Source organism: Scleropages formosus, chromosome 24, assembly GCF_900964775.1.
Source record: "Scleropages formosus chromosome 24, fSclFor1.1, whole genome shotgun sequence".
NCBI classification, from domain to species: Eukaryota; Metazoa; Chordata; class Actinopteri; order Osteoglossiformes; family Osteoglossidae; genus Scleropages; species Scleropages formosus.
The window spans coordinates 8,965,492-9,036,420 of record NC_041829.1 but is presented as its reverse complement, the minus strand read 5'-3'; the positions used below and the strand labels follow the sequence as shown (position 1 = coordinate 9,036,420).

At 45.5% G+C, this 70,929-nt stretch overlaps 3 protein-coding genes across 4 annotated transcripts; 2 read left to right on the top strand and 1 right to left on the bottom strand.

Moving 5' to 3' along the window:
• Positions 1-16,408: 16,408 nt before the first annotated feature.
• rtf2 (replication termination factor 2) lies at positions 16,409-46,237 on the top strand. The gene is made up of 9 exons (XM_018756118.1): positions 16,409-16,601; positions 18,455-18,549; positions 18,641-18,734; positions 21,047-21,186; positions 21,603-21,681; positions 44,836-44,952; positions 45,104-45,158; positions 45,629-45,706; positions 45,962-46,237. The coding sequence occupies exons 1-9, from the start codon at positions 16,533-16,535 to the stop codon at positions 46,132-46,134; spliced, it is 900 nt and encodes a 299-aa protein (XP_018611634.1). The 5' UTR covers positions 16,409-16,532; the 3' UTR covers positions 46,135-46,237.
• Positions 27,281-35,922, bottom strand: gcnt7 (glucosaminyl (N-acetyl) transferase family member 7). Its single transcript, XM_018756117.2, has 4 exons — positions 35,803-35,922; positions 29,357-30,349; positions 28,659-28,754; positions 27,281-27,948 (listed from the first exon to the last, which is right to left on the bottom strand). Exons 2-4 carry the CDS (start codon positions 30,318-30,320, stop codon positions 27,725-27,727), a joined length of 1,284 nt encoding a protein of 427 aa, XP_018611633.1. The 5' UTR covers positions 30,321-30,349; positions 35,803-35,922; the 3' UTR covers positions 27,281-27,724.
• A 1,467-nt stretch (positions 46,238-47,704) lies between the features above and the next one.
• Positions 47,705-63,399, top strand: tfap2c (transcription factor AP-2 gamma (activating enhancer binding protein 2 gamma)). 2 transcript variants are annotated; one of them, XM_018755768.2, is made up of 7 exons: positions 47,705-47,799; positions 54,822-55,283; positions 55,601-55,652; positions 59,499-59,721; positions 60,656-60,774; positions 61,850-61,991; positions 62,752-63,399. In XM_018755768.2, exons 1-7 carry the CDS (start codon positions 47,770-47,772, stop codon positions 63,050-63,052), a joined length of 1,329 nt encoding a protein of 442 aa, XP_018611284.2. In that variant the 5' UTR covers positions 47,705-47,769; the 3' UTR covers positions 63,053-63,399. The 2 variants fall into 2 exon arrangements, with proteins under 2 accessions (XP_018611284.2, XP_018611283.2); XM_018755767.2 differs by lacking the exon at positions 47,705-47,799 and adding an exon at positions 51,732-52,105.
• Positions 63,400-70,929: the final 7,530 nt, after the last annotated feature.

Sequence of the window (70,929 nt, the reverse complement as noted above, 5' to 3'; positions counted from 1 at the left end):
CCTCATTTAGATTTTTGCCCTCGCTTCTCCAAAAATCTCAGAATTTTGCTGAATTAAATTGAAAAATTTATTTTGCAGCTTTCGTGTAACATTTTTATTAACCATATCTCTTTAGATAACATTTCTTGTTGCATTTACATTAAAATTAAATTAAAATGACTGAAAACATGCTGTCTCCTGAAACTCCTATCCAGATCTGTTCACTGACTGGTTCATGTACTAATCATGTCCAATGCCACTACAAGCGGACAACTCAAATCACTGCGCCACCTGCTGCCTCTTACCAGTAGTCGTTTAATAATTTCCCCGCTGTATGAATGGGCAAATAATTATAAGTAGCTTAATATTCAAACCTGACATTGTTCATCAGTTTGGATAAAAATGTCAGCTGAAAGGAAGCGAGATGACCAAAGGTGTGAAACGTGGGCTCGTATCGCCAGCCCGGCTCCACCTGCCTGTGTTTTGGCGGAAGCCGTTTGCTGTTAGTCAGACAAAAGACCAGGAAGCACAAACAAGGACAGCCCTGGATTTACCATGATCCCGTCTCCAGGCTACCCGCCTGTTTGGGGCATATAAACCCCAAAAAACACAATCTGTTTACCCACCCAAACCGCCGGTCCCATAGGACACTCCCCTGTTCAACATGGGTCGGATGAGAACATGATATCATTCGCTGTGCTTCTTTTGTTCGCCAGCCCTCACCGAGCACTCGGGAACCCACATCGAGATGTTTCCAGTCCGGCGTCAAACTCTGGAGCGATTTGATAAACAGAGTCGGCCACGGCCAACCTTTTGGATCCATCAACTCCCCTGGATGTAAGAACCGCGGCCCAGGGCAGCAGCCACGATCATCGACGATTCAGTTTTTTCCAGAGGGTTCTGCGTTCATCATCAAGATTTTAACAATAGCGCTGTGACCCCGCTGTTGTACTCTAGAGTGGCTCCGTTAGAGCTGCTCGAGTGGAAAGATCCAGCTGTTTCCGTGCAAAACGTCACCGTGATTTTTTTAAATCAAGTACCATTTACCTCCATAACCTTTGGTTTGTACAATAAAATACCATGATTTACCCATTCAGGCAGTTGGTTAATTTTTACTTTTATCAGTTTCGGGTAAGGACCTTGATCAAGGGCACTACAGCAGGAGCTGGACTGGAATGCAAGTTTTTCAACTGGAAGGTGGCAGCTGTAGCCCCTACGCCACCTGCGGAGCCCCCTGGGTTCTACTTGGTGTAGCCGTTGTAACTCTCCTTCACTTAGTTTACGTCGATTTACTTACTGACACCTGTCTCCAAAGTGACTTACACTGATTTACTACTCATTCATACAGCTGGGTAATTTTTACTGCATCCATTCAGGGCAAGTATTTTGAGCTGTGGTGTTACAGGCACCAGGATTGGAATCTGTGTCCACCGAATGCAAGGCTCTAACTACTGCGCCACCTGCTGCCCCGGTTAAACACCTGACACCTGAACCTTTGTGTGAAATTTGCTCTGTTGGCTCCACGCGTATGTTCGCCCACGTCAGTATTCGTGTCCAGTGCTTTGACTCAAAGTCCATCTCTCTGACCACGTGGTCACTGCTGGCCTTGAGCGTCTTAAGAACCTGACTTCCCCTCCTCTCTCTGAGCACGCCGGGGCATGAATCCTCCAGAACCGGTGCCCCCCACCCCCTCCTCGGACCCCACCTGCCCCCGCCCGCCCCCACATGTCTCTGGGGCAGCCTGATTGACAGGCCCTGGTTCTCCAGGGGGATTAGGGTGGACGAGGGGGGGATTAGGCAGACTCGCCGTCATTAACCTGAATGTTTACACAAGCTGATCCTGCGCAATGAGTCCTTTTCCTTCCCACAAGTGTCCCCTTCACACCCCCCGAAACACACACACACATACACGCACACAGAGCCCTTGCTCTTCACTGCTGCTGCTACACAGAGGAACATGAAGGACAGTGACAGTGAGAAAGTCAGACAGTCCATCCATCCATCCATCCATCCATCCATCCATCCATCCATCAATTACATTTCACTTAAAATCGTGCATCTTTATGAGGAAATCGTTATTACACCTGCACTGATTCCTCTTACTATTCACTCGCTTGCTGTCCGTAACAGCTTATGGTGGTCGACAGTCTACCCCAGAAACATAGGTTGCTAAGTATACCCCCGAGGGAAATGCCAGTCCATCACAGGGCAATCACACACGCACGCATACACGCATGCACACGCACTCATTCATGGGTACCTCAGTTCATCATCGTAATCGACTTCAGTCCAAGACGCGAAGCACGGTTTCTCAGCGTTTCACCACGTTAGACTGTCTCTAATGTGTGTCGATCTGCTCCAGCTCCCCTGCTCCAACTCTCCCGCAACAGCGACAGCTGCGAAAACTTCAAATGCGCCACCGCAAAAAGACACGCCGTAATTTATTATGGGTCAAGGGGGCCAGACGTGGGACTCCCACAACTGTGCTTTGGGGTCCTCTCCGCTCCTTATTTCTCCAGGAGCTGCATAACGACCCCGAGATTGAGAAAACAACGCCGGGGGCCGTTTGCGCTCGCATTAGAAAGTCCCTGGAAAGAGGAAAAAAACGCACAGTTTGTTTGAAGGCCGAGAATTTCCCCAGCGGACGGTTACCGTGCCGTGATTGCGCACTTTGTTTGGTTACTCTAGCAGGGATGTTTATGCTGCGGCCGAGTGGAAAGGTAAATGGAGGAGTCCCTGGTGTTTCCTCCTCCTTGGACTCTTTGAGCACAGCTTCCTCGTAGTGCACATAGTCCACTAATTACCTGCCGAGGTGGCGCACGAATAGGGAAACTGGCGAATGAAACGTAGCAGCTGGTGAAGAAACGACTTACAACTGGCTGTGAAAGATAGGTCTGAGAGTCTTACTGAATGCATTTGGGGATTCAGCAGTTCTGAGGGCTGCAGGGAGCTCATTCCACCGCATCAGAGGCAAAAACGAGAATCGAGTTAGAACGTCTTGCTCTATTCTATGCTCATGTTTACATTTGCATTTCCTCTCATTTCACTACACACAGGTGCACAGAAGAAACAAAATATTTTTTGCGACGGGCCACACCGCTCGGCACATGTAATTCACATATAACGTGATTGTTCAAAAACACACACACACACACACACACACATTTTCAGAACCGCTTGTCCCATACGGGGTCACGGGGAACCGGAGCCTACCCGGGAACACAGGGGCGTAAGGCCAGAGGAGGAGGGAACACACCCAGGACGGGACGCCAGTCCGTCGCAAGGCACCCCAAGCGGGACTTGAACCCCAGACCCACCGGACAGCAGGACTGTGGTCCAACCCACTGCGCCACCGCACCCCCCTGTTCAAAAACACACTCATGGTAATACGAGGCTAAGTGTAAAAGTATCCACAGTAATGCTGTTTCTCCCCTTTTTTTATAAACTGTGAGCACTTTCTAACTTACCCTAGTAAATAGAAGTAAGAGAAAACAACACCGGCTCGTAACGGCAATTAAACACAGTTGGTCACAATACAGTGGGTGATATGTAAAGTGCTGGTTTATAGACATGTAATATAAGTACAAATGTAATATGATTTGAGTAGAAGTATGAAATGTCAAATGCGAGCAAATAGCCCTGTTTATGAGCAGTGCTGGGGAGGGGGGGGGGGTCATTGAGTGGTCAATATTGTCACCGAGGAAAGAAACCGTTTCTGTGCCTCGTGGTGTTGGACTGTGTGCTGCAGTCCCTTCTGTTGGGTGGTAGAGGAGCAAACGGTCCAAGGCAGGGGTGCGAGTGATCCTTTGTGATGCTCCAAGTCCTTCTTGCCCACCACAGGGGGGGGTCTTGCTGAGAAGTTCTCAGGAAAGCTGAAGGCATCTTTATTATGCGGCTCCAGGGATGGTCAGATATGCAAATGTTTGACATTAAGGAGATTCCTTTGAAGGAACCGGATACTCGGAGAAGTCCCGGAGAGGGAGAGGACGGGGCGGCAGGCGGCTCCCCGAGCGCCGACGGCCTGTGGAATTTCAGACGGCAGAGGAAGGCGAGGCGAGCGAGGGCCGCGGAGAGAACATCTGGAGCCGATTTGCGGGGTGCTGCGGACGCCCGGGGGCCTCGCGCTTGTTTTGACTGGGATTCCTGGAGATGTTGCCGCTGTTTGTTTCTTGCGAGCAAACGGGCCGTTAGCTGCCGAACGGGGTGGCGGGGGCGGGGGCCGACGCGCTGGGGGGGCCCGCCCCCGACCCTGCCGCCCACCTCCGAAACCCGTCCGCTTTGAAGCGCGGCCGTGCCCCGGCGGTCCCGGCGCTGATTTAGTGGCTGCGACTGGAAAGGTCTGCGGCGGCGCGGCTTGTTCCATTGTACGTTTCTTCTGCGCATGTGGTCCAGGGCTTGCCGATGGGAAGGCCCAGGTGGCTCCTTCGGTCGGGTTCGACTTTTACAAAGTGAGTGCCGGAGGGCCCTGGGGCGAGGCTGGATTGACTCGCTGTGCGCTGGATGGATTGGCTCCCCCGATGACACGGTGAGGGTCCGCGAACATAACAGCACAGAATGGAGGAACATCCACAGGAAAACAAGGGATAGCGTGTTTCCGTAAGCGAGCGTATGCGTGTGTGTTTGAGCGTGTGTACTGTCAAGAGCCCTCCTGAGGCCTGATATGGGGCCCCAATTCCCATGTGGCCCCTGATCATCTACCCCGAAAGACGGGTTTGGGAGCAGGAGAGACCCAGTCAGCCCAGTTCCTGTGTCTGTCTCAGGAATGGATAGAGTGCGAGCAAAGCGACGGGTTCGAGAAGACCTCCGTTGGATACTTGCCGGCTGTAAACGGCGGAGGCGGCCAAGCGGAACGAAGCGCAGAACTCGTGAGGAAAGCAGTGAACCTGTGACTAACATTTATTCTTTCACTTGACACTTACAGTAACTTACAGTGATTTACCATTTTTGCTGTATCGATTCAGGGTAATTACCTCGATCAAGGCTACTGCGGTAAGATGCTCGATTCGAACCTGCACCCCTTGAGTCGAAAGGCAGCAGCTCCAGTGACTTTGCTACCTGCTGCCCCAATGTTAATAACTGAATCTGAATAATGGTCTGTGATTATGAAACCCATGAAGGATGGCCCTCGCAGCACTCCGTGGAAGCTGGCGGAATGCCGCGGTGAAACCTAAAGCGCAGGGTGGGGGCTTTCCCTCGAGGGGATCCACTGGTGCCTCTGATGGTGATTGGGAGCAATGCCCCTAACCCTAACCCCCCCACCCCAGGGGCCCCTGGTACAGAACACTGCAACCCACAGGAGCCCCTGGCGAGGAAAGCCGCTGCAGCTCACGGATGAAACACACACAGTACCACACACACCCCACAACACCATTTTAAAAATTATTCTTATTTGTTTATCTAGCATTCTAAAACTTTTCTCCAAGATTAGATTTGTATGTTAAGCTATTTACAGTGATTTACCCATCTATACTATATCTGGGTAATTTTCGCTGTGTCAGATCAGGGTAAATACCTTGGTCCATGGTACTACAGGAGGGGGTGGGACTTGAGACGAAAACCTTCAGATTAGAAAACTGTGTCCGTAAGCCTTTCAACTGAAACTTCTGCCTGCATCTTTTCTTTTCCCTTTTTTCATCATTTTTCCCACTTTTTCCACCTGTGTTTTAATTTCTTTGTATTAGTTTCATTTTGCTGATGTTTCACCTAGTTTTAACATTGTCTCTTGTAAATTTGTTCTCGTTCTTTTATCACTGCGCCCTATTTATCTCTCTTCTCAGCGTTTTGAGAAGCCGCTTTTGAATTCATTGTAGAAAATAAAGTTTATTATTTATTATTGCCAACTACAGCCAGAACAAGGACAATCACTACCGTTTCCCTAAAGAAATTCTATTGCTATTCTAAACAGGTAGGAGTTGTGAGTTGAGAGTAACGTTTGTGTCAATGATGATTTATGGACCGGAACACCTCATTTGTCTAGATAAAGTCGAGAGCAGCTTAGCAAAAGTTAACACAGGGGTATGTTGCACAAAAAAGTTTGCAGGCCACACGTATGGCTAGAGAGAAATTAATTACATCTTTCATAAGTCGGTTTTTCATTGTTTTCAGGGTGTTACACTCACATTCTGTATATTGAATGCATTTTCTATTTATTTTCAATTCACATACACACACACACACACACATTGGCTGAGGCTGCTTGTCCCGAATGAGGTCACAGCAAGCCGGAGCCTAACCCGGCAACACGGGGCGCAAGGCCGGAGGGGGAGGGGACACACCCAAGACGGGACGCCAGTCCGCCGCAAGGCACCCCAAACGGGACTCGAACCCCAGACCCGCCAGAGAGCAGGACCTGCCCAAGCCGGCTACGCCAACCGCACCCCCCTGTTTTCAATTCCTTTGGGAAATTTTCTATCAAGTGTTCAGTGAACAATTTCTGATGTAAAACATTTAATTGATTGATTGATTGACTGATTGAGTGGCCAAATTGCAATTAGGCAAAGGCCACCAGGCGATCCTTGTGGATGGATACTAGGACTCTGTGACCCCTGGGAACTGGGATCCTCTCACTGGTCATCCAAAGCTCCTCAAACAAAGGAAGGTGTTCATTGTGTCTCCTCTTCATTGGCCAAGAAATTATTAACCCCAAGAGTTAATCTGAGGAAGCCACAGCAGTTCTGATCCCCTGGCAGTGTGTTTGTGTTTGCGCCTGTGTGAAGAAGTGTGTGTGACTTCGCTGTGATGGAGTGACGCTCCTCCTGGGGTGCACCCTGCTTTCCGTGCATCAAGTATTACTATTAGTGCTTTGGACAAAGGCATCAAAAACACTAGTGAATAGTGTGTGTGAGTGAGACAGAGAGAGTGCGTTCCACTGATTTATGGATGAGTGACCCAGTGTAAGTAGTGTATCTAGCAGTGTAAGTCACCTTGGTGAATAAGGTGTGTGGGCTCATAACACTACATGGAGTTCATTGGAAATCGCCTTGGAGAAAAGCGTCTGCTAAATAAATAAATGTAAATGTAAATTTAAATAACACTAAATTAATTCACACGAATGAATCATTTGTGGTTTTTCAGGTATGAAAAAATGAATTGATATATTCAACTCTCCTGTTTCAGGTGGCAATAAAGTTTCCTAAATGAAATTTTAATGTTCTCACACTTTGGGTATTAATCTTTTTTCCAGTAGAGAGGAATGGGCTTCGCTGAGAGGCGTGCAGTTGCTCAGCCCTTCCTCACGACTCAAGAGCTGATGGAACCAGAAACCTCAAAGTCTTGGTGGGTGACTTTGCAAACTGATTGCTGCTCACAGAGTCCCTGGTTTTAGTTCCGTTTGCCAATGAGGATGAGGGCAAGACGTGGCGAAACGGGCAAAGAGCCACCGTTCGAAGCCCTCCGGTCCAATCCTCCGAAAAGTTAAGCAGATACAGTCGTTTCCTTGAGAGGCGTGAACAAAACAGCTTAGAGTTAAGTAAAGAGTTTCTTTTTCCTTTTTGTCTTCGTCTCGAGTGAAGAGGCCCTTTTCTCCACTGTTTGAACTCCACCGAGGCAGTGGGTCGCGATGGTCGGCCGTCCACCTCCCGACGAGCTGCCTCTTCCCCCCCCGGCATTCTTGTCCTGCTGAGCAAAAGCCCAGCGCTTCACTGCGGCAAACTTCACAGCTTCAGAGTGTCCAGTTATTACCTTTGGCAGCTTCCACTACTCTGAGATCCCTTTTCCTTAGAACTTCTAGAAACGTCTTGTTTCTTTTCCATTCTGTCCCATTGGGCTGAGGACTTTTAAGCGAAAGATTGGTGTGGGAGGGTTTTTAAATTAGACTTCCACCTTTTTTTCTTGGCCTTGCTTTAAAAATGATTTTTTGTTCCTTTTATAGCCTCCATCTGTACTCCGAAAACCTGAGCCTGAGAGTACGAAAATAATAATTAGAAGTTCCAATTGCCAGGAGAATATCTACAATTACATTTTAAAGTTTTTTTTTTAAAAGACAAGATTTTCCATAAAAAAAAAGAGTTCCAAACTTAAGACAGCTGACATGACTTCTATAGTTTTGAGATGAATTTGATAAGTTTGACAGTTGTTTATTTGGTTTTACTGGAGATGAGAGTTGTTTTATTGACTTTATTCTACTTGTAACACAATATATGTCAATATTACATTTATATTTTTATACAGCATAGTTTGCAGGTAAAATACCTAAGAGGCAAAGTGGACCACATGCCTTGTCATGAAAAAAGGATCAGTTAGGAGAGCAAACACTAGCACTGTTTACCATGTTTCACCACTTGCATTGTCTCCTGTGCCATTGTCCAGCTTCACAGAGACCCCCTTAGTGCTTTGCCTCCTAATTCTTTAAGCTCACCTGAGCTTTCGGCTGAATTCTGGACATGGGGGTTCAACGAATATTGATGACTTTGCCAAAGATAAGAGAACTTCAGAAGAATTTTACTCATCTTTTATTATTGCTCCATTAATCCTTAAATTGCATACGGTATCAACTCACAGCAAATGGAAAAAAAATTGCGATTGCACACGAATGCTTACCGAATGTAAGCAGTAAATACATACTGCTGCTTTTCTGAGCCCCAGAGTGGACAGCAATACATTTTTTCTAGTGCATAACCAGGTTACAGCACTAACACAGTTGATTCTGATAGAACTGAAAGCTGATGCAGAGTCCTGGATTCTGTTAGTGAACATAACTCTCTTGAAAAGCTTTTTTCAGCTTGAGATATATTTGACTCGTCTTTAAGAAGTTCCCGTTCGTTACCGTCACTGCTCATAACCTGATTTCAGGAGCAGTGACAAACTATATTCCAAGAAAAGTGTATATTTACTGTATGTAAGTATAAAGAAATTACCTACACTGTTAACTACTTGCTCATTAATGCAGCTGTGTCATTTTCAGTGGAGCTATTCAGAATAAGTACCATCTTGAAAATCATCGACGTTACTACGGCAGGACTGGAGATTTGAACCCGTATCCTTTGATAGTGAGACAATGGCGTTTACCACAATACTACTTGCTGTCCCCCAGAAACAGCTGCAAAATGCATAAAAAACAATTCTTTCTATAAAAAAAGTTTTTTTCATAAATATGGTAAAACACCGAAACGTTGATAATGAAGTTAACTTTAGTTTCGTAGAAAATAAAAAAATGAAACCTGTGTTTCCATAAACACATTTAGAAAATAAAGACAAACATAATTATGATTACAACAACGAACAGCAGCCAGTACTGATATCAAAAGTTGATCTTGCTTACGGCAGTGGAACAAGTAAATACAGGTACTGTATGAGCTATTACTGTCCACAATAACATGCCTATTAAAGCTGTCAATGTCAGACACCTGGAGAAAATCTGACTTCAGTAATTGGGCCTCTAAATCAGCCTGGCGACTGACAGGCACAGGTGAGCGTGTGTACCAGGTAGGACCCCAGGTAAATTGAATCCCCTTACCGTGTTGCTGTGAACCTGGAATGCACCCTGAGATCTGGGCATGGAGATTAGTGATACTCTACACCTGAGGTTTTTAAATCATAATGGGTCTTCACCTCCATGGATGACAGAGACACATAATAATGAAGTGAATCACTGTTCTTTGGGCTCTCGTGCTTATTCCTGAGAATTTGATCCAAACTCCTGTTCACCTGGATGGACGAAATACATTCCTGTGCTGGATGCGTTGCGGTAACGCTTCCATTCGGGTCACATCGTGCACCGCTTGTCCAAGCTGCTCCCATCCACTTTCGCTCCTTCGTACACAAACACGAGGCTGAATTATTTTCACTTTGGGAAATGAACAGTTTGATCAAGTCCTTAAGTGCTCGGCTGCAACCAAAACCCATGATACGACCCCCCTCTCCAGGATCAGGCTTCAGACCCCCCGGAGTGAGAGTGCGATCCGGCCCACTGGCTAGCAGCACGCCTCGGTCTGAATGCTTTAACAACTCACCGCCGCAGCCTTTCCTACATTCCAGAGGTCACAGCAAAGTGCATTTCCTCCCTGGCTTGGTTAGTCAAATCTCAGCCAGTTCCGGTCGAGGCCTCCTGGCTGTACCGAGGGCCAGGCGGACCTCCCAGGGACCTGCTGATGGAGCACACCTTCACCTGAGTTCCTCTCTCTCAAACCTACGCTGCAAATTTATTGACAGTCTTGAAAAATATTTACTGCTTCGCTTCCTCTCCCAACGGGCACACCGTCTGTAATCTCCTTCCCTGTTTATTAGATCATTTGTCAAACCCAAGAGCTTTCCTTCTCTCTTTTGGGTTCACCCCCCCTCCCATCTCCCTGCTGGCTGCTTTAGGGAGACTTATTGTGCAACAGGCCTGGAGATTAACTCCTTCCACCCTTCAACTTTCCATTTAAAACCGAATTTACAGCTGATCAGTCTCTATTGTAAAGACAGCGTCTCCCTGCAGGATCGCTCCTGCGTGTCTGCGGGGCCTGCGGGACGCAAGGCGCCCTTATGAGAAACACATGGTCCCCGAAGAAACCGCGGGACGAAAAGCAGCAGTTCGTTTAAAAAGAAGAAGAAGAAGAAAAAAATGCCGTGGAAACAGCACGAAAATCAGAAAATGGTTTCCTTTGGCGCAGGCACTGAAAAAATAAACAGAATTGGATGCTATGCTGGAGGTAGGCGCGTGATTGCAAAGCTACCAGACGTAGCTTCCAAAGACCGCACTGATTTTTTCCTTTTTTTCCCCCCTTGCTTAAAAATCCAATCTAATTTTAAATTCCACTGCAGAGAGGTACTTAGGGGGCCAGACGGGTATCCCTGTGGAGTCTCGTGGGTGCACACATCTCTAACAGAGCCAAATTCAGGGTGAAACAGCTCATTAATATTCGCCGGCATGCGGCAGGAACGGGGAGGCTGTTTTCACTGCGGAGCCGGTCGATGTTGCACTCCGCTGAGCCCCTGGATTGCATCGAGGCGGAGCGCTCGGCCCCGCTTCGTGCCACGCGACCGCCGGGCAGGCGGGCCGGCCGCAGGTATGTCCCTGTCTCGGTGGGCAATCCCCCGACCCTGCCAGTGAGCTGTCAGGAGCAGTCCTCTTCGCCTCAGCCATGATGGGACCCGAGCGGCACGGGGTGGCCAGCAACCTGGGGAATTGTTCCACTCAGGCTCCTTGAAAAATGTATTTTTCCTAACCTCAGCTGACTGGTTAGCTTGCTATGCAAACCCCAATGTTTTCTCCCTCAATGGGAGCTTTCTTGGCAGACTGTCCAGTGAGGGAAAGATTAATAGTGACTTTGGGTTACCTGTTAATGATGTCATGGTTGCCTTCAATTTAATTCAGTCGCAAATCTAACGACTATGCCACCTGCTGCACTGAAATTAGAAGTAAGCAAAGGACCCCCATAAAAGAGAAGTGTAGGACAAGAAGGACAGGAAAAAAACTTCTAAGACAAGCTGCTTCTGTCAAATGCTGTTGAGTTAATGTCAGTTCTACTTGACCACATATATAGACTTCCTACAGAAAGTTCTGTCCTCCACTGGTGTCCTTATGTTGAAAGGAATGTGTCCACTGTCAGTATGACTGAGTCCATCCAAGAGGTTGCGGGTCGTCCGCTTCTTTTTTCTCCAGCTTTTCCAGTCATCATCAAATCTGAACTTCTGCTGTTGTACCAGAAGTACCATCACTACAAAGAGTATGATGACCTAAGCCTGGTAAAGAGATTAAACACCCCTGTATACATCCCTCATGGTACAGTCAAATTTTAATACACGGAGCAGAGATGTAACATTTCCACCTTTTTTTCCTGTGAGTCCTAATTGGTGAACCTAGATGGCAATGCCTTCTTCAAATAGAAAAAACAAAATATAACTCAGAATGTATATTTTCCAAGGCCTAATTGGAACAGATATAGACTACATTTCCCATGATGCCTCTGAGTTTCAAAGGCCAAAAGAAGAAGCAGCAGGGGATTTATAGAGCAGTCTGATGGAAACAAAATGAAGGACAGATTTCAGATGAGTTCCTCATCCAGAGCACACAGGGCTGGCTGTGGATTCTCCTTTCCATTCGCGGAATTTCCAACAGAGCAAAGCAAAGAAAACACCCAGCACTCTGGCTGAAAGCTGAGAGCCCTGTGTGGTCATGTGACGGCGTTTTTCTTATTAGACGCAAAGCACGGTGGCCTCACATCTAATGTATTCAGAATCACATAGCTAATTTTCTTCGTCTCTGGGGTTTATTTCCTTTGGAAGGTACAACTGGATCCACATCTTTTGACAGCACCAATACTATATTTGAGGTGCATTTTAAAACAGAAAAAGCACTTTCTGATTTTGATGAAAAATCCTGAGTGCTGAATGTCTTAAAGCATTTACAACAAGGGTTTATTCTGCACAGACAAATGCTAGAATTGGCCAACATTTTCTGGCTGGCTTTGTTGACACTTCTCACTGGTGTGTTTTTTAGAAAAATGGGTGCAAATACAGATATCAATTGAAAATTCAGCTATGTTTGTCAACATTTTTTTTTTCAGTAGACCAAGATACTCACATCTGGCTCAGGCTGTGTGGAGTGTGCATGTTTTCCCCATGTTCCCGAGGGTATTCTTCATGTGCTCTTGTTTCCTCCCGCAGTTACACCCTAGACTTTTGGGATAGACTGTGAATCAGCACAAACTTTACTCTGGACATGCAAATATTGACAATCAATTGATGAACATTCTTCTTACCATGTCAAAAAATTAACTTCTCAAGAAAATTGTAAGGTTTATAACTTTGTAGAGCTGCTGGCATGCTGTACTTGCATGTACCGTCACACAAGAAGCGCTGTTCCTAGGGTCTGAACCATGTAGCTCTTTATACCGGCGCTGATACAGACCGTATTGCATTACACTGAAAGTGAATGTACCAAAATCACTCTGGAAAGGCATGGATGTAGTTCACAGGAGTTACACTGGGGAGTATAATGCTCAAGAAAGGGTGAAAATAAAAGGTTTCAGCATACTGAAATGATCAATTATAGTGAAATAGCCAGTCCTCCTCCTCCTCTGGCATTCTCACGTGAAAGAGCGGTGAGCCTGTAGAGCAGGACACACATAACTGGACGCAGAAGCTGTGAAAAATCGCAGGCTTATGACACCTCGTAATTTTTCACAATTTACCGCGGACCGCGTGGGCGATTCCTGTTAAAAGGAGGGCGGGTGGATACACAACGTTTAATATATTAATGAAATGTTTGATTTATAAGAATACCCGCTTAGAAGCGTCTGTTTTTTCCTGCCGGCTTGTATTATGATAACCCTGTCCACGTTAGCCGTTTGTCTGCCTTAATTTGGGCAGACAGTTCCCCGCTCCGACTTCCAGAATTTGGAAGGCACGTCGAGGGGGGGTGGGGAGACCTCAAGTTTTCTGCAGCTGGTTGCCAGGGTTGACCGGGGCCCCCGCGTGGTGCTGACAGATGCTGCCAACACAAACACAGCCATCCCTCCCCAATTAGAAATGGTAAAAGGCATCTGACTCGAACGACGATGTCTGCAATTAGAGGCCCCCCGTCTGCGTGTGCCGCTCGGCCTGATTGCGTTCGGCCAACAGCTTGATTGCATCGGTCGGGTCCTCAATAAACAGCGGACGGTGAGCCGCTAGCTTAGCTAACGAAGGGCAACGGCAAAGGGAGGGCCGCAAAATCGAGGCAGATCGAGGCAAGAAGCATGACCGAGCCGCTGCGGATTTTCATCTCAGAGATGTGATCCGAACGTTTAGCAACATTCGGCTGCTGAGGATCTACAACATCAGCTCTTTGTATTTGGAAGCTCAGCTTTATAGCCCCCTACTGTGGACTGACCTCCCTGCAAGGGTATAGCCTTTGTAGCCTCGTCACCTGGGGTTCCCAGATAGGGCCCGGACCGCCGCAACCCGCTGGACGTATGGTTAGTGATAGAAAGCGAGTTTTATGGCCTGAGGAGGGATCCGCACACGGTGAACCCAAACGGCTGTTCTACCTTACACCTCAGCAGCCTGTTAGTAATTTGGAGGTACGGTAGGTTCAGTTATTGTTTATGCGCGCTCTCAGTGTCTGGTTCATTGTTACACCAAAACACTTGTTTTTTCTGTTTCTCATTAAAAATTTCGTTGAAGCAGCTGACTTTTTCCACACGCGGCCCGACGACGGGGAATACAGCATGTTATTAGTAATTATATCACTATGTTATTAGTAATTCATCTAGCTGAGCCCTTGTTCCAAAACAGCTTACAAAGTTAGACTTGTACCCCCAACTATAGTACTTTTGCAAATGCCTGGACTTCGGGTGACCAGAAATTTGAAGATTGACCAGACAGTCGGGTACATTGCCGCTGCCCACATGGCATCGTGATCGTTGATAATTTTTCTCTCGAGCTATTGGGTAATTGGCAACATAATTCCCAGATCATTAAAACATCACTTAATTGGAATGTTTAAGCTGATTTCCAAGCCTACAACTCTGAATGCAACAAAATAACTTTTGGGAATGCAGAAATTACAGGAACTGACACATTCTTTGCACCAACCTCTTGCTTCTAAACCTCCTCCTCCCCATCCTCCCCATGGACCGTACTTACAATGGTTTACCCATTTGTAGAGCAGGGTAATTTTTAGTGAATCAATTCAGGCTAAGTAACTCGATCAAGCGCACTGCGGCAGGACCAGGAGCTCAAACCCGGGCCCTTCGATGAGTACACCACCTGCTGCCCCCGTATATCGAGGCTGCCTAGGTAGGGTTAAGAGTTGCAGGAGGAGTTTGCTAACAGACAGCACTCTGCCGCCTAATGAGAATCCAAATAGCCAAACATTTAGCAGCGAGACAGAGATAATCTAATCAGATCCATAATAGAATTCCCGAATTACTGGTAGGACAAATCGAACAAGCGGAGGTAATGGAAGGAAGGAGGAGTTGTTTGATAAAGCCAAATGAAATGTCGCGTGCACATATTTTCTGTTTGAACTATTTCAAGAAAAGATGAGCATCAGCAAAAGACGAGTTTCCTTGGAAACGGCTGTTTTTATTTTCCCGCCCACTTTGCTTAATAAATTGAGAAATATTTTTTTTCTGTTTTGCTCGGGTTTCAAGAGACGAATCAATCAGGCGACCGCAGAGGCCTGCGCCGGGCTGCCACTGCGCAAACTAATGGCTTTCTTTGACACGGATGTCAATGCTAAAGCAATCTGGACAATGGAAGGCACAGGAAGCGGATCGCGTTACCCCCTCGATGAATGGCCATCCACAAGCCGCTCTCATAAGGAAAAGAAAAACAAATTAACTGTCTGTTAGTGTTTCTACAGCTATCGATATCGAAGAGAGAGTGGGAAGGCCTCTGCCGCTGTGTCCAGTAAGGATGCGCTCTCCGAAGTGTTCAAAGAAAGGGTTGCGTCGTGAAAAAAGTACAAGCAGCCTTCGTAGATTTGCTTTAAAAAAAAAACTGAGCACATTTTTAGAACATATTTTACACATTTGAACATGTGATGTTAAGGAATGATGGAAGTTTGTGAGAATGACTTTTTATTCCCTATAAATAGGCTGATTTTCTTGCATAACAAGCGAGGCAGCTTCACGTCATCATATCATCACCTTCTTTGCACCAACCTCTACTTTATGGACTCTTCTTGGAATGATATACCCATGATGGAAGTTTGCCTTTTCTACGTTTATTCATTTAACTGATTTGGGTTGATAGGTCCCTTTTTTTTCCAAAGCAACTTACAGTGTTAAGGTACTCATAATTATTTGTCCATTTATACAACTGGGTAACTTTAACAGAGCAATATAGAGTAAGTACCTTGCCCAAAGGCCCTACAGTGAGAGGTGGAAGTCAAACCTTTAAATCCAAAGGCAGTGACTCTTACTGCTCTGCTACCAGCTTTCTTTCATTCTTTATGAATACAATGACTTTTTTGCATTGATAAATACAACAAAAATAATCTTTAAGTGGTATATTTTTTCATCTTAAAGTAAAATGATTCAGGTCATTAGCTGAGAAATATGGTGGCACAGAGGGTTTGGCCAGGGCCTGCTCTTTGGTGGGTCTAGGGTTCGAGCCCCGCTTGGGGTGCCTTGCAATGGACTGGTGTCCCGTCCTGGGTATGTCCCCTTTCCTTCCAGCCTTGTGCCCTGTGTTGCTGGATTAGGCTCTGGCTCACGGTGAACCCTGCCTGGGAGAGGTGGTTTCAGACAATTGTGTGTGTGTGTGTGTGTGGTTGAGAAACAGGTGCCCTGGGACTTCAGTTGACTGAAACCCGGGTTTTGACCCCATGTACAGTACCGCAGGACAGATTAACGCTGCCCTCTAGTGGTGGACGTTGACTTTAAACTGGGATTCAATCGGTGCGGTCCTCCCGACAATAGGGGGCGATCGCGGTTCCTCCCACGGTACCAGGATGACCTCTCTCTCGCCACACTAAACACGGTCCTCCGGCCGCCAGGTGGCGCCAGATTAACGAGCGACAGCGCTACGTCCTGCCCTGCGGTTTGTATACAAATGCAGAGGGGATATTAGTGTCTGAAGCCTTCTTTCGCACCAGTGTTGCCACCGCTTTTCTGTTCTTATTTTTAATTTAAAGCCGAACGATGGGATGTGACGGGGGCACCATTCCTAAAAGACACGAGCTGGTGAAAGGCCCCAAGAAGGTGGAAAAGGTGCGTGGACCCCAGAGCCGTGTGTGTAGCGTTAGCAACAGCTAGCTAGCTTTAGCGCTTCAGGGTGTGAAGCATGTTGTTGTTGTGCAAAGGCCGTCTAACGCTGCGTGTTACTGAGGAGAACCGTCGTCTCTTCTGTTTACATTCGGCTCTGCTGCATTTAAAAAGCAGCAAAAAAATGTTTTGGGGCGAACAGGAACAGGCCCCGGGGCGCATAGCGGCGGCGATCTACTTACTTGTTGTTAAATGATTCCTACGCTGTTCTTACGCCTTGTTTTGTTCATCAGGGCCTTTAGTTAGTGGATTTAAATAACTATTTTATTTAAAATATCTACTTATTTTACTCACTGCAGTAAGGACCTGTACAAGCTTGGGAAGGGGTTGAACCCACAACCTTAGGTTACATCCCCTGACTGAGTATTCACTGCCTTTCCTCATTATTCAATTCAATTTATTTTTATAGACTCTAGCGCTTAACACAGGCATAAGGCAAGAAAAAGATACAAACAAAGAAGACAGTTGACTAATGGCTACCATAAAGTACTTCTATGCCTACTGACCACCGGGAAAGGAACAAAAACTCCCAGCTGAAAGTTGAGGGAGAAAAAAACCTCTAGGGGTCCACGGGCCAGTGGTTGCCCACCCCTCCTGGGCATTCTAGAAAGTAACATTATTGTCACTGTTGCATTTCTACAAACATCAGAAGTTCTTTAAGGTAGATCGTAGTGTTTGGGGTTGCAGAAGTGGACCGCATTGTCCGATTTGTTGTTATTGCTGCTGTTACATGACCCCTACCTACCGCCACTTCTGATCACCTGTAGCAGCTTCGCTGTTACTCATCTCATCTTCTGTCCCGCTTGTCCTGAAAGGGTCACGGTGGCAGCGGGGAGAGCATGAGGCCCAGCCACCCCTGTCCCCCGCAACTTCCTCCAGCTCAGCCTGGGGGATCCCCAGCCGTTCCCAGGCCAACTGTGAGATATAATCCCTCCAGCGGGTCCTGGGTCGACCTCGGGGCCTCGTCCCAGTCGGCCGTGCCTGGTATACCTCCAAAGGGAGGCGCCCAGGGGGCATCCTTATCAGATGCCTGAACCACCTCAGCTGGCTCCTCTCAATCCTCTCCTCCTTCACTGTTACAACAGGGTAATTTACTGTTGCAGGATGAATTCCTTGCTCAGGGGTGCAACCGCAGAAACTGGGAGTGGGGCTTGAACCATCAACCTTCATGTTACTACAGATTGGCCTTGGCTTCTCCTTGGCCTCTGTTGTCACTTTTTCTTATTGCTAATAGTTTTATTATTTTAATTATAGTTTAACTTTTTGCTGTGACAGTAAATATGTGCTGTCAAAGCTGAAGCTGGGTTTGAGAACTTAGAACCATTTGGTAATAAGACATGTCTACACCATCTGCTGCCATAGCTGTGTATTTTAATTTGCCAAAGGCCATTATTTTTGTTACTACTTTTGCACTTATGTTGACATTTGTTCGTTTATCAGATACTTTTCTGTAAAATGACATCCAACCCAGGGTAAGCAGAAGTGCATCAACAACAGATGAAGAACTTTACACAGAGACAAACTGTGTAAATATTGATGCTCAGATGCTGTTGTACTCATTTGTGGAGCTGTCTGGAGATTAGGAGACAAGTGGCTCTCAAAGAGATGGTTTGAAACCCTTGAATGCTGGGAGAGATTCAGCAGCTCTGAGGGATAGAGATAGTGCAATCACATTAACTTGCTACTAATGGAGTAGCACAATAACACAACTTATTTGTTCTTTGAAATACACTGTTTTAAGTAGTGTTAGATACCATGCTTTACTTTGTTTTCCTCATTTCTTTCTTTTCTTGCTTCAGGTTGATAAAAATGCCGAGCTCCTCGCACGCTGGAAATACTGCGCGCTCAGTCAGGAAAAGCTCCGGCGTCCTATTGTAGCTTGTGACCTGGGAAGGTAAACAACATCCTTTTAAAAAAAAAGTGAAGAATAAACTTGATAATCAGTCTGTTAAATTTTAAATGTCCTTTTGTCTGTCTGCCTCTAGACTCTACAATAAAGATGCAGTGATTGAATACTTGTTGGACAAGTCTGCAGAGAGACCCAACTCCGAAGTCGTGGCCCATATTCGTGGGATTAAGGTTGGTTGGATAATTTTGTAAGAAATGTTTTATTTTTAACATCATGTTTGGGTGAACTGTGTCTGTCAAGGAAACGGTTAGTAAATTAATTTAGTTGACAGCAATTTCCATTCAAAGCTATTTAAGTTTAGTCAGTTTATATAGATATTTCCAATATATATTACTTTCAGTATGTATCGTTGACCACTATACTGAAGTTTTTATCGCTGCGCCGCTTGCTGCCCATATCAGTGGCCTGACAAAGTAGGAGCAGCAGTCCAAAATGTTCTGAAGCACCTTTTTTTCATAGTCTCGCATTCTAAAGTCCCGTATTCATGGTATGTTTCGACTTTTCTGCTGATATTTTATTTCAGTTGTGCACTTCTTAATTTCAAGAACTGTTTCTTCACTTCCTACTACCGATTCCAATCAGAACGTTAAGAAGCTAAACCTGATGCCACATTTGTGTACTCTCTGAACAAGTTGTGGTCTCGACGTAGGAGTTTCAGACATGCCATGCAAATCTTGTTCTCAAGTGCTATAACTCTACATTTTCCAGTTGTTCAAATTTGTTTTAAATTAAAAAAAATTAATTATGCCTGAAACTAGAACTGATATTGAACATTTGTTGTTCTCATAAGTCATACTTTGAGGTGACAGTAGTCTTTATATTGTGCTTTTGTGCAAGGTGTCTTACAGTGTTGGGGGAAACATGGAAGGCTCCGGATAGATTAAAACTCATAATATCCTCTCGGGGGGTGGGGGACACCACGACTGTATGATGTTTATACAGATTATGTATTAAGAAGTATAATCTGTTTATATACACTGCCTGGCCAAAAAAAAAAGTCACACACACTAATATTTTGCTGGACCGCCTTCTGCTTTGATTACGGCACCCATTCACCGTGGCATCGTTTTGATACACTTGTGCAATGTCACAACATTTATTTCCGTCCAGAGTCGCATTAATTTCTCGCCAAGATCTTGTATTGATGATGGGAGAGTCGGACCGCTGCGGAAAGTCTTTTCCAGCACATCCCAAATGCTCAATGGGGTTAAGGTCTGGACTCTGTGGTGGCCAATCCATGTGTGAAAATGATGTCTCATGCTCCCTGAACCACTCTTTCACAATTTGAACCCGATGAATCCTGGTATTGTCATCTTGGAATATGTCCGTGCCATCAGGGAAGGAAAAAATCCATTAATGGAAAAACCTGGTCATTCTATATTCAGGTAGTCAACTGACCTCAATTTTTTGGGCACATGACGTTGCTGAACCTAGACCTAACCAACTGAAGCAACCCCAGATCATAACACTGCCCCCACAGGCTTGTATGGTAGGCTCTAAGCATGATGGGTGCATCACTTCCTCTGCCTCTCTTCTTACCCTGATGTGCGCATCACTCTGGAACAGGGTAAATCTGGACTCATCAGACCACATGACCTTTTTCCATTGCTCCAGAGCCCAATCTTTATGCTCCCTAGCAAGTTGAAGCCTTTTTTTCCCCGATTAGCCTCACTGATAAGTGGTTTTCTTAAGGCTACACAGCTGTTTAGTCCCAGTCCCTTGAGTTCTCTTCGCATTGTGCGTGTGGAAATGCTCTTACTTTCACTATTAAACATAGCCATGATTTCTACTGTTTTTTTTTTTTTTTGTACGATTTTATTTCACCAAATGTTTGTGATCTCCGATCATGATCATTCAAGATTTTTTTTTCCGACCACATTTCTTCCTCGAAGATGATGGTTCACCACTATCCTTCCAGGTTTTAATAATGCGTTGGACAGTTCTTAACTCAATTTTAGTAGTTTCAGCAATCTCCTTAGTTGTTTTCTTTGCTTGATGCAGGCCAATAATTTGACCCTTTTGAAACAGAGTAACATCTTTGCCAAGACCACAAGATATGTCTTCCAACATGGTTGTTTAAGAAGGTCTACGCACTGCATCAGTTAGGGTTAAATAACTTGTTGCCATCTGAAACATATTAATCACTGCATTAATTATCCAATGGAAGGCACTTACTTATTTGCTTAGTTAAATCCAGGTGGTGACTTTTTTTTGGCCAGGCAGTGTATTACATTGTCATTTTTCTTTGGTCAAAATATGAGAATAAGGATGACATACAGTTAATGTTCTACATAAAGACAATGGTGTTTAACTGCACCGTGAAACATGGGTTCATGTTTATTACATTTATTCACACCAAGTGCATGAGTGTTTGCAGACATTGGGTTTAAATATGTTAAAAATTACTCTCTCCATGTTTGGTCTTTAAACTGATTGTTTGCGTCGACTGTGTGTGTGTCCGTGTGCGTTTGCCTCCAATCAGGATGTGAAGGAGCTCAACCTCACGGACAATCCTGCCTGGGAGGGGGAGAGGTCCACCTCCAAGGGTGACCGCTATGAAGACCTTCACTGCGCACAGTTCATCTGCCCCGTCGTCGGTCTGGAGATGAACGGCAAACATAAGTGAGTTTTATTCTCCGCCGGCATCATCTAACGGATCCCAGTGTTTGAGTGACTGTAGAGGTTGACTGGTAGTCCATTCATAACCCTTTTTTTTCTTCTACATTTGTACATTCAAAGTCACCTCTATCACTGCCACTGTCAGTAAAGGCTTATTCCCAGGTTAGATTCTTTTTGGGGGGAGGAGTGCACACACACACACACATTTTCAGAACAGCTTGTCCCATACGGGGTCGCGGGGAACCGGAGCCTACCCGGCAACGCAGGGCGTAAGCAGGGGAGTTTTTTTTTTTTTAATTTACAAAAGCAGTAAAATTTGTAATTTAAAAGTCTGAGTTTAAAATTGATTTTTGCAAAGCTGCTGTTTTCTTGTGGTTTGCAACATTGCCCTGGTGTGTCTGTTTGCATTTGTGATTCAGATTCTGCTTCCTGCGAACCTGCGGCTGTGTGTTCTCTGAACGTGCCCTCCGGGAGGTCAAGACTGAGATCTGCCACAAGGTAGGGCTGAAGGCTATTTCTCTCTCCTTTTATTTGAGACACTTTGCTGTTTCTTACAAAACCCCAGGGTACCCCTTGACATCTCTCTCTCTGCATTTTGTCCGTTAACATCAAACATGATACCAGTGAAAGGTTTGAGTAAACTGGTGAACTAGTTTTGTTCACAAGTCGTTCGGTTGACGAGTTTGATCAGGGAATACGCCGACATGTTTTTTCAGCTCTTTTGCAGCAATTCTCAGAGATATGGGACACAAGTAGGTTTAAAGTCTTTGTCTTACTTGTCCCATAGAGATATTGCCCAGCTTGTCTGTGTGTGCTTCATATGCTGATATTTTTTCTAGTTTTCTAGTTAGTTTTATAAATAATTACAACACAAGGCTCCAGACAAAAAAAAAAAATCAATTAAGAAGCCATTGGCTCCTATGAGGGGGAAAAAAAACAGGCGCCAAATTATTTTCTTAAGTGCCACATAAGAATGAACTGGTAAATGTGAGGCAACCAGCGCTGGGTCTTCACTGCAGAAGGTGTTCGTGTGGCACAACCTAACTCCATACCGATGGCTTTCAGCTCACACTTGCTTTTGGGGCTAAAATGATATGTAGACTTTTTCAATCATTGGAAGAGACTTCTGAGCACCCAACATAGCTAATTCCAGTCTGTGTGGCATACAGTGAAAGGAAAGAATGTGCTCTTCTATTTCTTCTCTTAGTAGTGCACCTACTCCACCTGAGGCACCCATGTTAACACTGGCCCCAACTGCTCCAAAGGCTGTAATTTTTTGCCTGCCACCAGTCATGATCAGTTAGTTTAGCATCACCAAACAAGCATTTTATTTCATCTAATACTCCATGTGCATGGCAGTGTTCAAGCTCAGCTAAACCAATAAACTGGTTCACTGCTACACCTGCAGAAATGTGCCTGCAGTATGCAATAACATTGTCTTTCCCAGAAACGTCTGTGCCACAGTCAGTGATAATGGAGATGTAATTAGCTGTCTGAGTGTCTGTCAGTGCTTATTCTTTAATATCATCTGCAAAGCATCCTATAAACTCAGAACATGCGTCATTGTCCTACATCTCGCATGCATCAGGCCTGTTTTAAGTTCATAAGTAATACGTGAGAGGTAAATTTAGCGAAAGGCAGCTCTTCACATGCGATCATCTAGCTGTGCTGAATTTTATTTTTAGCTCCTTCCATTCTTTTTTGTCATGCAGTTCGCGCACATGAGATGCTGCACGTGCTAACACTGCACAAAAAATGTTGTGCTTTTGACTGTCGCCATGTTTTCTTACAGTCGTCTTTGAAAATGGTTTTCCCCGCTATTTCTCTGCCCGCTAGAACAAAAGTCACAAAACGTTTTCTGTGTCTCATGAACATACCTCAGCCATGAGAACTCTTGAATCCAAGAAGTTTTGAAATGTCTTTTGGCACTTTTACTTAGGTGTTTATTGACTGACACGGAATGATCATCCTCTGTGTCTCTGTCGTTCTCTTTCTCTCGTGTGCCGACACAGCGAGAGCCTACTTTTTTATTAGCAGGTGTGTCATCAGTGTTGGTGCTTGACAGAGATGAGGATTGTTTGAAAAAGTCTGATATTTTTCGTTTTGACATGGTTTTTCTGATGCGGAAAGGTGATTCTCGCTTTACCCGTCCGTATTTTGGAGCTCTAACTCTGAAACTTTCACACGCAAATTTTGCAGTCATAACGTGTAAGTGTATATTGTCGCCAGTGGCGATCTCAGCAAAAATATCACTCGCAAATTAATATGTTTTTTTTAGGCGCACTCTGGAGCCCTACAACATACACCATCCTCTCATCTTAAAAACACAACTGGGACCAGAAGCCCGTTTGTAACTTCGGTTAGACAAATGCCGCAATACTGCGATCCTGTGCTTTGGTCGGCTGTTACACACTAGGACACAGGCCTGTGTGCCAGCTTCACAGAGCCCAGAGTTGTGTGAGTGTTGTGGTGTGAACAGGGCGACCCACAGTCTGCTATTAGTTTATGGAAGCAGGCTCTTTATCTGCCTTACTGTGAATTTATGTCTATAAATATACACAGAGCTGACAGTCTCCCCCTGGCCAATCTCAGCAGAGCCTTTGAACACCGAGTCCTGCTTTCGCATGTAGCTCCTCTGACCCTCATTCCTTCGCCGGGTGCTTTTAACTCTCTGTGTGCTTTTTCTTTAAATTTAATTTATTTGTACGTTCTGTTTTCATACAGCAGAACAGAACTGGGCTATAACAAGACAGACAGCGCCAGTAAACTGAGAAAATGCACATATATAGAGGTAAAAGTAAATGAAACGAAAGGTAAACATTTCCAAAATTCATAAAAATGTACGTTTTAATTAGTGCAATTTATTTAAATGTTCGTAATGTATATCGAAATTAGTTTGAGTGGGTTTGTAGCTGGATCCTGCCACACGGGGGAATGTTGTGGAAGTGCTGGTTTTAAACAGCAAAGTAGAGGTTGAGCCATTTTCACAGCGCACATGTCTCATGAGTTGGCAGGAGAGGAGTTCCTCTCACGCTTGGTGCTCCTCTGGCACTCCAGGTGTCAGGAAAGCGGAACTTTGTGGTTTGTAGTGTATCGCGCATCCCACAACTGCAGCTCTTCAACTGTCGGAAGCTCCTTCTGGTTCTCAGCCCTTAGGCAGCAGCTTTCTGCATGTTTGAAGGAGTGGCAAATGACCGCATGCTGTGGAAATTCACCTCATCTTTTCATCATACTCCAAACTGAATGAGCTCCATCTTCTCGTAGTGTTTTTTTTCTAATGGAGATAAGGCTCCCAGCTTCCGCTAGGTTTCATCAGTTAATCAGTGTTTGTCTTCTCTGCTCTAGTACATATATTTGCATTATTTAATGAGTTTAATTCCTTGTTTTATTGTTCTTCATATTATTTAGTACAAGAGCAGCAAATATTATAAGTTCAAATTCTGCCCGAAGAGAGTGTTTTAGACCATGCATTGTTTTTGTTGCATAGCTGATGTACTGAACCTTGTTTTCAGGTGACTTGGACCCTCCCCACCCGAGTTAGCGGTTAAGTTGAACATTTGCTCTGTCTTGTGCCTGTAGGACCTTTTGTTAGATTTACTCGGTTACAAAAAGAACACACGCGCTGGACGTTGCTGCGTCCCTGTGTGGGACGACACTCAGTGACACTCTCAAAGCACCTGGTGTCCTCAAGGAACATTGAAGACAGAATGGCAGGGAATCTTGTACTTAAAAAAAGAAAAGTTCACACCAACACATTCATCTTATTGTGTGTTCCTTCTAGAGACGTTCTTTGGTGGCATGGCAACAGGGTACAAATTGCCTGTGTGTTTCGAGTGTCTCCGTGTCGTCCCTCCCAGGTTCACCCCTCTTGTCTGCAGGAGCTGCAAAGTGAGGCAAAGCAGACATCCCAGCTGCATCTGCCAGTTCCAAAGTCCTGTGGCACCAGTTACATCAGGGCAAGAATTTACCCCCTGCTGGTGCCCAGAATTTGGCCACAACACAGATGCAGCTCTCACAGCCCGTGTGGCTATGACAACACTGCTCTTATGTCGGCGGCATGGACTGTGAACATGGTTTCGAATCCAACTTGGTGTGTGTGGATTTTGCCTCTTCTCCACGTGTTCCTGTGGGCTTCCTTCAGGTGCTTTGGTTTCCTCCCACAGTCCGACAAAGCTGTTTTCCATGTGAATTGGTACCTCTAAATTGCATCTACTGTGTATGAGTGAGTGAATGCTTTGTGTAATTGCCTTGTGATGGAGCGCCACAATGGAATGCAGACCTTTTGCTGTTTGATGCCACAGTTTAGGTAATCATTTTGCCTGTGTGCATAACTTTTGTACACTGATTTACCCATTATCTCGGTTACAAGGTAACCATTCTAACTACTACGCCCCCTGTTGCCCCAGAGTCCTGGAAGGATGTGACAGATGATTATGTTGCTAGTTTTTCGTCATATCGGCATATCATATCGGTTTATGGACCTCGCAGTCGTAAGAGTCTGCTTTCGCCTGCTGTGCCCCCAACCCGTACCCCCCTTTTCCTTTTGCCTTCCATGCCAGTATTATCTTACCCTGAGTGTTCATTCCAGAAGCTCCTGTCAGATGTGGTTGAAGGGGGCTGAAATTTTGTCTTCAAATTGCGGTAAGCAATAAAGTAACCAAGTGGTGTGACCAGCAATTTTACCACCGAGCTCTCACACCACAGGTTAACACCTTTGTTATTTCTAGGATCATGTCTGCGCAGTATTTATTTGTAGTATAGTAGGCTTTTAATTACATTGGCAATTAAACCTTTAAGCTTTTTTAACCTTTGTTGGCATTTTTTAAACAAAACTTAGTCTCATAAGGAAGTTGGATTTTTTTGCTTTTTTTTATTGATGGCAGCCAGAAAGTGGACGCTTGCATTGCTTTTGTGACAAAAAAAATAGAGATGCACATGCATCCTGCTGTAGTTTACATTTGTGCTGTATTTAATGCTTGAGTCAATTCCTCAAGCAAAAAGTTACTTCCCCTCATTTCAGCCATATAAAATTACTTAAGCATATAAAATAGACATTTTAAATGAACTAAAATCCACCCTCATAAATTGAATCTCAGAATAAATCAGCCTTTTATTATACGATACCATACACAAATATTTTTATTGACACTGCTACAAAATGCATCTCAAGAGTTCATATAGATCTTATTAAAATAAATGTCAAGACAAGCAATACAAAACTGCAGTGCAATACAGTGAGTGCATTTTTTAGTGTAAGTTTCTGCAAAAATGGTAATTGTCCTTCAGTTTAAATACAAAAAACAGTTGTTTCACAAACCTTACATTCAGTATAAAAACATAGTAAAGGATTGCAGCATTTAGAGATCTGTAAAGTGAGATGAGGAATTCAGAAGTATAAGTAACTTTCACAATAGCGTCAGGTAAATCAGATAAAAATCTTTGTCTTTCTGAAATTTCACTGAGCCGCATGTTTCTTATCGTCAGCCTAGAGATCTACCTGGGCAAACTGGCAGTCAGCTACTCAAGGGCATCTGCCCTTTGGACTGGTTTAGCAGTCCAGCCAGCCGGCTGCAGTCGGAGCCCATGCTCCAGGTGCATTTGTATAACTCTGGATAACGGCCCTTTCATCTGGCAGCGGTTAATTTCAGCCAGTAGTGGTTCAACAGGTGACTTTTTGATGACCTAGGAAACCTGAGAGGTAGAGTGGAGCGTTTTAGGAGCACACTGCTCTTTGACTGTTGCCAGGGCACCCCAGTCTGCTCATTGGGAGCGGAAAGTGCTGCATGATATGTATGCAGCTCAGAAACCACATCCTGTAGAGGGATAAAAACACTCCAAAAAAAAAACCTTAGAGCTTTTCTGAGCATGCTGGAATAAACTTTATTTTAAATGTGCCTAAAATGGGTTAATTTCTAACTTATTTTGTCTGTTAATGAAACTAACTGGAAATAACTAGGACTAGGAGAATGAGGGGTGGAAAGGGTTATTTATGTTGGTTTAGCTTGGGTGGTATTTGGATGCACTTCTGCTTGTTGAAGATTGGCAACTGTTGAATTGTTCTTCTGAAACCTGTTGCCTGTTTTCATGTGTGATTTTTTTTTTTTTTTTTTTTTTTTCCCCTACTGTCATGACACTTATCAAATGAAAAAAGATTGATTGAGTGACTCTCTTAAGGCTAGCCACCCCCAGCCCTATAATTCAATACTGGCTTTATCCGCCCATGGTACTACAATCATAATTTTCCTCTAAGCATTCTCTTTCTTTCATTCGCTGTTCTTTCTCTACCTATATTTTCTGTGCAAAACAGTCAGTGTGTATGTCTTTTTTATTGAATGTTTAACCAAGATAGGCATGTTTGTTTAGGAAAATTACAGAAGTATAAAGCTAGTACTCTGTTAATGGAGTTATATATTTTTTCCAACTGATGCAGTGTTCCGTGCGATTTCAATAGGTCAGTCATTTTGCTGCATTGCACATACTGCCCCAAAACACCTCCTCTCCCTGAGGCACCCAGATGAAGCTCAGCAACGTGAGGTCCTGCTCACCGTCTGGCACTGATGGTGTGTTTTTCCGTGGCGATGCGCCATTCGGGCCGCACAGGAACCTGAGCCTGCTGCAGAACCTTGTGCCGGTGCCACAGCTCCATGCAGTTGATAGCCTCCGGGAAGAGATGGCTGTCAAACTTATTGGCAAACATGTGGTTCCTATCAATGATCCACTGGAGGTCGCCCAGGCCGTAGACACAGATGCCCCTGATGTACTGCCCTGAGTGTGTGTGTGAGAGCAGCAAACACAGACATAGATTCATGTGAAGTGTCAGTAAAGGTCTCTACAGCTGAACAGAGAAAGGTGGTGCTCTTACACTGGCAGAGGTGGCACATACAGTTTTATGTTTTAACACTGTAGTACTATGTAGTAGTACTAATAATAATAATTAGTTTATATTGTGTTTCTTGAAAGCAGCTTCTCAAAGTGCTTTACAATAACAAATTGGATTTATGGTGCAATAATAAAATAGAAAGCAGTTTAGAGTGGAAATCAGAATAAGAACGTTAAAATGTTAAGAAATGAGCAGTATGAATTTCTCACACCCCACACATCCTTTGTGTGTTTTGTTCCAGTGGTTTTTGTGTCATTCCCTCACTCAACCCATTACAGGGGATTTTTGTCACATTGTGTTGTGTGACCCATTCTGTATTTTGTTAAACCCAAGTTTAAGGGGATTTCTGAGCCAAGTAGGGTGTAAAAACATTGACGCTCCTGACTAGCCGACCTACTTTTTTTTTTTTTTTAAAATCTTGAGTCAGAAGAGGTACGTCTTCCTTCCAAATAATTTTCCATTTTGTTTGGTTTGTTTCACAATTTAAGATGACTGAAATGATGAATCTTTGACACCTTTGTCCAAGGGGATAAAGGGAGATGTATGCAGGGACTACATGTCCCCCCCCCCCCCACCTTTTTGAGGGGTACAGTACCTTTACATCCATCGTGCACCGAGCCTTGTTGGTCAATCCATTTTATAGCACGAATCTCGCCTTCCCATTTCCCCTGTAGGTTACTTCCTGGTACACCTAAAAAATATTGAGAACAGTTAAACAAACCACATTTTAATGCTGGTGCCAAGGTGTTCTATTTGCACAAAACCCGTTCCATGGTTTAAACAAAATTATTGGTGGAAAAGGGTCATTAGTAATTTTCGCAGCCTCGGAACTTTGACCGCCTCTTCTAGCATAAAGCTGTTTTACCCTACACAAAAATGCTAAGCTTTGAAATGTTTTTTGAATTAGTCTTTTTTTGGTTTTGTCAGAAACTACTAAAATGAGTATATTTCCACTTTCTGTTTTTTTACTTTTGAATTAGGACCCATATTCCTTGATTGAGGGGGGGGCATGGTGGCACAGCAGGTTTGGTCGGGTCCTACTTTCTGGCAGGTCAGGGGTTTAAGTCCTGCTTGGGGTGCCTTGTGACAGACTGGCATTCCGTCCTGGTTGTGTCCCCTCCCCCTTCAGCCCTGCACCATGTATTGCCGAGTTAGGCTCCAGCTCGCCGTGACCCCGCTCAGGACAAATGATTGTAGACATTCCTTGGTTGCTAATAAATTTGACTGGAACTGTATGCGTAACCGTTCTGAAAGGTAACGGGATTGAGGCATCGCAATCAATTGTTGACGTACCTACGAGATGGTTGAGAGTCACCCAGTAGTGCTCATCTGGGCTGTAGGTGTCCCTAGACCATTCCAGCAGGTCCTTGGCCACAGAATTCTCCAGAACAAAGCGGACAAAGGCCGGCGTGAGGGCGTAGTAAGCCGTGCCAAAATAGATATTGAGGTCATGTGGGGGAGGTGCCTTGATGAAGCCCTCGCCCTTGGGTACCGTATGCCCGCCCATGACCTCCTGGTATTGCTTCTCCGTCCGGTAGCGCATATAGTTGGGTTGACGAACGCCGGGTGTCATGTTGGTGGCCCTCCACGCCTTACTCCGCAGTTGCCGCACCAGCTCCAGGTTACTCTTGACGGGGAAGTCCTGACCGCACAGATTGATGACTCTCCTCCAAGGCACCCGCAATGAGACCAGGTCCTTCATGCAGTTAATGTCTGCCTTGAGTCGCGAGAAGCCCCCGTAGGTCACAACCTCGCTGACACTGGACAGGAACACATTGGGGAAGCAGCTCACCAGGTGGCGGACAGAAGCTTTGTAAGACTCCTGGGACTTGGCATCCACATGGATGCAGTAGATGTTCTGGGGGGCGTAGATTGCTCTGAGGAGGCGCATGAACGTCTCCAACTCTTTGTGGATGGTCATGATGAAGGCCAGGGGGAACTCTCTCTCTTCCTGACTCAGGGGCTCGGTGATGAAGTGGAAATCCTTGGTGATGAGAGAGCAATTGAGCACCCCTTCAGCGATGTAGTCCTCAGATAGGCAGTCTCTCTGATGCCATTGCTTGCCTTCGGTGGCTGGGGGTAGGAACGGGGTGCAGTAGTCGGGGAAAGCCCTGCATTTGGTCGTGTTCTGCATGGTGGCCATTGTGACTGGGGCCTCTGAAGTGCTGGACTTCAGATAAATGGTGGACATTGTCACGCAGATCACCACACTCATTCCCAGGATGAAGAAACAGACCTTAGTGCTGAGGTTGCTCATAATATTCCTGCAGCTTCAACAGATGGTGCCTAAGGATAGAAATCAGTATTGGTTCACAGCTGAACTCTACTAATAGATATGATAGTAAATTTGTTTTTATCAGATACTAATTTCCAAAGTGACGTGCAATTTAGAGTAAACAAAAATGCACCAGCGACAAAGAATTTCAGACACTGGTTTATCAAAACACAACTTGTGTGTCTGAACCACCCTGTTGCTGGTTCGTGTCCCCCCCAGTAGCTCCTGTAGAAGTGGCATTCAAATAGCAAATACATAGTCATAGCAGATGGTGTTGGACTCATTTATGAAGCCATCAGGAGAGATGGTCTGAAAGAGATGGATTTGAGACCCTTCTTGACTGCTGGGAGGTATTCAGCAGCTCCGAGAGACAGGAAGAGCTTGTTCCATCCCATTAAGTTCACATCTGAGAACCTATAGGCTTTCAGTTTCAGTTCTCCCTCGGATCCAGTGCTCTTGCAAGGGTGTAGGATGCAACTGAATTCTCTCCTTACATATTATTTGCATGCCACCTATAAGTCCACCTTGATGGAAGTTATCTTTAAAGTCACCATACTATACGGTCATGTACACCATCCATCCATCCATCTTCCTCCGCTTTTATCCGGGGCCGGGTCGCGGGGGCAGCAGTCCGAGCAGAGTACTCCAGACTTCCCTCTCCCCGCACACCTCCTCCAGTTCCTCTGGGGGAACCCCAAGGCGTTCCCAGGCCAGCCGGGAGACATAGTCTCTCCAACGTGTCCTGGGTCTGCCCCGAGGCCTCCTCCCAGTGGGACAAGCCCGGAGCACCTCCCCAGGGAGGCGTCCAGGAGGCATCCGGAACAGATGCCCGAGCCACCTCAACTGGCTCCTCTCGATGCGGAGGAGCAGCGGCTCTACTCCGAGCTCCTCCCGGGTGACTGAGCTCCTCACCCTATCCCTAAGGGTGCGCCCAGCCACTCTGCGGAGGAAGCTCATTTCTGCCGCTTGTATCCGCGATCTCATTCTTTCGGTCATGATCCAGAGTTCATGACCATAGGTGAGGGTAGGAACGTAGATTGACCGGTAAATTGAGAGCTTCGCCTTACGACTCAGCTCCCTCTTCACCACAACAGACCGGTACAATGACCGCATTACTGCGGACGCCGCACCGATCCGTCTGTCGACCTGCCGCTCCGTTTTTCCCTCACTCGTGAACAAGACCCCAAGATACTTAAACTCCTCCACTTGAGGGAGCAACTCCCCCCTAACCCGGAGGGAGCAATCCACCTTTTTCCGACTAAGAACCATGGCCTCGGATTTGGAGGTGCTGATTCTCATCCCCGCCGCTTCGCACTCGGCTGCAAACCTCCCCAGTGCACGCTGCAAGTCTTGACTTGATGAAGCCAACAGGACCACATCGTCCGCAAAAAGCAGAGACGAGATCTCGCGGCCACCAAAACAGACACCCTCCGTTCCCTTACTGCGCCTAGAAATTCTGTCCATAAAAATAATGAACAGAATCGGTGACAAAGGGCAGCCCTGGCGGAGTCCAACATGCACCGGGAACAGGTCTGACTTACTGCCGGCAATGCGAACCAAGCTCCTGCTCCGGTCATACAGGGAACGAACAGCCCGTAGCAACGAGCCCCGAACCCCATAATCCCGAAGTACCCCCCACAGGATGCCACGAGGGACACGGTCGAATGCCTTCTCCAGGTCCACAAAACACATATGGACTGGTTGGGCAAACTCCCACGAACCCTCCAGCACCCTAGTGAGGGTATAGAGCTGGTCCAGTGTTCCACGGCCAGGGCGAAAACCGCATTGCTCCTCCTGAATCCGAGGTTCGACTATCGGTCGGATTCTCCTTTCCAGTACCCTGGCATAGACTTTCCCAGGGAGGCTAAGGAGTGTGATCCCCCTGTAGTTGGAACACAATCTCCGGTCCCCCTTCTTAAAAAGAGGGACCACCACCCCGGTCTGCCAGTCCAGAGGCACCGTTCCCGAACTCCACGCGATGCTGCAGAGGCGTGTCAGCCAAGACAGCCCCACAACATCCAGAGACTTGAGAAACTCGGGGCGGATCTCATCCACCCCCGGAGCCTTGCCACCGAGGAGTTTTTTGACTACCTCAGCAACTTCAGCCAGGGTAATGGACGAGTCCCCCTCCGAGTCCCCAGCCTCAGCTTCCTCTACGGAAGGCGTGTCGGAGGGATTGAGGAGATCCTCAAAGTACTCCTTCCACCGCCCGAGAACATCCTCAGCTGAGGTCAGCAGCGCACCACTTCCACTGTAAACAGTGTTCGTGGAACACCGCTTCCCCCCTCTGAGTCGCCGGACGGTTTGCCAGAATCTCTTTGAGGCCGACCAAAAGTCTTCCTCCATGGCCTCACCGAACTCCTCCCAAGCCCGAGTTTTTGCCGCGGCGACTGCCAGAGCCGCGCTCCGTTTGGCCCGTCGGTACCTGTCAGCTGCTTCAGGAGTCCCATGAGCCAGCCAGGCCCGATAGAACTCCTTCTTCAGCTTGACGGCATCCCTTACTTCCGGTGTCCACCACCGTGTTCGGGGATTGCCGCCGCGACAGGCACCGGAGACCTTATGGCCGCAGCTCCGAACCGCCGCACCGACAATGGAGGAGCGGAACATAGTCCATTCAGACTCAATGTCCCCCACCTCCCTCGGGACCTGGTTGAAGCTCTGTCGGAGGTGGGAGTTGAAGACCTCTCTGACAGGGGCCTCCGCCAAACGTTCCCAACAGACTCTCACTATGCGTTTGGGCCTGCCAGGTCTGTCCAGCTTTTTCCCCCGCCATCAAATCCAACTCACCACCAGGTGGTGATCAGTTGACAGCTCAGCCCCTCTCTTCACCCGAGTGTCCAAGACATATGGCCGAAGGTCAGAAGAAACGACTACAAAGTCGATCATCGACCTCCGACCTAGGGTGTCCTGGTGCCAAGTGCACTGGTGGACACCCTTATGCATGAACATGGTGTTCGTTATGGATAAACCGCGACTAGCACAGAAATCCAATAACAACTCACCGCTCGGGTTCAGATCAGGGAGGCCGTTCCTCCCAATCACGCCCCTCCAGGTATCACTGTCGCTGCCCACGTGGGCGTTAAAGTCCCCTAGTAGAACGACAGAGTCCCCAGTGGGAGCGCTTTCCAGCACGCCCCCCAGGGACTCTAAAAAGGCCGGGTACTCTACACTGCCGCTAGGCGCATAAGCACAAACGACAGTGAGAGACCGTTCCCTGACCCGAAGGCGTAGGGAGATGACCCTCTCATTCACCGGGGTAGACTCCAACACATGGCGGCTGAACTGGGGGGCTATTAATAAGCCCACACCAGCCCGCCGCCTCTCACCTTGGGCAACGCCAGAATAGTGGAGAGTCCACCCTCGGATCGAGTAGAGTGGTTCCAGAACCCAAGCTGTGAGTGGAAGTGAGCCCGACTATATCTAGACGGTATCTCTCAACTTCCCGCACCAGCTCAGGCTCCTTCCCCGCCAGTGAGGTGACATTCCAAGTCCCAAAAACCAGAGTTGGCGCCCGAGGTTTGGGTCGGCCGGGCACTCGGCCCCGACCACCGCCCAAATCACAATGCACCAGCCCCTTACGGTTTCTCCGGCAGGTGGTGAGCCCACCGAAGAGCGGCTCCACGTTGTGGCTTCGGGCTGAGCCCGGCCAGGCCCCGTGGGCATAGACCTGGCCACCAGGCGCTCGCATGCGAGCCCCCCCCCCCCAGGCCTGGCTCCAGGGTGGGGCCCCGGTGACCCCATACTGGGCGGGGTAAACGGACGCCTTGATTTTTCCGTCATAAGGGGTTTTTGAACCGCGCTTTGTCTCGTCTGTCATCCAGGACCTGTCTGCCATGGGAGACCCTACCAGGGGCATGTAGCCCCAGACAACATAGCTCCTGGACTCATTCAGGCACTCAAACCCCTCCACCACGATAAGGTGGCGGTTCACGGATGTACACCTGATCCTGTTTTTCCTGTTGTATCATGCAGAGTATGTCATTTCCATGGAAATGTGTGCTGCTTATATACCTGCATGAATTTGCCGAAGAGTGCTCCTCATAAGAGAGGGGCGCGGTGGCGCAGTGGGTTGGACCGCAGTCCTGCTCTCCGGTGGGTCTGGGGTTCAAGTCCCGCTTGGGGTGCCTTGCGACGGACTGGCGTCCCGTCCTGGGTGTGTCCCCTCCCTCTCTCCAGCCTTACGCCCTGTGTTGCCGGGTAGGCTCCGGTTCCCCGTGACCCCGTATGGGACAAGCGGTTCTGAAAATGTGTGTGTGTGTGTGTGTGCTCCTCATAAGCAATTTTGTGCAGTTGCATTTACTCTCGAGTCACTAAGAAACTTTCTACAACATAATTTAACTTGATGTAAAAGGTTTGACATTTTATAAAATCAATAGCAAGGTCATTTTTGATTTTAATCTGGTGGTGTCTTTTTGCTTTGACACATTAACCTGTCATCTCTCTGCCCACTGTAATGCCTCGGTATTTCGAGACCTGTGTGCTTTGGTATTTTTTCCTCATTGTTGTTGGATTATGTAAAACTTGTCCTAGAATGATCCTAATGCATCCTCGTCCTCCTGTGTTTCTTACAATATAAACAGCAAATATCCATGCTTCTAAATGCATGTTGTCAAATATACGTGGGGGAAATTGAAGAGCAATGGGTCTTGATCGCTAATGGGGTCCGGTGTGGCCCTTCTAATTGCACCCATGAGGGTTGGCGGGAACGTGAGGTTTGCCGTAACCAGAGATACAGAATCACATGCGTGGTCTCTACGATGGAGACGTGTTTATTCTGAGATGTCTGTGTGACTAACTCTGACCAGAGCAGCCGCACTCTCGCAAATAAATACCCACATGCGAAAAGCAAACGCTCACAAGGTTAGGTATAATTATTTTTAAAGATAAACTGGCAAACCAGTATCTGAAAATGATTTATCTTCTGTGAGGCTTGTGTAGGGGTTTCAGTGAAATTCTGTTTATGGCTCCTTTGGAGGACACCAGTTATGGCACAGTGTGTTGGTGTACAGTTTGGGAAGCGTTCCCTTTGTTGTGTTTGTAGTCTAGTGCTCTTATTTTAAGCGTGTTTCTACAAGAGGGTGAAAGTGATTCTCATGCACCATACTCTTATTTTACTCATGTTTGTGGTTATTTTATTTTTATCCTTGGTTTTTATACTATTACCATCTTAAAACTGGATTTTTCTTTGCGGTCACAATGGATACATTTTTATTGCTTCTGTCTAAAAATGTGAAATAGTGACTAACTGGAAATTAAAATTTTACCTAATAACATTTTGGTGACATGAAATATTTGAATGATTTTATAATAGCAGTAATCATTTAATGTTCATGTCAGTTTGATGTACAGCAAAAAGCATTAGGGATCCTCCTGAGGCAGGGGTTCGTTGTTAAATTAAATTTTTGACTCCCCAGGGTTGGCAGCACAAACAGGGAAACATGCGAATGTACAGAAATGAGCGTACCTGCAACGATCGTCTTGGCCCCGTGTCGGCTCGCGCTGCTCTCAGACGCGTCTCTGCCGTGCTCTGAACCGACCTTGCATCGGTGCCAGCAAGAGGAGCTTCGACCCTGTCTCCTTCGCACGCCCCCCATCGCCGCATACCCCTCCTCCGAATCTCTGAGAGGCTGAGCAGCGGTTCTCTCTTGGTAACAGGGTTGCTGAGACTCCGCCCACCTCTGGCGGTGATTTAAAGCCCTCCCCTTAAAAAAAAGTTGGAAGATGAGCAGCATTGTATAATCAGCAAGCGTTAACGATTTAATTTTTTAATTCTGCCTTGGAATCTTTCTGTATTTTGTGTAGTTAAGCCAAGCGGGAGTGACCTGTCATTGTTCTGGTCTTTATCAAATCCGCTGTGCTTGATGTACACGGGTCTATGTGTGTGGGTCTGTGTGTGCGACTGAGGTATTGCAGAAGTAAACCTTCACGTGCTGCTTTTAATATAGTTTCCATTCCAGCAAACCTATGCTTTTGTTTTTCCTCTGAGTGCCTCTTTACATCTGTTGCCACTCTCTAGACTTCTGTAACAGGTGTTGATATGTTTCTTGTAAAATTTCAAGTTTCCAGGCAGTTTCACTTGGACGTCCTCTGCTGTACCATAGGAAGTACCACACCAGTTTAAGAATGTTTTTTCTGCTTTTCGGCCTTCAATATGTTTACTACCTTGGAAGAGGTTACAGAGCCAGAAATCTCGGCAGTGAATAAATCTAGGCAGTAGCCGTCAGAAATATATTTCTAGTGTTCTGCAGGAAGAGTAAATCAGTATGAAAGTGCCCTTGTACCTGTCTATTTATTTTGGCCGATTTAAAAAAAAAAAAAAAATAGGGCACAAGCCTGATCACAGCTTATCTTATGACGTTGCGGGGTTATCAGAAGTTGAATGCACCTTTGAAATGTGCAGGTTCTTTTATCAGTACAGTGTGACGTGTTTTACTGCTACCCTGAGAACTGCTCCCTTTCCTGTCATTAGTGCTGCATGTTTTGGTAAAACACACTCTGTGAGTTGGGTGCCACATGGAGAATCACACCCGTACAACAGTGCAGTGTACAGAGCGGTGAGTTGGGGTGTATTGGTGCTGTATCCATTTGCTTGAACTAGATACTTGCAGCTTGGAAGGTGATGGCCTTCGACACCACTCTACCTTGGAATTTTACTACAGCCAAATCCGCTGGGGGTCCTGCTGTAATAACATTGCACCAGGTGAATGAAGGGAATTTCTCCAGTCAAACATGCAACTCTTTGGATGGACAAAATCCTTTTTGGCACTTATAACTGCGCTTTTAATGGTGACAGGTTGTTCACCACTGCGCCACAGCTCTGTCCTTAACAGAGTAGGATTCCATCTGCGCCAGGATCGTTGTTTAGCCGACGTCGATTGCCTTTATCGTATACCAAACGCTTTTCTCCAAAGCAACTTCCAGTGAGCGCAACGTAGTAGCATTTAGCCTTTCTCACACCCAAGGTGACAGACACGCTGCTTACAATGAGTCACACATCTGTACACCAGTGAAACACACCATGGAACACTCTCTCTCTCTTTCTCTCTCTCTCTGTCTCTCTCTCTCACACACACACACTCACAGTTACATTTATTTATTTAGCGGACGCTTTTCTCCAAAACAACTGCCAGTGAACTCTAGTGTTATCAGCCCACACACCTTATTCACCAAGGTGACTTACACTGCTAAATACACTGCTTACAGTGAGTCACTCATACATACATACATACATACATACATACATCAGTGGAACACACTCTCTCTGTCACTCACACACTATGGGGGAACCTGAACAGCATCTCTTTGGACTGTGGGAGGAAACCAGAGCACCCAGAGCAAGCCCACACAGACACAATGAGAACATGCAAACTCCGCACAGAGAACACAGGTCCAAAAGTTCCTCATCTGGTTTCTAATCTATCTTTGGAAGCATACAATTATCTAAAATGTTTTCTTATGCTGTAGCATTGACTACTCTTCACTGGAACTAAAGGGCCTAGCCCAGCTCCTGAGAAATAGCCCCAGACCATCATCCCTCCTCCACCAAACTTTACAGTAGGCACTCTGCATTCCGGTACATAGCATTTTCCTGACATCCACCAAACTCAGATTCTTCCATCAGACTGCCACATAGTGACACGTGACATTCATCCCTCCAGAGAACACATTTCTGCTGGTTCGGAGTCCAATAGTGGCATGCTTTACAGCACTCCAGCCGACGCTCGGCATTGCGTATAGTGAGCTTAGGCTTGTGTGCAGCTGCTCAGCCATAGAAACCCACTTCATGAAGCTCCCAATGCACAGTTCTTATGCAGATGTTTCTTCAAAAGGCAGTTTGGAACTTTGTAGTGAGTGATGCAACAGAGGATAGCCAATTTTTATGCACTACATGCTTCAGCGCTCGGCAGCTCCGCTCTGAATTTGTGTGGACACCACTTTGTGGCTGAGCTGTTGTTGATTCTAGACGCTTATATTTCACAAAAATAGCACTTAAAGTCGATTGTGACAGATCACACAGCATAAATATCACATAGCGACTTGTGGCAAAATCAGCATCCTATGACAGTGCCACGTTTAAAGTCGCTGAACTCCTTAGAACGACCCATTCTGCTGCAAGTATTTGTCAATAAAGATTGCATGGCTATGTGCTGGATTTTATGCACCTGTTAACAATGGGTGTGACCGAAACACGTGAACTCAATAATTAGGAGCGGTTTCCATGTACATTGGACCATAGAGTGTACAATTGGGGTGGATTTTCGCACTTTGCTCTCACTTCCTGTTTGATGGCTGAGCTGCGATCAGATTACTTATTGATACACCTACAGGAAGAAATAGTGTGTAAGCCCTTGCCATCTCAAGTCATACATAATTATTTTTGGTGTTGGCCTTGAAATTTCATTCATGCAAAGGTTGAAGATTTTTACTGTTGGTTTTAACAACTAAACGTAAACTCAGATAAAATTGGGCACAGCATATACTCTTTCTCTGCTCTTTGTCTTTCCTGCAAAACAAATCAAGCTTCAGTAAGCTCCCGTGCTGCTAAAGAAAACAAAATTCTGGGCCTTTTGAATGTGCGTTCAGACCATCTGTGTATGTTTGTTAATGAATACATGCATCTGTTATTGTATCTGACAAGGACATTTGCGTACAAGTTGGGGATTGTTTACCTGTTTTTACTGGTAACATCTGGAAATGGAAAAGCTTGCACTGCGTGGCTGGTGGAGAAGGATGGACCTGATAAATTTGTATGTAGGTAATTTTGCTAGGTTCGAGTGCAGTGCTAGACCCCCTGCAGTCATGTTGGATTATGTTAGTGCTTTCAGAGTTCAGTCCCCCTACAAATTGCTGCCGACTTGTTCATACATTTCAGTGTAAAATACAGTTTAGGAATCCAGGAAAAGTTTAGCATCAAATGTGCTGCTCTTGTCCATGATCCACTGCACAGTGACTAGAAGCATCATGACAGTAATTTCTAGGGTGTCATGTTAGTTGTTATTTTTGGCATGAATTGCCAAACTCCTGTGAACCTACTTATGGCCTCTTTTTCTTCTGTTGCTATTTTGTGCCTGAGGAGCTTGCAGATTGCAAACAACATCCAAAGATAGATTAGAAACCAGATGGAGAACCTTTGGACCTGTGTTGTCTTTCCTAATGGTGGGCTTTTCACAGTCAAAGGTTTCATAGCGCATTCTTGGTATATCTTTGAGAATTGACTGAACATCACTCAGTGGTGCTCACCTGGGTCGTAGGTGTCCCCTGGACCCGTTTAGCAGCAGAGCACATATATTTCCGGAACAAAGCAAAGAAGGGGCCAAGTCAGGGCCTTGTAGACTATGTGCTGAATTAGAGGTTGAGGTTGTGCGCGGGATGTGCTTTGGTGAAGTCCTGGCTTCTGGAGATCCCTTCGGAACCCTTAGCTTCCTGGTGCCTGCTTCCCCCAGATACAAGTGGCGTGACCATGTCAGCTGACCAGGTCCACCTTGAGGTGCATCACTAACCTCTTGAAATATCAATCCTGATGTTCTTCTTCACTCTCTTCATACTTTTGATGTAAATTCAGTGGCTTTTTATTAGTTCTTTAATTCCAGTTTTCACAAGACACAACTGAGATGTCTGTGCTTTTTGATGCTCTGAAGGTATCATCAGTAAACTGTATGGAAATGTTTACAGTCATGGTGTATTGTACATTTTCATTTATTTACATTTATTCATTTAGCAGACGCTTTCCTCCAAAGCAACGTACATCTCGGAGAAAATACAATTTGTGCTTTACATTAGAAGAATGAGACATAGCTGCAGACATGTAGTGCAGACAAGTAAACCTACTTTATTACTTTCAACTTGATGTACCAATGTTCATCGCTTGAGTAGGTGCATAAAATGCAGGATAGATGAATCCTAATAACCTTTCTACATTTTTTTATAAGGTGCACAAACATTCACATACAATGCAGGAGTAGCGACTGTGTAAAGGGTTATCTAGGGATGATCATAAAGTTACAGTGCATGAACATTTACATCATACATGAGCTGGAGAGATCTTGGGTGAAGTGAGTCCAGAAGAGGTGAGTTTTCAGACCCTTCTTGAATGTATACAGAGTTTCAGCAGTTCTGAGTGAGAGGGGAAGTCATTTCACCGCAATGAAGCCAGAACTGGGAACCTCCGTGCTTCACTTTTCATGCGCGGGACCACTAAGCGAGCAGAAGTAGATGAGAGAAGGGGTGTGGCTGGAGTGTAGCCAGACTGTGTATATTAGACATAGATTTAGAGAGTTTTTTTCTCCAGAGCAGCATGCAATTCCAAGAAAACACAAGTTCTTTACACATGCTGTACATATGATCATTCCAGGCATGAGGCTGACATGCCAAAGACTCTGCTGATACCCACAATACCAGCTTAACAACTTGGTGCGCTCAAGTAACATTGAATGTCCGAAACTGTGTTTTACCGTGGTGTTTGCTTCAGCAGGGCAGTTGCATGACCTCCCCCTGTACAGTGCCCTTTCATGGAATTTCACAGCACACTGCAACCAAGCTATTTGCATCCCTGTACAGCAGCTTTTCAGTCTACAAACACTGGAATTAGTTTTATCTCCCAATTCACTTTTACCCCAAAGTCAGTCAGTGATGGCTTAGTGAAGACATCCTTTTATTGTGGGTTAAGTTCTGTAAAAATCTCGTAGATAAGTTTTAATACATGAACAATATGTAGCCCCTACTACATTTGTTCTCATGTTGCATTGTGTGTCTGGGGTGTAAATTATCATTGGTATAAAGTATTTTTGTATTAACATGGAGAGGGTTATGGCTTTGTAAACTGATGGTTTTTTTTTTTTTTTTTTGTTCTCGTATTGGGGAGAGTTCGAGAAAGTGTGAAGAGGACTGTAGTTTTATTAAGTTAAGTGACCGGTGTGTGAGAGTAGAAAGTAACTCCAGGAAAAGGAAGAGCTGAAGGAGAGCGAGCTGTGTTTGGGTTCATTCTCACTCTGAAGTTTCATTAAGCTATGTGAGCGAAACAGCCACTGGGCGTGCGGTGTCAGTTAGCTCCGATTAGCTTGAGTGGAGGAGAAGGAATTGAGCGCGTGTGTGGAAGACACCGTTGCATTGAGTTTTCCAAGCTGCGATCCTAGTGGTGGTAGCGGAGGTGCTCAGGATTTGCTACGGTTTGTCAGGGCCCCAGCATGTCCTGACCACGGACAGAGCGCCAACAGGATTTGCCATCGCCCCGCCCTCGTTGGAGAGAGAGAATGTAAGGACTGGTTGCTGACTGTTTCCCAAATCACACGGAACAGCGAGTAACGACAGTATTTCCTCACGGTGGACAAAAGAGCTCCAACAAGCGTGCCGACGAGACGGGACCATAGACTGAGTAATAAAAACCCTGGGTATTACAGTGTTCACTCTCTGTAGTTGAGAGTACTATAATGTTTAAAGGTGTGAATTACTAGTTTTTTTCTATAAAATGTTCTTTGGTTTTGTATTTAACTTGGATGTTGTGATATTCCTTCATGTGTGTTTGTAATGTTGTTCTCTGGGAAAGAAAAAAGGGCTATAGTTGCTAAGTGTGACACATGGGAGGTCTAATCTCACAGCATAACAGTATAGCTTTACACTATGCTAACTGGGCCTCTCCTCACCCTGGCAAGAGTCATACACCTCAGATTGGAAAGCAACAGTAGACGCATCCCAAATTTATATTTTTCTAGACGCCACCAGTTCACCTCCCATGCAGTGGGGTTTTCAGAGGTACGGTAAGACAATCCTGAAAAAAAAAATCAGAATTGAGTGGATGGGCTACAAATATGTTGTAAGACATTTAGTTTATTTTAACATTTTTGTTATTAAAACTGCAATGAATTTAAAATGACTGAAAATACAAACATGTCGTCTCCACGCACCCCGTTGCGGTTTTTGACCGATTCATCCCACAAAGAAGCGCAACGTTTGCCATCTTGTTATTCACCATGTTGTCGATCATTGGTCAGGAACAACGGAGAAGCTGTAAACACCGTGCAAGTGACTTTAATTAACAGAGTTCAGCACTCCTGCTCTGCGCTCGCTGTGCTTTACTGCGGTCTGTAAGCTCGCCAGGTAAACACAGGTGGTGTTCGCTTATCTACACACAAAGGGAAGAAAACGCAACGTATCTGTGCAGATGCGAGAACTTGACCGTTTGTAACGTAACAAGCGAGTGCATGTTGCTCAGAGCACTAAATGTGCAAGTGTCCATGCCTGAGGGAACAAGATTCATGTTGACAAATAGGAGTGGGGAAAATTGAAGATGAATGAGTGTGAATCACTAATGGTGATCCCGTGAGGCTCGTCTAATTGCACCCTCGAGAGCAGTGAGGTCTGCTGTAACCGGAGATACAAGATTGTGCACATCTGTCTGTCTCAGTCACTTTTCTCCAACGCAACTTAAAACGTTTCGTTTGTATACCGTTACATACAGTATTACCCATTTATACCGCTCCATAATTGTTGTTTAAAACGAGCAACATAGGAAAGTTACCTTGTTCAAGGGTACTGCAGCAGGAGTAGGGTTTGAACCCAAGTCAACAAACCCAAAATCAACATTCACATCTTACAAATGACATCACCGCTTATACCTGTCTCTTTGTCGCTCTTTAAATGGCTCTTTGCTTCCATATGGTAAAAAAAAGTGGTACCCCTGTCTGATACAGTACATCTCAACTCTTCGAAATAGATTGCTTAGATCAGCGCTTTATTAATACTGTACCTGCGGTTGGAGGAAACAAAAGATTAAATTTGACCATGTTCAAGAGAATGCCTTTCCCAAAAAACCCCTAGTCTTTACGCCCAAATCAACGCCTTTTCAAATAGCTCTTTGTGTCGTCATATCAAAAACAGCATGTGCCCAAGGGTCCCTTTCTCTCACCTGGTCAGCGCTCCAGGGATCATAGAAAGGAAATCCAGAGACACAGCTTCTGCGTGTAGATGGTGACACTAGTGGTGTGTCTGCTGTGGCCAGGGCTGCTTGCCAAATACAAACCATACTGGCTCAGAAGATGATAGGTAAATGCAGGGCCCCCCTCTGTCGTCATCATCATCATCAACGAAATGTAATGGTTTCTCAGGGCATTGACCTGTTTTTCAAAAGCACGGAACTCACCACGAGAGAAGTCGGAAGTTTATTTAACACAAAGTTTTAAGCGTTAGGGGTGTGATTTAGCTTGGCGGTATTGTTTGTTCTTTACAATTTTATCTGGCTGAGACCCGCTCCTGTTGGACAATCTTGAATTTAACCGTCAGCGAAGGATCCTGGACCTCTCGTTCGTTTCCTTTGACTTGTTTCCCTTTGCCATCTCTTCCTGCTGTAGTCAAGGCTGCTGTCCCACTTCACACTCGAGTTAATCATCTGCTGGCTTTTCCTGAACAGCCTTGAGGCGCTTACCCAGTTAGATGTACAGGAGCAGTGTTTTGCAGGAGCACGGGTGCCGGCACCACGAAATGTACACGGAAAACTGTAGTCCAGGAGAGGCAGGAAAAGGAGATGTGTGTATCTGGATTAAAATATTCGTTTTACATTGCAATCATGTTAATGGGTAATAATATAACCGCTGTCATTTTACTTCTGGTGTGCACCTGTGTGTGTGGTGTGTAGGGGGGTTTCTGTTATTTCAGCAGGAGAAACAGATTAACTATAAAGTTGCTGGACAGTGGCTTTAACATTTCAGGCTTTCGTTTATCCATTGATTTTCACAATGGCTTACCCTGGTGACAGTTGTGGTGACATTAGTGTAATGAGAGCAGCCCATATTTACCCTTCTGCTGCAAGTGGCTCCAGCTGTTCTTGCATAAGGTGTCCTGCTGAACCTCAGGACTTCTGTCCAGTGGGGTGTTCCCGGTACACCACCTGCTCCGTGTGCCCGCAGGACACACTTAACTAGACACCTTAACCACTGCAACTCGCTTCATCTGAAGGAGCAGTGACTGTATTTCCGGGGCTCTGCCGACAGCTGGGAGGTTCATCCTATCGTGGAGTGTGAGCCTTTAAACGCGATTTCTTCCCCCTTGCCCCTCCGGTTTTGTTCATTGAATCGTGACACAAAGCTGACAACCATCGGTGACGATGAGGATGTTGTGTTCATGTCACGATAGGAGCTCTGCAAAATATTCATGCCTAGAGACTGAGTCTGGGTGGGGAGGGGTCCTGATTTTCGGCTTCATAGAATTTAAACGGCAATAAGCAAACATTTACCTAACTATACTGATCCCGGGACTTTATTGATCCCTTTATTGACATTGCCCACCTTCACGGTTTTAACAGAGAATGTTAGTTTGCCGCATTCACAGTTCAAAGGTTTCCTCACCAAAAATAGTTGTTCCCTTCTTTTATAGTGCCATTTTTGCTGTTTGTGGAAAAATTATTTGGATTCAAACCAGCAACCTCTAGATAACACATGTCAGTGAACTCAAGTGATACACAGTGTAGTCTAACCCTAACCAAAACACCGGTTGCGGTCCTCTGTAGTGCGGAGAGCCGTTCCAGGACAGCGACATCGTCATCCTCAATGGGGGCAAAGAGGACATGGAGAGACTGCAGGTTCGCATGGAGGAGAAGAGAGCCAAAGAGAAGTCTGCCAAAGGGGTCAGTCTGCCTGCCTGTTTTTTGTTTCTCGCTGTACTTCGCATGGAAACATAAAAATGAACTGTGGATTGTACCAGTTTCTGTAGATCGATTAAATATGATGTGTGAATTATTATTTATTTTTTTTTTTTTTTTATTTCCCCCACTTCAGAAATGTAAGAAGACAAAGGTGGCTCAGACGGTGTCCAAGTCAGAGGCTCCCAAAGGTAGAAAATCTCAACATCCTGTCCGTTCAAACTGTCTGTTGAAGGGGAACAGAGTCAGTAAAGAAACTACTTCCTGGGTCCAGCATTTTTCTGTTCCGAATTATTCTCAACTGTTGTTTACATTTATTTGTCTGATGCTTTTCTCCAAAACGACTTAGTCTTCTAGTTGTAGAGCTGCTTTACACTGACTTACATGTTTATTCATACAGCTGGGTAATATTGGTTGTATTAATTCGGAGTCAGTTCCTTGATCAAGGGTACTACAGTGGGAGATGGACTCGAGTTCGAAAAGGTCCGAATCTCAACTCCCTGCAGATTTATTTAGCCAGTGAATGATAACAGTATGAATCAGTGGTATTTTCAGCTCCAACACGGTGTCAGTGTACATTTGCGTCATGTGGCTGCAGAGGGAAACGTGTGCCGGTCCCTGCTGACCTACGCACTCCTTTGTGTGTTTGTTTGTGTGAAAGTGCACGAAGGTTCTCCAGAAGCCACATCATCAGAGCCGAGGGATGCAGAGCCAAAGGGCGAGAAGCACTCGACTCCAGGTTAGAAACCTTTTCTCCATTTACCGCTGTGGAAATCATAGCCTTTACAGCGTCTTTTGCGCTTCACTGCAGAGCCTGGCTGTGATCAACAGGGGGAGCACTTGCATTTTTATTAGCGCCGGGTAACTTTCTGTCTACTTAACTACGTGAATAAAGATGTTAAGAGCTGAGAGTGAACTAAAGCCAAGTGCCCCAGTGGCCCCGGATTCCATACACTCCTGAGCTGACCAGTTTTCCTGACCCATCTGTTTGCAGCTGCCGAGTCCTCTGGCTCGAGACCTGCCGCTGCAGCCGGAAGCAAGCGGTCCGTCCAGTCCATGGAGGGCAAGTCCGAGGTGTACAAGTCCATCTTCACCTCGCACAGCTCGGCCAAGCGCACGAAGCAACAGACCTCGCACTGGGTCACCCACACCCCTTACCACTTCTAACACGCCTCCTCCTCCTATCGTTTCCCTCCTGTGTTTTCACCTCTTTGACGCACCTGGTAACAAGTCCTCGATCTGATGAATAAAGCCAGACAACTCAAACGGCCTTTTTATTCCATTCGGTTCATCTTCTGTCCAGAAATGTGGATCGAATCTCTATAGTTGTCCCCTCAATTCCAACCTATTTCTCCTATACAGAGAACATTTTGAGCTGTGTGTCAACAGGGTTAGTAAGGACGAGGAACTTGTTTTATCGCTCACATTTAGGGAGGTGATTTTATGATTTTTAACACTTCTTGCGTAGCAAGTGTCCTAGTTTTATCAGCGTGTAATTCGTTTTCTTACATTCAAGATATTTTCTCTGAACAGCAGATGTTATACCAGGTGATCATCTTGTTTCGTTTTTGTTAATATACTTTTAGGTTTGACCAGTTTTCCTAAGACTTGTGCTCAGACATGAATTTTTGCAGGAATTGCACTTTTCTTGCTTTTTGTATCTGTTGCCCATGTTAATAGCAACACTGGGCCACCAGATGGCAGTAGAAGTGTGGCGATATTGTGTGGAAATTCACTGAGTTTATCCTGGACAGTCTGATGCGCATAAATGATCTAAATTAGACATTTTATCAAATTTTCTGTGCAACTGTGAAGACTGTACTGATCCATCTTAGCAGTGTCACCAGAAACTGGCAGCAGGTGTGTGAAATTACCCAATAAAATTCTTTAATACCTTTGAAAGAGTAGTGCAGTCTCAGCTGTTTACACTTGAAAATGTGAACAACACTTTGTCCAAAAGGCTTTGCTTGGTAATCAGTACTTATGGTGAAATGTGTAACATGACCAGTTTGAGGTGAAAAGGTGAGGTGTCCAGATGTGACAAGGCAGTAACGGCATCCATCGCCGAAGATGTTCTTCAGGCCTCTGTTTCGGTGTGAGGACTGGCCCTGGACCCGGGTTCCACCGCTGCATCACCGACACTTTGGCTTCCTCTTGCATCTCATATCGATGGATTATGGATTATGGGTTCAGGAGAGCGCGAGCCGGGGATCCCCGGGCCTCTTAGAACATATGCATCCATTGTGGCCACAACTGTGTGGAGCTGTGTGACAAAGCAAATGTTTCATTTGCTAAGAAGGAGCGTTCACATTTCTCTTTGGTTATTTTTATTAAAAATGAGGAAGTTCTCTTGGACCAGGAATATATTTAACTGTAAAATCGGGGACTGCAGCTGTGGTAGTGTTTAAAGCTTTCGGGTCCTGGCTCTGAATGTGTGTGTGGAGAGAAAGTAAGATAATCATGTGTTTCATCGTAAAGCTTCTGGCTAATAAAAGTTAATAATTTTAATTTATTCAAAGCGCGTCACGTGCTCACGCTGTAATTGACACCATTGGTCAACGGAGTTAATATTGTGTCGTTCAGTTCCGACTATACGTGTATTAAAGGTTCGATTTACTCTGGTAAAGGCCAATCTAGAGCCCAGCCACCCACCCATCCCTTAGGTGCGAGCGCAGCACGCATGCGCGTCACAGGGGCCGCGCAAAGCTCGAGACTCAGGTGAGGCGGCGAACGCGAGCCACTCGCTGAAGTCGCGATCAGGTGCAGGATCTGCGCTGTGAGCCCGAGGAGCCGCGCGCGCACATGGCTCTACTGGGGAGGCTCGACTGGCACGTGAGTTTCCGAGCTCTTAACGTCGCATTTTGTGCACGTGTGTCGTTTTTTCCTCTCGCTCGACGTGAAATGCTGCGTTCGTGCACCACCATGGCATGATTTACCTGCTTTTACTGCGGTGGGTGTCAGTTCAGGGTAAGCACTTGAGAAAGGGTACTACACCAAGGGCTGGGATTCGAACCCGGCTCCTTCCGGTTGAAGTCAGCCGGACCTTCACCCACCCATGACAACGGTTTCCAAATATAAATATATGTTAATATATAATGACATGTAACTTGAGAAGGGAGCCGTCGCGTTGAGCGTAAAATATTACTATGTTAATCAGCCGATCAATCGAACCGATCGGTGGAGGATTTTATTCGCTTTAACCGTTTACAAGCCCAAATCCAGTGTATATCCCACCTCACACGGGTGTAAATCAAGGTGAGCTCGCGGGCTCCATCGACTCTAATTGGCTCTAATTTCTAATAACAGGTTTTAAATGACTCCTATTATATCTGGGCTCCAAGGCTGCGCGCTCTATGAATATGATCTTAGCCGAAGGGTAAATCAGGGTGGAAAGCGTGGGAAGTGTTCTTACCGTGAGGGGGAAAAAATAAAATCTTTAAAAAAAAAAAAAACAGTGTAGAATGTTGAACGTCCCAAGAACACAGTAAAAGTAAAACCCAAATCAATGAATGCAGTTAAACTGCGACCGTTTCGGATTCCAAGATCTTCATTCTTGTTTTACAACCTGAAGTCCTCAGTTCAAAATGTCATTAAAAAGTACAATATCGATCAGTCATTTTCCTTACTTCGTACTATTGGAAAAGTTGTAATTTATTAGTTATGTCTATTGTGACCTATTGAATTTTACACGCAGTAAGAATATCTGCGCTGATGCCCGGGTTCCCTTTTATTAGTTTTAAACGATAAAAGGTGGAATTAGTGAAATAATGTTTAATTTTCCATTCCTAAACCGTACAGCTAATGTGCAGCATTTATAAGTAATACAATTCCTAGGATTTACATTTTCTCATTTTCTACTGCTTTTAGTGAACTATCTGTCCTGCACAGGGTTTGTACATCATTTACTATGTACTGTATATGTAATGTGCAGCTCCACGTGTTGCATAATTACATTTACTTATATAGACATTGTATATAAATGTACTTGTATATAAATTAATAACAGCACAGAGAAGCGCTGTCACAACAGCACAGACACACACTGCATATGAACAAATTTTCAAAAAAATCAGTATCTAACATGGGTGATAAAAAGAAATATACTTTTTAAAAACATTAGATTTTTTTTCCAATGGTGTCCATTTTATTACTTTTATTTTTTCGGTTATATCTAAAGGATTAAAGAAAATACAAAAAAATTCTGTTCAATTTATAGCCTTTCAGGTGAGAAAACGCGTGGTATTCGGGTTGGAACGAGAAAGACGGTGTCTGTGATCTTCTGTAGTTTCGTTTAAATTTAAATCTCAAAGTACTGGTCACACAAGAGCAGTTATTCTGTCATGTGCTTGGAAATGATCAATTAGAATTTAAATAGTTTCATTTCAGGGAATTGCAGTAGGAGAATTATTGCGCCGTAGCTGATTCCCCTGCTTTGCAAATATGCAATAAAAAGGTAATATTAAATAACATGTGTTCATACTTCATACTGTGAACATCCAGCTCTGTTCCATGTTGTTCGGGAACGAAACACTGAATTGTGTGTGTGTGTGTGTGTGTGTGTGTGTGTGTGTGTGGGGGGGGGTAATAGTTCTGATTAATTTTTACTTAACTCTTTAAGTCTAAATGTCAGACACTGGAGTCAGGAATAAACGTGTATAATTTCATTAGATTGATTCATATTGGCATGAAACCGAGCGCAAGGTTTTATGCTGAAATAAATTCTTCATAATTTCTTTATAATTTCTGATCCTCATATTGCGCGCGCCGCAGCGCCGTGGACGGAACGCGCAAATGCAAATGAAGTGCTGCACCTAAATGTCATATTGTAATTAAAATGACAAGAGTTGCATTTAAGTATGAATTTAAAGAAAAAAAACTAATTGGCTCCACTGGAATAAATGTCAGTTTTCGGAGGACAAATTGTTGGTGTGGGAGTGAAAGGGAATTTGAAATCCTACGTGGTGGTAAAAAAAAATGTGTGGAGAGGATGCGGAATCACTGTGTTTCACTCCACAGCCGGCAGGGAGGGTCGTGGGGGGGGGGGGGTGATGCATCAGATGGAATTTCTAAAAACAAACCCCGCATTTGCTTGTGAATATCCATGCCCCCCCCCCGCATACACACACACACACACACACACACACACACACACACACACCCCAGCCCACCTCCCCCAACCCGTCCTCAAAAGTGCCACATGAAAGCAACACGAGACTTTTTTTTCCTTTTTTTGCACTTTTGCTCCACCAAAAATGCTAATAAAGATTAGAGACAAGCGCTGTGTGTGTGTGTGTGTGTGTGTGTGTGTGTGTGTGTGTGTGTGTGTGTGTGTGTGTGTGTGTGAGAGAGAGAGAGAAAGCGGAGCAGAGGAGAGGACAGGGACGCGCAGTGTGTGAAAGCTCTGCATGATACACACGTGCACGTGCCAGGAAAAGAAGTTAACCCTATGTTGCTTACACAAACACACACACACACACACACACGCACACACAAACACACACATACAGAGAGAGAGAAAGCAGCTCCAAAGTAGGTTTCGGTCTGGTTCGCTTTATAATTCACATTCTTAAGCAGCAATCAGCATTACAAGTCATTCATGAATTCCTTCATTAACTCATTCATTCGTTTTATTCTTTCTCAGCCACTGAGTAAAGCAGTGTAGCCATCCGTTTTATACTTTTTTTAACATCTTGTTTTAATAGATTTTATGTACAATGCCACATATTGAAATACATTTTTCTTTATTCTAATTGATTGACATAAGATTGAATTATTGGCGGGTTCACAGGATGAGAGTCGCTGTACATGTAAGATATACGAACGTTTTTGCAAATTCAGAAAATACTTTTTGTGAACTATAGTAATAACTATATTAATAATAGTACAACTGGGGTTAAGAGTCGCGTTCTGAGGAATTACGTATTTTATATGCAAGGGAACTGCTAAAATTATTTCTTGTTTATTCTGTACCCGTTATATAGCTTTAAGTTAAAGCATTTAATGTATATCCCACATAAATATTTGCATAATGGTTATCGTAAATTATTATTCTATATGTTAATCGTCTGTTTCCTCCACACAACCACCTATTTACTACTCTGATTTGCGCAATGTTATTTTTAGGTTAATTCTTTGCCTCTACACCCGATGGGTATTATCTGTAAAAATTTACCTGATTTATTTTTATTACCATATGAAACGTTTGGCCAGAAGACGTTCATATTTACAATTAATTTATATATATGCAAACCAATAAATTAGAAATATTAATTTGACAAGAGATTTTACTCACTTGATCAAGGTCAATCATTAATATTTCTTTTCTCAACATTTCTGATACATTTATCAAAATGTTTTTGTATGTGTTTATATGTGTACATTTCAATGCATTTGATTTGTGTGAATGTACAGATTTCCCAGGAATTAGGGAAGTATGAAATTAAGTAATGAATTATTGCTTTGAAGATGGGGGGGGAAAAAACTGCAATCACATGGTCCCCTGGGAGTCAGTTGCTTAGTTTGGTTTATTACTATGACACACTTACAGTACAGTGGCATAAATAAAGCACGTTCGTACGGTACAGTATAGTTACTACGTAGACGTGCTTTTCGGCGAAGAGACGGACAGTGATCTGATTGGTTACATTGAGTAGGTCTGACCAATCGGCTGCAGCAGCTTTACTAGATAGGCGGATGTCGTCACGGCTTGATCCCGCCTCTTGGGAGTGGTTATGCAAATATAACGACAGTTGGTGGGACGAGTTCTGCAGTGTGCGCGGAGCGTGTATCGGTGGGACGGGGACTTTCTGGCGCACTTGACCGCACGGACACACTTCTTCAAACCGTGCGCTTCGGTCCGCGCTCTCGCACAGCCGAACCAGTTTGGGTTTGTTTCGGTTCGCTTTTTGAGCGACTCTTCTCGTGGCAGCGCGCGCTCCTGCAGCCCCGGGATTTTTTTTTTTTCCACAGGCGCGCGCACGCACGCACTTTTTTTTTTTTAACTTTTTTATTAAAAAAAAAAAAAAAAAAAAATCAGCCTCGGTAACACAGCTGATTCAAGCGCTCTCGGGTCCCTTCGAGCTCGACAACCATGTTGTGGAAACTGGCCGATAATGTGAAGTATGAGGAGGACTGCGAGGTGAGTGTGTGTGTGTGTGTGTGTGTGTGTGTGTGTGTGTTTGTGTTTACGTGTTTACGTTTACCTTTGGTATAGGTGTGTATGTGCGGCGATTGGTCGACGGAATGATGAACGGAAAGAGCAGATTTTGAAGGGTGTGTTAAGCAGAGGTGTTTGATTGTCAGTCTTTTGCCATTACTCCATAATTTACAAACAAAGCTCATAAAATTGACTGCATAAATAAATCACACCTTATATATGTTCGAGAAATAAACTTTTGAGGTTTGTCGGGGAGTATTGTAATAACTAAAAATGTTGCTGTGTGGAAGCGTGCACAGAGTCATTGGATCCTCTCTCTCTCTCTCTCTCTCTCTCTCTCTCTCTCTCTCTCTCTCTCTCTGTGTTTCAATTTGTCTCCAGCGGCAAACGTTACGGGGCGTTTTGGGGGGGAAACGGTGTTTCTTTGGCCACTGAGCGTTAATACCGTGTCTGTGGGGAGACCTTCACTCACCTCAGCCGGCATCACTGTCCGTACTACGGTACAAATGTACTGTGCACGTGCCCCTTGCCTTGCCTTGCTTTCAGCCGAAGAAAAGGGGACAATATTCGGACATGCGCTCAGTTTGAAATAATAACGGGGTGAAAAATAGTCCAGAATGCGCGTGCGATGTGCAGTATTATATTACAGGTACGTGCAGTAATGTAGTAATTCGCTGTTTACTGCCACCCTTTCTGAAAACACAAACAGCTGTCGTTTTCGTCACTTTAGGAGTTTTTCTTATCTGACTTATTGCGCTTTATTTTATTCCCCTTCATTCCTCTTTATTCCGCTCCAGGCCGGTTCGTTTGTGCCCTTTTTTTCCGTCCTGCTCCGCCGCACCCAGAGCCGTGTCGCGTTTTACAACTTAAGGCTGTTTTTCAGCTGCAATATTATAAAACCTTTTGTTTTTTCCTCAGTTTCTCATAAATAAACGGTTTGCCGAGGTTCCCTCCGCCGGGAATCGGGCGCTCCCTTCTGTCCGTGGAGTCCAAGCGGTTCCTCGCGACCCGGACCTGTAACCGCAGTGCTGTGGGTTCGAGTCTCACTTCCTACAGCTAGTCACTGGGACGCGTGGAAGTCGGGTACCCTGAAGTACCCCAGTAAAAGCCCGAGCCATGAATCATGTGTCCAGTAGTGTAAGGATCGCCTTGACTACTGTAATAGTTCTTCTTATTATTAATAATAATTTAATTCTACTTATTAGTAAGACAGAGTAACTTATTAGTAATATTCGTCTTTGTTCAGCGCTCTGTAAAAATACATAGAATTGAACAGAAAAATACTGCCGACATGAAACTTAAATCTCTACTGGAACCGGCTGAACTCATGTAGGTATTTTACCATGTTTTTGGGGATTTTAATTGACTGATAGCCCTTTACAGAAAACCACTTCACTGTTCCTGGTTTGGACTTATTTAAATCTACGCGTTTAGGACGACTAATAATTTAGCATATGCTATATTATTGTTGTTTTTTTTGTTGTTTATTACATTTACATTTATTCATTTATCAGACACTTTTTCCAAAGAACTCTATGTAGTGTTATCAGCCCACACACCTTATTCACCGCGGTGACTTACACTGCTAGATACACTACTTACACTGGGTCACTCATCCATACATGAATAATTGAGTAATAATTTAATATGTACTATATTCTTATTTATATTTATTATGTAGCGGTGTGCTCGCATAATGTGCGCGGGACAGATGCAGGTACACTCCAGGAGGGTAAATAGTACCCAGATTATACTGTGTATGTGTTAATAAAATAATTGTCGCGTGTCGAACTGATGGTTAAAGTTATTGATCCATCGACTGCTTGTGAAATGAATTTATTTCGTGCAAAGAAGCGACCGATTGGAAATATCACTCTGGGCAACAAAAAAAGGGAATAATTTTAAAAATGAAGTTTTCCTTGTTTGTGCTCCCCGCGCTGCTCAGTGCGATTTATTCCCGAGAAGAGCCGCTTAGTTTTGTTTCAGCCCCGTTTGTTTATGTTTATGTTTTTCCGAGTTGTCTAGATTTGGGCAGATTACAGATATTATCTTGCGGTCGGCGGTTTGACATCAGGCGCGGCGAATATGAATCTTATCCCTTTATAACCTCCTTTTAGCGAAAGAAAACCAAATGTATCTCCCTGGAAGCCGGGTTTCCGATTTAAAAACATGCAAAAACAATTAAATTTTTTTTTTTTTTTTTTTCTCCAGTCTCTGGGGTCTTAAAAAAAGGCCAGATTTTCCTCCAGACACTGAGCTCGTGTGATTAAAATGAATATGTAAATGTATAAGGAGTATAAAATAGTTGCAGGTGATGTGTGAGAATGATGAGCCTGGTTTTTCTTTCTCTACTGACAGTGAGGACGTTTTGTCTTTTCGCTGATATTCCTCCTCCCGTCGCCCTGGAAAAAGTGTCCCATTGTTGACCAGGAATTCTCCATGTGTCCAAACTTGCCCGAGTCCTACAGGCCCCATCACATCTGCAGAAGCGCCTCCGGGGAGCTCATCCCTTTCCGAGGCTCTTTTCCGTCCATCCGGCGGTCGTACCTGCTTCTCGTTCGCATTCGCCGCGAAAAGCTCCGTTTTCCAGCTTCTCGCGCAACCCCGCGTCGCGGCGTCGACGCCGCCTTGCGTTTGCCGCCTCTGTGTGGAAGTTGTCTCTTTTCAATGGTGCTGATTAACGAATGCCGCCCCGCAGGAAAGACACGACGGCGGCGCAAATGGAAACCCGCGGCTGCCCCATCTGCCCGCGGTCAGCCAGCACCTCTACAGCCCGCCGCCCTCCCTGTCTCACTCGGGCAGCTCGGACTTCCAGCCGCCGTACTTCCCCCCTCCCTACCAGCCCATTTCGTACCCGCAGTCGGGCGACCCCTACTCTCACCTCGGCGACCCCTTCAGCATTAATTCCATACACCAGTCGTCGTCGACCAATCAGCAGCAGTCGTGGCCCGGCCGTCAGGGCCAGGAGGGTCTGGGAGGCCACGGCCGCAGCGGTCTGGCCGGTCAGATTTTGGGACTGGAGGGCGGCGCGGCCGCCGTGCGCAGGGAGGGCTTCCGCCGACCGGATCTGCTCCCCCCGCACGTGCACGGCATCGAGTCTCCCGTTGTGAGCGACAACATAGGACTGCACGACATGGGCCACGGCCTGGACGACGTTCAGGTGAGCTGCCCGGCAACGCCGTGTGGCGCGGATCGCCCGCGACCCGGCTTGCGAAACCGCCTCGACGCCTGACTGATGCTGACTGATGGCTTTTGATGTATGCAATTATGCGGCAGCACATGCCACATGTCGTGAGACTTAATAACTGACACGACCGATTTCTTTAAAAGAAATGAATAGCCTCTTTGGTTCAAGCTATTTTTAAATGCTGCTTGGTGTAAACAGATTTCCTCCTGTGGCTTGAAGCATGCAAAATACATGTGAATCAATTTTTTTAAATATGTCTGAATTTTTTTTCTCCCAACCCCCCACCCCAGCATGTTGATGATCACAGTATTATCATGGCGGACCAGACGGTCATAAAGAAAGGTTGGTGTGTTTTTTTGAATTTATTGATTGACTGTAGATGATTTGCTGTGTTTTTTATGTTTTGTTTGTTGCAGAGCATGGCTTTGTGGGGAAGCTTTTGTGTGCGCATGAGTGTGTGCAACTTACGGTAATCCTTGTGTGGCTGTGAAAGTGACTCCAGATTTCTCCATGGGAATCCGCGGTGAGGGAGGTTGAGTACCCCCCCCCCCCCCCCCCCCCCCCCACGGCACAATGTGTTTGTGGTGGAGGACTTTAAGATGTGCGTACAAATAAACATACGTTTTTATGCAGACATGGGTATTTTATGGAAAATCAGATTTAATGAAATGCACATTTTGTACTGTGGGGTTTTACCATGGACTGTGATGCTTAATATCTTGCAAGACCAAGTAAGGGCTGCAGTGGAGAAGGGAATGTGGCACTTCCTGTAGATAGGTGTGTGTGTCCGTGTGTTAGAGACCATTTGGCATGGCATCCCATTGCCTGGGAGCCCCACGGTCTGTGCTCACAGTCCCATAGAAGACCGATGGTGACCACACCAGGTTTAACCCTTTTGGGTACTCGGGCATTTTTGTCCTAAGTGTTACTGAATAACGAACATCTCATATCGAGCTGTTTACTGCTTTTTATTTTAAATTCAGCGGAACATGATTTATCTATTTATACTGTGTTGTAGTTACTGATCAGTTCGTGTTAAGTACGTCAATCATGTTTAGTGGAGCAGGGAGTGGGATCGGAACCCGGGTCTCTTGAGTTCAAGGCAGTGGCTGTAAAGGCCGCACTGACGTGTTCCCAGAAATCAGTGATTTTGACAGGTTTAGGTGCTCAGATTGCCATCTGTGCAGGTAATGCAAGTAGTAAAATGACACCGGGGGGGGGAATTTTTTAAAAATAGTCTGATCTCTGCCCTTTGGTTCATCAATTAAATTTCTAAGCTATTAGTCATTTGTAATTTGTTCCACAACCCAGCTGAACAGTGTCATTTTAATTTACTTAAAGGAAGTTAAGATTATAATTTGGCTTCGGGCTCCTTCTACAACGGGGGGCGCAGTCGCGCAGTGGGTTGGACCAGGTCCTGCTCTCCGGTGGGTCTGGGGTTCGAGTCCCGCTTGGGGTGCCTTGTGATGGACTGGCATCCCGTCCTGGGTGTGTCCCTTCCCCCTCCAGCCTTAAGCCTTGTGTTGTGGGGTTAGGCTCTGGCTCCCCATGACCCTGTATGGGACAAGCGGTTCAGAGAGTGCGTGCATGCGTGCGTGCGTGCGCACTCCTTCTACAGGATTACCACTTTGAAGGGCTCCTTTTACTGCTCTCGTCAGGTTTCTCCCGTCCTTCTTTTTTTTAAATGATTGCTCTTTGCACGGGAGATTTCAATTTCTGTGTGCATCAAGTGGACTGGTCGGAGCACACCAGTTTATGCGCACTTCTTCGTGTTTTGTGCGATCGGTATCCCAGACGTTCTCGATGTACCCGAAGTTCCCTGGATCGAAGTCAAAGGAAATTCACCGTTTTCCTGAAGGGACGACTTGTACTCGTTTGTGTGTGTTTTTTTTTTTTTTTTTTTTTTTTTTTTTTGCCCTGCGGGGGGGATTTTGAGGGTTCCGACTGGAGACGACAGAGGCCCTGAGACAATGCTGCTCTGGTCCTCCCCAGTACACTGGCTCATGAAGTTCGACCCCCCCCCCCCCCCCAGTTAATGACTGAGCCCTGAGGTGCTGAGTGATATGAACAGCTGGGGGAAAATAATTAAAAACGCAAATCCCCACAGTGCAGGATAAAAGGTGATGGGGAAACAAATGGCTGTTAATCTTTAAATGTTTTGCATGTGCTCTGGTGTTGTGCATGTATACAGAAACATTGTGTAATTTACAGTTACTAAATTTCTTTTTTTTTTTTTTTTTTTTCTCCCTACAGAAGAACTGATTATAAACATTTGTAGACTTTTAAACTGACAATAGATTTCCCGGTTACTGCCGACTGATGCATTTTATTTAATTGTTTTTTCCAGATAAATTGAAAATTCTGTGTTTAATTACATTGAATATTATATCGAACTTTAAATTCCTAAAGGTAGTTTAAATTGCTCCTCCTTAACAAACCACACATTTTGTTAAGGTCTAGATATTCATACCAGCAATAGTCTGTGTGGTTTTTCTGTTTCATCTTCATTAATGACTGTTCACCGTTAATCAGGGTTGAAGTTTCCAACTCTGCAAATTGTCGACATAAAGAAAATTGATGTTCGTCAGCGGATTACGATTCTGATGGGGGGGGGGGGGAGTAAAAATTTTATACGTACTTGTTAAAGTAGAGCAGATGGAGCAGTTTGAAGGTGCGAGCGAGGAGGAATGAGAAGCGCTCGTACCTTCATCGCAGCGCGGCGATTTGTGACGGAATCCCACGAACGGCTCATTCTGTCGGCGCTGAGCGACCTGAAGTTGAACTGAAGGGGGGTGCAGTCATGGAATCCCAAGGCGGTTGGGGTGCACTTGCCGGTAGCTGATTTTGGACCGATATCTTGCGTCCAACCCGAGCCGGGTTTGTAGAGGTATTATAAGCTCCTTGTAAGTTTATTTTGACTCCATCTTCAGCACTTTATCTGCAGGACAAGTCAAGTAGACTCATTTCACAAATAAAACGGTGAAAGAAGTTGCGCTTGTGTTGTACAGGCCAGTTTTCAAGATATTGCGATGGAGGCAAAACGCTGAAATTTTGTGCCTGTGTTCTAGAGCCAACGCTTGCTATCCAAACCACAAAAATCCGCTTTATTTATGGGCACATTTTCCTAAAGTCACAAAGCGTAACAGCGGTGGAGGACCTGTGGTGCACTGGTATCTCATATAGGGTGTGTCCTACCCTGCTTAGTGCCCTATGCTTCCAGGATAGGCTCTGGACCACCGTGACTCTGCTCCGGCAGTGAGTGTCTTTTCACTCGATTCAAGATTTCCTGGTGTCATGCTATTCAAAGAGGCACGAGTGCCAGGGTTCGAGAGCAGGAAGCAGTGCCATGTAAGTAACACGTGGCTCCTTTTATGTGGCTTCTGCCGATCGATGGACTCCACCGACTGGTGTGACGCATCCTTGTTCAGGTTGGGCTCTTGCGGTTTCAGTCTGACTTCCGGGGCTTGAACTGAAGGCTGATCCCAGGAGTGCTCAAATTGCTCATGTTTTATATGGGTATCAGGGGGTGTGGTGGTGCAGCGGGTTTGGTCAGGTCCTACTCTGTGGCAGGTCTGGGGTTCAAGTCCTGCTTGGGGTGCCCTGTGATGGAGTGGCGTCCCGTCCTGGGTGTGTCCCCTCCCCCTCCAGCCTTGCGCTCTGCGTTGCCGGGTTAGACTCCGGTTTGCCGTGACCCCGCTCAGGACAAGCAGTTTCAGACTGTGTGTGTGTGTGTGTGTGTGTGTGTGTGTGTGTGTGCGCATTTGGTCTGGTGGATTTTGGGTACAGTAACACAGACTCCTTCATCTTAGCTATTTACTGTATTTTACTTTTTTTTTTTTTTCCTCCTTTGTTGTCAAACATTGTGTTGGAGATGGAATTATGAGTCCTTGTATAATTTGTAATGCAAAATCCTTTGTAGTTATGAAATGCATGTTTTGTTGAGTGGTTTCTGAAGCCTGTAACGCACATTCCGTTCTAAGATTTTATTTATTTATTTATTTATTAATATGGCTCTGGAACACACCCTCTTTTGAAGTTTCTTAGCAGAAGCAAGTTGTTGAAACCATTAGCAAAGTGATAGCTGTAGTTTGTGACACTTGAATCCATCATAGATTTTTGAAAGTTATGGAAGTGATGCGTTTCTGATCCCTTGTGAATCTCACGTCTGTCTTCCGTACCCATCTCAAGGTCCCGTGTCCCTGCCCAAAGGTAACGCTCTGGGACTGCCCTACCAGAAGGAGTCCCTGCTGGGCATGGTGTCCAACCCCTCGGAGGTGTTCTGCTCCGTGCCGGGCCGCCTCTCGCTGCTCAGCTCCACTTCCAAGTACAAAGTGACGGTGGCGGAGGTGCAGCGACGCCTGTCCCCTCCAGAGTGTCTCAACGCTTCGCTGCTGGGGGGTGTCCTGCGCAGGTAAACATCGATTCCCTAAAATCCACTACGCGTGACCAAGACCAACACTGTACCATGTTCTAAACCTTTTCTCCATCATCCTTTTCTCACATAAAGGCAGTGCGAACCCACCAGGGGAACGCTTTAATTTCTGCATGCCTGTTTGAATGAGTGGTCTGAAGTCGTAAAATCGTGATCGTTTCTCTGCGTCGACGGCATTGTGATGTGGTCCGTTTTTGGGGATGTGTGTACATGTGTTTTGGTTTAGTTTATGTTCAAACCACCACCGCCCTCTTGCACACACTCGCATACACACCCTGGCAGACTTGTGTTTCTGCGCTGTCACTCGAGTGCAGCCTCCATCCATCCAACCCCTTCTTGCCCTCACACACAGGCTTAGAAAAATAAACTGTAAAAGATGTTATTAAATGGGTCCTGGAGGTGGAGGGAGGGACAGTGGAAGGGGGGGGTTGTACACCTCACCAAAGATACTGACTTTCTTGCCACTGGTGTGGAAAATGGTGTCTGATGTTGGTTGGAGGGTACCAAACCTGACTTCATGCCAATGTGCTAAGACATCAGAGGTGATGTATGGAGACCTTACTTTTCCTGTGGTTGTGTTATATTGAGAAGGGAGGGGGTCCACTGGGGCCCGAGATGGAGATGTCCTCACAATCGTGACTGTGTGTAGAGATGGCTGTGGAGATGTTCAGCATAATGACGTGGGGCTACTCAAGCAGCAGATAGAGCTAAATGAATGCAAGAACTCAACCCGATGAATTTTGTATCTGTGTTGGAGTAAGAGTTGGACTCCGAATTCCTTCTTCCGGTTTGCATGCTGCATTTAACTTCATGCCCTACAAATTCGTCTGAAGGAGCTCTTTGGTTTGCTGTTCGAATGGCATTTGCTTTCACTTTGAACATGGGATCCTTACAGTCATTCTGTTCCGCACAGAGCTAAGTCTAAAAACGGAGGGCGCTCCTTGAGGGAGAAGCTGGACAAGATCGGGCTCAACCTGCCTGCAGGCCGGAGGAAGGCTGCCAACGTCACACTGCTCACCGCGCTGGTGGAAGGTACGCATGTTCACTGTTTGCCACTTAAACCTTAAGAAGAATGAAAAATAAAAATAAAAAACTTTTTTTTTTTTTTTTTTTTTTTTTTTTTTTTTTTTTTGTCGTGTTACTTATTTGCTTTTTCGGCTGAATGTGGAAATGTATTCATAAGTTGCGTACCTTTTCTATACAATGGAGTGTCTAAGGGGTATTGAAGGACGTTTGAGGTTGCAAAGCAAGGCTGAGGCTTTTTTTTTTTTTTTTTTTTTAAGTCAACTTCTCGAATGTGTGCGTTTTGAACAGTGAGTGTGTTTTGTACCATCTTTGCATTTATTGTGTTTTTAGTGTTGGACATTCATCCGAATGGGATCTGTGGCTTCTCTGGCCTCGCACACTGTCAAGTGACATCTACAGTTTAATAATTTATAGATTCGCTGACCTACATATTCATACTCGTCTGCGTCCGTTATATAACGAGATGAGCAGCAAAACACATTTGGTGCTTTTTATGCATAGTTTGCTTGTTCTGCTCCGAATGCCCGCGCTGGGGTGGGTTTTTGAACTCGCTCAAGGGGATGATCACATTACAGCGCTGATCTCGGAGAAGTTCCTTTGGTTGCGAGGAATTCTTGGAAGTTGCTAAATAAATAAATGTAAACTAGTTGTGCTGCCGTTCTTTGCCGCCATAAATGGGTCAGCTTGTTCTTCAGCGGGACTGTGACTTGGAGGCAGTGTCACTTGGAGCTGAATGATGGTTCCTCGGAGCCCGTGATTCGTCGCTAAGGGGAACAATTAACCTTCACGCGAGGGACCCTCCACACTGCTATTTATGCTAGCAATGTGCGGTCGATCAATAAGCCGCATTGTATTGCGCCTTGGGCTGCCCGGTCGCTGCTGGCTGCAAAAGTTAATTCGGCTATGAAAGTAGCCGCTTCCCAGATCGGGAAATGTTGTTCTCCACATTTTCGTCAGCCACGTTGAGGAACCGACGAGCAGGGCGGACGTCTTGCGTTCGCTGAAATGAAGCTGCGTGTCTGGGCCCGTTACCCCTTCCTCCTGCCACTGAACCTCAGGTCCAGCCCTTTCCCTCCCGCAGGTGAGGCCGTGCACCTGGCCCGGGATTTTGGCTACGTGTGCGAGACCGAGTTCCCCGCGAAAGCCGTTGCCGAGTACCTGACCCGGCCGCACGTGGAGCGCAACGAGATCAGCTCGCGGAAGAACATGCTACTGGCTGCTAAGTGAGTTTCTCCTGTCTCACCTTCAGCATTTACCAGTCTAAACCCCATACCCAGGTAGCCCCTGCAGCTCCTATGTTCTGCTTTAATTACACAACTGTAGCAAAAACTTGCCTTTTTTATCTTGCCTACTTGCCAACTGAATTAGCATTGTTAGCATATATATATTTTGAGTGTGTCCTGTGGGAAAGCTTGTAGCGTAGCAATTAGAGCGGCTGCCTTCCACTGGAAGGATCCAGGTTTGAATCTCACTTCCTACTGTAGTCCCCTGGACCAAGGAACTGAATTCTGAATTGACACAGTAAAAATTGCCTAGCTATACAAGTGGGTAAATAATTTTTAGTCACAGTGGAGAAAAGTGTCAGCTAAATACTTTTTAAAAAAGTACTTTTATAGCTAAATAATAGCTTGTTAAAATATTATTTGCTCATGGGAGGACCAGAATTCTTTCAGATGTAGGAATCTGCATGAATACGTCCACAATGTTGATGGCTACGGGGAGGGTTGAACAGCTATTCGGGTTATGGCGTTGAAGGTCTGACTTGCTCAAAGCCTAAGTGCGAAGAGGTCAGAAAGGGTTTTAAATGGTTTTTATGGTGTGGTAGTAGGATGACCTGGACTTGGCTGTCTCTGATATTGAGTTGGACAGTCCTGCTGTAGTCCTTTATCTTGGGTACAGCTGGATCACGAAGGCTCTAATGCAACAGTTGTTAAATAAAAAATGTACCCCATCATCTGTCTGACTCGCTCTGCTTCCCGCTAGGCAAATCTGCAAGGAGTTCACTGATCTCCTGACGCAGGACCGCTCTCCGCTGGGAAACTCGCGGCCGGCACCCATTCTTGAGCCGGGCATCCAGAGCTGCCTGACCCACTTCAGTCTGATCACGCACGGTTTCGGCAGTCCGGCCATTTGCGCTGCTATGATGTCCCTGCAGAACTACCTGAGCGAAGCGCTCAAACAAGTGGACAAGCTGTACCTTAGCTCGGGCAGCGAAGCCCAGGGCTCCTCAGATGGAAGCGGCGGGAGCAAAGCTTCTGACAAAATGGACAAGCACAGGAAGTGAGGCTGTGGCGATGATGGCTGAAAGCGATCCCATTTTTTTTTTTTCCCCCCAAATCTGGGGCGGCATCCCAACCTATCACACCCTAAACGTGCTAATGCAACGATCCCTCTTTGCGTCTTTGTTCTGTGGTCTTCCGGAAACTCGACTGTTCCGTTGCAGTACTTTGTTCTGGAGCACTTTCCTGCTTGCACAGCCATGCAAGATGGACGCATCCAGAGGATCCACTGACGGGATTCCATGGTGGATCTGCTGCCAACTTTTCCCAGTTCCTTTTTTGCTCCCACTCTGGTGCTACACACACATAGATATAGATATAGATATATATGCATTTCCCCTTTATTGGACTACCAAGGACAATGTGCTTTGCTCAAGAAGACTTTTTTTTTTTTCTTTTTTTTAGGTCTTTTTGGGGAAAAAAGAAAATGTCAGTCAGCTACAGTGTTATTGTGTTTCGTCTGGGAATGTGTGTGTGTGTGTGTGTGTGTGTGTGTGTGTGTGTGTTGGGAAACTGGACTCAAAACGGCTGAACAGCACTCTGCTGAACTGAGGCCCTCAATATTAAAGTGCCGCCATGCAGGTTGGAGGCAACGGTGTGGTGCGTTTTATGATATAAATGGAGGGTAAATCGGCCAGGAAAGTGGTCTCTCTTAAATTCCCCTTAAGTACTGAGAAAGTGGCTCTTGTGGTCAAAACAGGAATTTCACTGTTGTTTTTCTTCCCAAAGGCATTTTAAATAGACAAGCCTTTTAAACAGGCATTTTAAATGGGTTACTTGTGTAGGTTTCTCTGCCAAAAAGGATCGGCACCCCCCCCCCCCCCGATTGCTTCCAAAACTTGAGGCCCTTGTCTTCATAAGGCGTGTTGGAGCTCATATCAGTTTGTCTACAGAGAGATGCCAGTGGATTTTTTTTTTTTTTTTTTTTCTCTCTCTCCTCTCCTGGATTTTAAGGACAAGCAGCTGGTAAAATTCACCTGTTTGCCACTCAACACACCGGTGGAGATCTTTGTAACCGTGATGTTAAACCAGTCACCCTGTGTGTCCGTCCTTCTTGTGACTGTCAGATCTATGCATACCTTCTGTGCCATTCTTTCCCAATTACTGAAACAATGGAATGGGGGGGGTGGGAGGGGGTGATAATTTTTCCTATGGTACGTTTGTACATTGTACTTTTTTTTTTTTTTTTTTTTTTAAATTGAAAGTGTGTGTGAACTGAGGGTTTCCCATGTGTCTTCCTATGTAAATAATTTTTAATTTATGTTGTAATTTAATGGGATCTGTAAATACTGGTGTACTGCTTAACTTTTTTTAAAAAGGTCTAAAGTTTTATAAATGGGTTAGCTTTTTATATAGAAGCTAGGCTATGGGGTTGATGTACTTTTTAGATTTGTGTAAAACTATTTTAAGATTCTAAATAAAAAAAAAAAAAAAAAAAAAAAAAAAAAATCAGGATATTTAAGAGGTTTGAACTTGTTTTTATCGCCTTTTTGGTGGGGTTTCATCCTATAGGTCTCCGTTATAAAATATATTATTCAGTGGAGCGTATTTCATGAAGATGGGGGGCAACTCATGCGTTGTGTTTTGCGAGAACAGCCTTAACAAATTGGCCAAAAAACACCATTACATGATGCGACCTTAAATGTACCCATAATACACTACAGTTTGTAGAATAGCCCATCTGCTCCTCACTTTTCCTCTACTTTGTCCGATGTCCAGCACAGCATGTTCTCCCAAAGTTGCTTGTGGTCAAGGTCTTCCTGCCTGTCTTTCAACGTTCCCTTGCATCTCCAACATCTCACATTGTCTGTCCAAGTCCAAAAGTTGGGAACATCATGATGTCAGCATCTCCACTGGGTCCTGTATTTCTTCAAATTTATTTTTCATTTAAGGGTGGCAAGGTGGTACGGCAGGTAGCGCCTATACCTCACAGCTTCTGACCTCCTGCAAGTGCAACCCTGGGTTCTGATCCGGCTCACTCTGCAGATTTTGTGTGTTTCCTTGCACTCCCTCCCCCCAATGGCATGTGGAAGAAGGTAATGGTAGACCACCTCTCTCCCTTCTCTTACTGTGAGACTTACACTAGTGGTGGCTACGAATCAACCTCGACTCAGCAGTACTTCCAATTATGTGTTTATGTTCATATATTACAGTAAATACTGTATCTAGTAATGGTTTGGCCCAGGTGTGCAGGCTGAAGCCACGTTTTACCCCCCTGGTCTGCATCTAGGTACTGTTGAGGTGCTGCACCACCTTGCATTTGTCATTTTTAGCAAAGAAACTGAACCTTTCACCCAAAGGGTGCACGTGGAGTTCCCAGAAGGACCTGTCCATTGTATCCTTAACAGCTACAGTACAAAAGTATCCAGTTTCTTTATTTGGCAATTCTTCTTGCATGGAAAAATGCACCATTTACCCATTTATACAACTGTGTTTATCTACATATTTTAAAAACATTATAGAAGGTCTAATGGATTGAGCTCCTTCCTTGCACTTGAAGGACCCAGGTTTACAACCCGTCTCCTGCGGCTCTACCCTTGATCAAGGTACTTACGCTGAAGTGATTCAGTAAAAAAGGTGCTATAGGAGGGCCCCTCCTGGACTACCTATCAGTCCGGGTTTGAGTGCTTCCAAGGAAATTGCTACCAATGAAGTTGTTTATTCCACCGTCGTCATCCCATGCACGTAGACTGACCAAACACCTGATCGCAGCCCTTTCAGTTTCGGGGAGGAGGCCTCCGCGAGTCTCCGTGAGCACGCGGAAGGCATCTCGCGGCTCGCCACTCATCTAACTGCTCACACCAGAACATGTCGGAGCTGCTGCCCCAGAACCTGTCTGACCAGATCCGTCAAGGCAGCACTTGACTGTAACCGCCTTCAGTTACATGTATTATTTCCTTTGAGCTGGTGGGGGTTGAAAGCTGAGCAATGATTACCTACCCTCCTTGGTGGATCACTGTGGGTCTCTAGGTGACATTTAACCCCTAGAGTGTACATGACCCATACTGGAGTCATTCAATCCCTGCCAACACGTAAGGGCTGCCTCTGCCTCGCAACCATGTCGCGACTAAATAGACGCCCTTTATTTTAAATAACTCAGCATGGCAACTGTATGCGGCGGGACTGTGCTGTATATCAGGTTACGTTAGGGTTTTTACCAGCGCTTTAATCCCTGCATGTCTTCACCTAACAGTTTGCTGCTTTGGCTGGAAACCTTGCAAATGATTGCAGCGGTTCAATCTGTGGCTCTGCACAGACAAGCGGAGGACACCCCCTCTCCGGGTCGAACCACCGGGGTTCGAGTCCTGGCACGTCGCCCTTTTCGGAACTCCGGGGTCTTCTGGGAAAAGGGGCCCACGGCATGCGCCGAGCGAGGAGCACGTGGAACGGGAGTGACGTGGCCCTTCCCCCACCCAAGGCTGCGTCGGTTGTTTATGCTGGACATCGTCCAGCCGTCAAAATGAAAACAGGCTAATTCAAAGATTTTTTTTTTTTTTTCCAAGGAAATGAAGAGGAAATTGAAAAGGAAGTTGCAGAGCGGATGCTACATAATTCAGGATCCTCGATGTATCGCTGACGTCCGAGTCTTCTATGCATTGAGTGGGCAGAGTTCACTGTAGCTGCCAGTGCTTCTGTACAACAATAAATAATTTATTCAGAATGTAGCTTCACACGTGACACTATGTGGCTCAGTTACAATGAGGCAATGCAACGTTTACATTGTCTGCTGCAGTTTTTACTACGATATTTATTCTCTTATAAATGCACAATAATTGTACAAGCTCTCTAATGTTAAAATATGCACACATATATATAGCTCTTTTTTGTAAAGTGATTTACAGTAATTTACTCATTTATCCAGCAAAGCAGTTGTAACTGGAGTAATTCAGGGTAAGAACTGATGAAGGGTCAAGGGTTCCACTGTAGGAGATGGGATTCAAACCTGAATCTTTTAACTGCAAGATGGAGGCTTTTATATATATTATGTACATATTTATGTACTATGTATATTTGTATATACTGCATGTAATTGTATATATTTAATATATAGACAAAATTTTGAATTAAGTGCACAATGTAAATAAGTGTAATCAAAGATTTTAAATGTTCATGAATTTGTATATATTTGCAAAAGATAAGCCGAATGTACGTTGTCTGTTCCTGAGCACTAGACGAAAGTTTACATTAACATCACTTTTCAAGTAAACAGACTCCTGAAGAAACCTCGTACCGTTAGTAATTAACCAGACGAGTTTAGCTGAAGATAGCCCTTTTCTACGGACGGTCCTTTGGAGAGGTGCTCTTGCACCACAGCTGCATGGGACCACTAACCAGGAGCTGAAAGCAGGGTAATTAGAGCTGCTGGTCGCCGGTTCGAATCTCAGCTATTGCTGCAGTATCCTTGATCAAGGTACTTACCCTAAGTTGCTGCAGCAAATCTATCCAACTCTATAAATGGGGGGGGGCAGTGGGTTTGGCTGGGTCCTGCTCTCTGGTGGGCCTGGGGTTTGAGTCTTGCTTGGGGTGCCCTGCAATGGACTGGCATCCCGTCCAGGGCGTGTCCCCTCCCCCTCCAGCCTTATGCCAAGCGGTTGTAGACATTGTGTGTGTGTGTGTGTGTGTGTGTGGGTGTGTGGGTGAGTGTGTATAAATGGGTAAATCAGCATAAGTAGCTTAAAACTGTAAGCTTCTTTGGAGAAAAGCGTCACATAAATGAATAAATGTAAATGGGTGTGTGAAAATGACGGAAGGATGGGAGGGAGGCAGGAGGGAGGACAGGCGGGTGGGGCTGGAGTAAGATTACTTGGAGTGGGGAGGAGGGCTGGGGGGCAATAAGGAGAACACAAAACGTCCGTGGGGGGTGAACATGTAATCCCCCGGGAAAATGTGGTAGAAATTAATCTAAATTAGAGACAGCGGATGTTTACGTGGGGCAGCGTAGACGGCATGTGTGTTCGGGGGGGTTTACAAAGTGACTCTTCTTTTTGTTCTCTTTGAGTCATTCTGTGGGAATGTAGTGGCCTGCCCAGCCACAGCCGAGCCCCCCCCTCCACGTACACAACCCCCAAACACACACACACACACACGGAGCCAGCAGGCTCTCCGACTGGCTCAGCACTCGCAGACGGCAGATGTCTTTGATTCCGAGGGAACCGGTGCCGTCCCTTCTGCCGGTCCACAAAACCGGCCCCGGTTGCCCCTTCCCTTCCTTTCCCACACCGCTTCCAGAGGTTTCCCTCTCAGCGGAAGGAGGCTCAGCACTTTGAGGACATGCTTGTCCCGGCCCGTGCCATTTCACAACACGCAAAGAAGCAGATAAATAACAGGACGGCTGACTCCGATTGTCCATGCAAATGAAAATCACGTGTGTCGCCCAATACGCCGTGCGAGTGGCTCGTCTCCCACTCGCCAGCGACAAAACACTAATTCAAACAAGCTGCTTCTCGCCATAACCTCCACACAGCTGCGCGACAGGGACCGGTGGAGTTCGTTGGACCCGAACCGCGTCAGCTGGGGGGTTTACGGGTGATGTCAAATCCTCACGTTCACCTATAAAGCTCTACAGCGCTGGCATCTCTGTACCTCTCTGACCATTGGTCCATACCCCACCATCAGTCATACCCCAGTCCATACCTCACCATTCAGGTTTGTGCATTTGGCTTTTCTCCAGAACGTACAACACATAGTAAACGAAAGTGAATCCCACAACAGAGGGCTTAGATACATAAACACAATTATTATAGCACAGCTTATTTGTTCCATACGGCCGTTGTCACACTGCACAAATTCAAGTGATCTACGAATAAACAGGTGGATGAAAAGTAGCAGGCGGTGCTTTTGAGATCCTTCTTGTGCGTTGAAGAAGATTCAGCAGCTCCGAGGGACAGAGGGAGCTCATCCCACAACATCTGACAACCAGTGGACTTAGATTTCGGGCCCCTTTTGAGCGGGAAAAGCGGGCAGCCTTTCAGATGTATTTCTTTCACTATCATCTGTCATGATCTCCTTGTTTTACTTTGCTTTTTAATTTTCTTGACCGCTTCTTGTAATATTTATGCTGACTTACCAAATTTGTTCTCAGTGTTTTTATACCCTAAGTGCTTTGACAAGGCACTGTTAAAGGCACAATATAATATGAAGTTTCTGATTATGGTATCATTAATTTGTTGAGCGATGTTGTAGGAACATGAGCAAAACAAACCGAATCCTTGTTCACGCATTCGTACGTGAGCTTTACCTTCATTTTTAGAGCAAATGACACGTTTGCTGAACGATAACCCCGACAAACTGAAAAAAATGGCGACAATAATTACTATTATTGTTGTGAATAACGTGAAGAACGCTAATCCGCCTCTCCGTCTTCCATCAAGGCTTAGGCTGTCTAAAAAGCACATGCTCCACTCCCAAGGCTGCCGAGCTAATAAGCTCCGGTTAGCACTAATTACAGCGCCTTAATGAGCCACATGAGCGGTGCGAGGCTCGCTGGGACAGTAGGCCCAAGACCTCGCTGAACCACCTGCTAGGCGCCGGGAAGGGAGGGGACGGGGGTTCCTGCTGCAGCTCCGGCTCACCCCCCCAACCCCGGAGGATCACGGGAAGGCTTGGCGATGCTGGCTGCCGCGAATCCTGCCTTTGTTGTCTTTGAAATGTCTCACAGATGCCATCCAAGCTGCTGCCGCTGCTGTGAGCTGCACATCTTCTCAGGCCCCGATTACGACAGGGATGATTAAAATAGTACGGTAATGACATAAAAATAAGTAAGGACACCCTGCTGTAGTAAAGGGTAAAACATCGTGAATTTGCAAACACTGCAAGTCACGTTGGTCAAAAGCATCCGATAAAATATAATTGACATTATAGTTAATAATAATAATAATGACAGAGTCCAAACTTCACATAATTGACTATGTACAGTAAATGTGCCTGAGGTCAGAAAGCATTTATCAGATTTATGTCTCTTCCTCTTGTCATTGTAATGGCTGTAACAGTCACTATTAAATTTCTGATTGCATTTCACCATTTCAGAAATTATTACTGCACTGCTATTATATATTACACACACACACACATCATCTGAACCGCTTGTCCCATGTGGGGTCACGAGGAGCCGGAGCCTAACCTGGCAACACAGGGTGCAAGGATGGAGGGGACACACCCTGGACAGCACGCCAGTCCATAGCAGGGCACCCCAAGTGGGACTCGAACCCCAGACCCACCGGAGAGCAGGACCCAGGCCAACCCACTGCACCACCATGCCCCCCCTGTACTGTTATATATATATTAGTCTTAATATCTTGTAGTAGTAATTAGTGTAAATATGTAACACTAGACTTTAAAGTTTGCAGTTCCTCTTTACTGCTGTGGTACCATTATGAGCAAGGTGATTATTACCTTGAATTATTGCAGTTAAAAATGCGTTACATATTGGTCAAATGCAGCAAGTCACTGTGGATAAAAGGATCAGCTGAACAGTAAAGTAATGCACATGCAGAAACATGTTGCTGCATAAACCAGTTTGATACTGCATTACCCAGGAGAGGTAGCCACATGGTTTGCAAAGCAAAGTAAACAGCGGGTTAACGCCGCAGAGCCGAGTGACTCATGCAGGACACAGTGAATCATCTCTTTCTCGAACTTAACAGTTGGTAAAAGTACCTGGAATTCGACCTCTTCTCACTTCTGTATTCTTAGGCTACTGTTTGTTTGATCAGAGGCTCCCGTTCTGAGATGAATATGAATAATATACTGAGCAGGCATGTAAACCTCTAATGGAATTAAATGCTTTCATTGCGAGTCGTACTCTTTACTCTTCACACGGCAGGAAATGGAAGATCATTATCCCTACCAGTTTATTTTTCAGGACCCTGAGAAAAAAGAGAAA

Bases quoted from the DNA above. Each gene is read 5' to 3' on its own strand.
- rtf2 (XM_018756118.1), top strand. From the start codon at position 16,533: ATGGGATGTGACGGGGGCACCATTCCTAAAAGACACGAGCTGGTGAAA. The intron at 18,550-18,640 runs GTAAACAACATC...GTCTGCCTCTAG, and splicing joins GTAGCTTGTGACCTGGGAAG to ACTCTACAATAAAGATGCAG. The intron at 21,187-21,602 runs GTGAGTTTTATT...TTTGTGATTCAG, and splicing joins GAGATGAACGGCAAACATAA to ATTCTGCTTCCTGCGAACCT.
- gcnt7 (XM_018756117.2), bottom strand. From the start codon at position 30,320: ATGAGCAACCTCAGCACTAAGGTCTGTTTCTTCATCCTGGGAATGAGT. The intron at 28,755-29,356 runs GTACGTCAACAA...AATATTTTTTAG, and splicing joins GACTCTCAACCATCTCGTAG to GTGTACCAGGAAGTAACCTA. The intron at 27,949-28,658 runs GTACTGTACCCC...ACACACACTCAG, and splicing joins GGTGCACGATGGATGTAAAG to GGCAGTACATCAGGGGCATC.
- tfap2c (XM_018755767.2), top strand. From the start codon at position 52,058: ATGTTGTGGAAACTGGCCGATAATGTGAAGTATGAGGAGGACTGCGAG. The intron at 52,106-54,821 runs GTGAGTGTGTGT...GCCGCCCCGCAG, and splicing joins AGTATGAGGAGGACTGCGAG to GAAAGACACGACGGCGGCGC. The intron at 55,653-59,498 runs GTTGGTGTGTTT...ACCCATCTCAAG, and splicing joins CCAGACGGTCATAAAGAAAG to GTCCCGTGTCCCTGCCCAAA.